Source organism: Lithobates pipiens, unplaced genomic scaffold (assembly GCF_037356315.1).
Source record: "Lithobates pipiens isolate NorthernLeopardFrog02 unplaced genomic scaffold, aLitPip1_a1.2 Scaffold_28, whole genome shotgun sequence".
Taxonomy (NCBI): Eukaryota; Metazoa; Chordata; class Amphibia; order Anura; family Ranidae; genus Lithobates; species Lithobates pipiens.
In genome coordinates this window covers 139,458,839-139,530,927 of record NW_027507789.1, presented here as the reverse complement: position 1 = coordinate 139,530,927, position 72,089 = coordinate 139,458,839, and the positions used below count along the sequence as shown (strand labels likewise).

Here is a 72,089-nt window from a genome sequence, read left to right as displayed (position 1 = left end):
ACATCCAAAAGAAGGGGAAATACCAAACACCAGAAGCAGAGGAGGAGGGAGAGGTTGTTGAAATTGGCGAAATTGTCACCACAACAGGTGAGTGTCTGAGACCACAGCTTCAGGTAATAGATGTATGCCTGCATTTTTATAATGCATGGTGTTTTTTTTTATTTTTTAGGTGATGTGGATGTTGTGGAATGAAGAATGTCAATTTACCAGTGAAAGTGCCCAGATCCTCATCGGGGAGATAATGGGGTGCAATCGTGATTTAGAGAATCTAAAGAAAAACATGAATGATGTTCAACAAAAAATGAAGAACATCATTGATGTTTTGGGGAGAATATAAAACACACAAAAATACCTAGTTATTTACTAAAAGCAACTCCCCTTTGCGCTACAAATGCAGTTTCAAGTGAACTTTTGCAGTACACTTTTAGTGCAAAGTGGATTTGCCTTTAGTAAATAACACCCACGGTGCTTTTTAATTTGTCCCAATCATGCCGTTTTCATGACTCCTCAAATTTCTGTCATGGTGCTGAAAATGTTGAATATTTTTGTCAGTAATGCATTACATACATTAACAACAAAAACAAGGTGTGTGTGTGTGTGTGTGTGTGTGTAGCAGACCCACAACATAATAACAATATTATCTGAAGAAGAGACTGTCACTTCATGTCTCAAAGAAATTTGCTTTGCACTGTTGAAGAAAAAGTCCCAAAAAACAACAAAAAAAACAACCTAGGAGGCAGCTAAAAGAAACCCAAGCAGTAAATGAAAGCAAATATTATTACAGTTTCAAATATAAAGTTATTTTAAAAATATCTGGCATATCAATGGCCCCCCTACCCGCAAAGTACTCCATGTATCTTCTTCTGACCTCGCAAGCTCTTTGGGGGCAAGCCAGGATGGCCAGCTTCAAGTGCCATTAGGGATGTAGCATCAGGTATGTTGGCCTCAAGCCCAACTGAGGCCAGATAGTTTGTAGCATTTTTTCTTAGAAAATTGTGCAGAATGCAGATGGCAAGCACTATATAGTTTATATTCCGCCATGTGGATCGGTGTCAAAAATAGGCGAAACCGGCTGGCCATTATCCTGAAAGAGTTTTCCACCACTCTTCTGGCTCTGGCCAGCCGATAATTAAAAGCCCTCTGGTCTGGGGTGAGGGTCCTCATAGGGAATGGCCGCATAAGATGGTCGCCCAGCGCAAAGGCTTCATCTGGGGGAGTCCTTCTACATTGTCTTCTGGAGGTGGCAAGCCCAAGCTGCCATTTTGGAAATGCCAGTAGAACTCCGTCTGGGCGATCACTCCACCATTCAATATCCGGCCATTTTTCCCCACATCCACAGGAACTAATAAATAGCTGACACCACCGCCAATATCACTATACTATTATACCCCTTGTAATTATAATAGTATGACCCCGAGTTGGGGGGTGGGAGGATGTGGACGTGTTTCCCATCAATTACACCTCCACAGTTGGGAAAGTCCCAATGGGTGGCAAAGTGAGAGGCCACGGTCTGCCATTCCTGTGGGGTTGAAGGAAACTGGATTCAAACAAGAAAAAAAAATAGTCATTTTGCACATAAACATTACAAGCAGATTAGACACAAACATTTTTGGCCAACATAAGTATAACATTCATTGAAATGAGTATTTAAAGACAAAACTATAAGGTCCACTTATCAGATTCCTAACCCCATCTGATGGCCTATTGCAAAAATTTAAGGGGGGAGAGATGTTTTGGACAGGTAAATAATGTGTGTTAAATTTGGCCAGCCCCTCCTTACTTACACTATTGGCAGCCCACTGGACAGGTAAGAAGTGTCATAATACAAAAATATGAATACACACTGTACAAATGGAAGCACATTTTACATTCTGCTATTACCTATCAAGATAATAATTTGAGAAACAATCTTTAAACAGTACCATTTGAAAGTATTCAGGCAGGTCCTTGCACTACATGCTTTGTGGAATTCATCCATAAATCCGACCACAAAAGAAGTAGATATAGTGTGCATTGGTTGCCAAAGTCAGCAGATAGAGGATTGGTATCAGCTGACTTAGTGGTTGGGGGGAGGGGGGGTTCCAAATGAGTTTGGCCCACCAAAAAAAGCCTCTGGCACTCTGCATGAATTTAAGGATGAATTTTTAGGGCGTGTTTAGGGGAAAGCACTACTATGGAGCTGACAAAATACATTGCTAAGTGACTAAGCTATAGGTGTATATGGGCCCAGGAGAGCATGCTGTGGAGGTTAGTGAAGGCAAATATACATGAAGGACAAAAAAGGAACTTTGAAAGCTTCCAGCATGCATGAGGACAAAGCCTGGGGGGAGATGCCTGTCAAGAACTTGAGGTCCTGCAGGCTTCTCCCAGTCGCCAAGTACCGCAACGTGGAGACTAGCCTCTGCTCCATAGTGATGGCTTGCCTCATGCAGGTATCCTGCCTGCTGATATAAGGGGACAGCAAAGCCAACAGGTGGTGAAAAACGGAGTCCGTTATCCGGAGATAATTCCTGAAATCAGGATTATTCTCTTACGCTGGAGCAACCAATTCTTCGTCCATGAACTCCTCCCCAACCTGTTCATGGACTGGGCTTGTGTCAAAGCTAGAAGCCCAACACCAAGCCCCTGCATAGCACGAATGCTACGAGTATGTACAGTGGTGTGAAAAAGTGTTTGCCCCCTTCCTCATTTCCTGTTCCTTTGCATGTTTGTCACACTTAAGTTTTTCGGAACATCAAACCAATTTAAACAATAGTCAATGACAACACAAGTAAACACAAAATGCAATTTGTAAATGAAGGTGTTTATTATTAAAGGTGAAAAAAAATCCAAACCATCATGGCCCTGTGTGAAAAAGTGATTGCCCCCTAAACCTAATAACTGGTTGGGCCACCCTTAGCAGCAACAACTGCAACCAAGCGTTTGCGATAACGTGCAATGAGGCTTTTGCAGCGTCCTGGAGGAATTTTGGCCCACTCATCTTCGCAGAATTGTCCTAATTCAGTTACATTAGAGGGTTTTCGAGCATGAACGGCCTTTTTAAGGTCATACCACAACATCTCAATAGGATTCAGGTCAGGACTTTGGCTAGGCCACTCCAAAGTCTTCATTTTGTTTTTCTTCAGCCATTCGGTGGTGGACTTGCTGGTGTGTTTAGGATCATTGTCCTGCTGCAGAACCCAAGTTCGTTTCAGCTTGAGTACACGAACAGATGGTCGGACATTCTCCTTCAGGATCTCTTGGTAGACAGCAGAATTCATAGTTCCTTTTATCATGGCAAGTCTTCCAGGTCCTGAAGCAGCAAAACAGCCCCAGACCATCACACTACCACCACCATATTTTACTGTTGGTATAATGTTCTTTTTATGAAATGCAGTGTTCCTTCTACGCCAGATATACTTGGACACACACCTTCCAAAGAGTTCCACTTTTGTCTCATCGGTCCACAGAATGTTGTCCCAAAAGTCTTGGGGATCATCAAGATGTGTTGTGGAGAAATTGAGACGAGCTTTGATGTTCTTTTTGCTCAGCAGTGGTTTTCTCCTTGGAACTCTGCCATGCAGGCCATTTTTGCCCAGTCTTTTCCTGATGGTGGAGGCATGAACGCTGACCTTAACTGAGGCAAGTGAGGCCTGCAGTTCCTTGGACGTTGTTGTGGGGTCTTTTGTGACCTCTTGGATGAGTCGTCGCTGCGCTCTTGGGGTAATTTTGGGCGGCCGGCCACTCCTGGGAAGGTTCACCACTGTTCCATGTCTTCGCCATTTGTGGATAATGGCTCTCACTGTGGTTCGCTGGATTCCCAAAGCTTTGGAAATGGCTTTATAACCCTTTCCAGACTGATAGATCTCAATTACTTTCTTTCTCAATTGTTCCTGAATTTCTTTGGGTCTTGGCATGATGTGTAGCTTTTAAGGATCTTCTGGTGGACCTTACTGTGTCAAGCAGCTCCTATTTAAGTGATGCCTTGATTGTGAACAGGTGTGGCAATAATCAGGCCTGGGTGTGGCTAGAGAAATTGAACTCAGGTGTGGACAACCACAGTTATAGTATGTTTTAACAAGGGGGGCAATCACTTTTTCACACAGGGCCATGATGGTTTGGATTTTTTTTCACCTTTAATAATAAACACCTTCATTTACAAATTGCATTTTGTGTTTACTTGTGTTGTCCTTGACTATTGTTTAAATTGGTTTGATGTTCCGAAACACTTAAGTGTGACAAACATGCAAAGGAACAGGAAATGAGGAAGGGGGCAAACACTTTTTCACACCACTGTACATGCAACATGGCTTCAAAACGGTCGGCTGGTCAGAACGAACTAACAGCACTGAAAAACAGCAAGGCCTGAAAGAATGAACTGAAAATCAGCAACGAGTGGACAAGAACGTTACTATAAATAGCACGCACTGACAAACAAATGCAAACTGACTACACACACTGAAAAGCAGATACGAACCCACAAGCACAAACGGAAGAGCAGTAACGACCTGAAGCACAAGTCTGAAAAGCACGAATTGTCTCTAACCAAACTTCTACTAACACGCGATAAACACAAGATCAGCAGGAGCCCAAAGGGTGACGCACGTGCTACTCAACTTCCCTTTTATAGTCCCATCGTACGTGTTGTACGTCACTGCATTCTTGACGATCGGAAATTCGGACAACTTTGTGCGACCGTGTTTATGCGAGACAAGTTTGTGCCAACATCTGTCAGAAAGAATCTGATGGATTTTGTTGTTGGAATATCCGACCGTGTGTAGAGGGCATTAGCGTATGACTCAGCACAAGCTGATCCTGCCTCTATTGCAAACTTTTTAGCTACTCTTCCTTTGCCAAAACTTTCTCATGCACATACGACTCTCATGGATCATGATATTGCTGTTTCTGAAGTCTTGCAATGCATCAAAGATTTAAAATTTTGCAAACGTCCAGGCCCAGATGGCTATAGGGCCTTCCACTATAAAAAGTTGGCAATTGTTCTTGCCTCCCCATTTTACTGCTCTGTATAACTCAGTAAACATAGAGCTGCTTTTCCCTCCTCCATTTTGACAGCTAATATTGTTATGTTCCCCAGGCCTGACAATGATCATCATATTTGGGACAACTATCAACCTATTTCTCTCATTAACATTGGTTTAAAGATTTTTACTAAAATCTTGGCCAATAGGCTTAACTTCTTTCTGCCTCGCCTTATTAAGCAAGATGAAGTAGGATTCATTCCAAAACATCAAGAGCTTGATGGCTATGGATGAGCCAAACACCCCCTGGTTCGGGTCGCATCAGAACCTGCAAACGGACAAAAAATTTGTGCGAATTTTAGAACCCCGTTAGGGGGAGGGGTTCTAAGTCAATGGGACTCGAATGTTCGAAATCAAAAGTGCTAATTTTAAAGGCTAATATGCAAGTTATTGTACTAAAAAGGGTTTGGGGACCCGAGCCCTGCCCCAGGGGACATGTATCAATGCAAAAATAGTTTTAAAAACTGCAGTTTTTCCGGGAGCACTGATTTTAATGACGCTTAAAGTGAAAAAGAAAAACTGAAATATTCCTTTAAATACCGTGCCTGGGGGGTGTCTATAATATGCCTGTGAAGTGGCACATGTTTCCCATGTTTAGAACAGTCCCTGCACAAAATTAAATTTCTAACGGAAAAAAAAAGTCATTTAAAACTGCTTGCGGTTTTAATGTAATGTCTGGTCCCGGCAATGTGGATGAAAATCATTGAGAAAATTGGCATGGTGGTGGTGCTGGAGCCATAACACTGTAAGTCCTCACAGTTATTCTTGTTGGGTACTGGAATGGGCCCTGCTGTGAAATATTATTTCAAGAATTGTAATTGCATGCACCTGTTGAACAGGGGCACAAAAACTGGGCTTTAGGCACTGGTGCCACAACACTGCAATACCTCACAGAAACTAGTTAGAGAGAGGAATAAGCCCTGCTGCAAAGTATTGGATCGAAAATTGTAATTACACGCCCCTGTTGAACAGGGGCTGAAAAATTGGGCCTTAGGCACTGGTGCTGGTGCCACAAAACTGCAACCCCTCACAGATACTCTAGTTGGAGCGCAGGAATGAGCCCTGCTGCAAAGTATTGCATCAAACATTGTAATTACACGCCCCTGTTAAACAGGGGCTGAAAAACTGGGCCTTAGGAACTGGTGCTGGTGCCACAACACTGCAACCCCTCAGAGATACTCTAGTTGGAGCGCAGGAATGAGCCCTGCTGCAAAGTATTGCATCAAAAATTGTAATTACACGCCCCTGTTAAACACGGGCTGAAAAATTGGGCCTTAGGCACTGGTGCTGGTGCCACAACACTGCAACCCCTCACAGATACTCTAGTTGGAGTGTAGGAATGAACCCTGCTGCAAAGTATTGCATCAAAAATTGTAATTCCACGCCCCTGTTAAACAGGGGCTGAAAAATTGGGCCTTAGGCACTGATGCTGGTGCCACAACACTGTAACCCCTCACAGATACTCTAGTTGGAGTGCAGGAATGAGCCCTGCTGCAAAGTATTGCATCATAGCTACCTGCATTATAATGTGCAGATGACAATGTACACCGACTGTAATTGCTTCAGATGCCTGCGGTATAGGATCAGCAGAACACCAGCAATTGGGGTAGCTTTAGGTGCACACTGTGCAGATGGCACAAAACACCAACTGTAATTGCTACAGCTGCCTGAGAATAGGATCAGCAGAACACCAGAAATTGGGGTAGCTTTATGTGCACACTGTGCAGATGACACAGTACAATAATCTAATTGCTATAGCTGCCTGCGGATAGGATCAGCGGAACACCAGCAATTGGGGTGTGCAGATGACACAGTACACGATTGTAAATACTGCAGATGCCTGCAGTATAGGATTAGCAGAACACTAGCAATTGGGGTAGCTTTAGGTGCACACTGTGCAAATGGCACAATACACCGACTGTAATTGCCTCAGATGCCTGCGGATAGGATCAGCAGAACACCAGCAATTGGGGTAGCTTTAGGTGCACACTGTGCAGATGGCACAATACACCGACTGTAATTGCTATAGCTGCCTGCGTTATAGGATCAGCAGAATAACAGCAATTGGGGTAGCTTTAGGTGCACACTGTGCAGATGGCATAATACACCGACTGTAATTGCTACAGCTGCCTACGGATAGGATCAGCAGAACACCAGCAAATGGGGTAGCTTTATGTGCACACTGTGCAGATGACACAATACACCAACAGTAATTACTGCAGTTGCCAGTGGTATAGGATCAGCAGAATACCAGCAATTGGGGTAGCTTTAAGTGCACACTGTGCAGATGACACAGTACACCGACTATAATTGTTACAGCTGCCTGCGGATAGAATCAGCAGAACACCAGCTATTGGGGTGGTTTTAGGTTTACACTGTGCACGTGGCACAATACACTGACTGTAATTGCTGCAGCTGCCTGCCTGTGGTATAGGATCAGCAGAATACCAGCAATTGGGGTAGCTTTAAGTGCACACTGGTCAGATGACACAGTACACCGACTATAATTGCTACAGATGCCTGCAGAGAGGATCAGCAGAACACCAGCAATTGGGGTAGCTTTAGGTGAACACTGTGCAGGTGGCACAATACACCGACTGTAATTGCTGCAGCTGCCTGCCTGTGGTATAGGATCAGCAGAATACCAGGAATTGGGGTAGCTTTAGGTGTACACTGTGCAGGTAGCACAATACACCGACTGTAATTGCTGCAGCTGCCTGCCTGTGGTATAGGAGAAGCAGAACACCAGCAATTGGGGTAGTTTTAGGTGTACACTGTGCAGGTAGCACAATACACTGACTGTAATTACTGCAGCTGCCTGCCTGTGGTATAAGATCAGAAGAACAACAGCAATTGGGGTAGCTTTAATTGCACACTGTGCAGATGACAAAGTACACTGACTGTAATTGCTGCAGATGCCTGCGGCATAGGATCAGCAGAACACCAGCAATCGGGGTAGCTTTAGGTGCACACTGTGCAGATGACACAATACACTGACTGTAGTTACTGCAGCTGCCTGCAGATAGGATCATCAGAACACCAGCAATTGGGGTAGGTCTAGGTGCACACTGTGCAGATGGCACAAAACATCAACTGTAAGTGCTACAGCTGCCTGCGAATAGGAGCAGCAGAACACCAGAAATTGCGGTAGCTTTATGTGCACACTGTGCAGATGACACAGTACACGAATCTAATTGCTATAGCTGCCTGCGGATAGGATCAGCGGAACACCAGCAATTGGGGTGTGCAGATGACACAATACACCAACAGTAATTACTGCAGCTGCCTGCGGTATATGATCAGCAGAATACCAGCAATTGGGGTAGCTTTAAGTGCACACTGTGCAGATGACACAGTACACCCACTATAATTTCTACAGTTGCCTGCGGATAGAATCAGCAGAACACCAGCTATTGGGATAGCTTTAGGTTTACACTGTGCAGGTGGCACAATACACTGACTGTAATTGCTGCATCTGCCTGCCTGTGGTATAGGATCAGCAGAACACCAGCAATTGGGGTAGCTTTAGGTGTACACTGTGCAGGTAGCACAATACACCGACTGTAATTGCTGCAGCTGCCTGCCTGTGTTATAGGAGCAGCAGAACACCAGAAATTGAGGGAGCTTTAGGTGTACATTGTGCAGGTAGCACAATACACCGACTGTAATTGCTGCAGCTGCCTGCCTGTGGTATAGGAGCAGACAGACGGCATTGTGATTGGCCAAGCATGCACCCTTACCTCTTCTTGTATTTCTCTCCTGAGCTTGAGGTAGCTGCTGGACTCCTTTGCCTTGTTCTCTGTGTTGCGTGTTAACCCCAGTAAATCAGTCCCTTTTAGTGGACCACAACTTTACCATACCTTGGTTTTAAACTGACCTCTTACAGTGGGCTTTACCAGGCCAATTACCCGGTCTTATTTAATCAGCTTTCTAGACTTGTAACCTTTTGGAGTAATCTCCCGTTGTCCTGGTTTGGTAGGATTAATGCAATCCGTATGACCTACCTTCCTAAGCTTCTGTATGTTTTCAGAGTTCTTCCTGTACCTACTCATATGCTTCGTTTTTACCAACGGAAAATTTAGAAATGTATCCGGGGGTCTTCTTACCCTCACATCAACAATGGTGTATTATTTGTCCATAAAATAAATGGTGGGTTATCGGTCCCTAATCCCTAATCTCCACGCTTATTATCTGATGGCAAATATAGCCCCATTATCATATCCTCATGCTACTCATCACCTTCCACTTAGGGCTGCTATTGATATAATTGACACTCACCCTGTCCCATTATCCTCTTTACCCTGGCTCCCTTCAGCATCCTGTTCCTTAATTTCCCCCCCATTTGCCATTATTACAGTTGCTTCATTGTCCTCTGTTCCCTCCCAGCCTGGAGATTTTTTTTGTGGTCTGAGCATGGCTTCACTAATGGCTTCACTAACGCCCACCAGGATTTTGACCTTGGAAACTTTTTGAACTTCTCATGAGAAACCTTTGTGTAAACATTATCACTACCTACAACTTCGTCTCCAGTCTCATTCGCTCCCAATCCACTCCATTTAGTCTGATGCCCTTTAAAAATCTTTGTCGCTCTTGCCCCATTCACCGGGTCTTATTTCCCTGATTTACCCCTTGATAATCTCTACTAAACAACCTCCTGTGCGACAGTATAGGTAACAATGGGAAAACAAACTGGGAATAAGGTTGAATCCTCAGGACTAGGGATGAGCTTCGAGTTCGAGTCAAACTCATGTTCGACTTGAACATTGCCTGTTCGCCTGTTCAGCGAACAGTGAACAATTTGGGCTGTTCGCGGCAAATTTGAAAAGCCGGAACACCCTGTACAAGTCTATGGGAGAAATCACTCGGAGCTGACAATTCATTATAGCCGCGAGTGATTTTAAATAAATTTTTTTTCTGCAGAAATGACACTTTGTGTAGGGACAGTTCTAAGCACGGGAAACATGCGCCCCTTTACAGGCATACTATAGACACCCCCCAGATACGAAATTTAAAGGAATATTGCACTTTAATTGTTTCACTTTAATCATTATTAAAATCACTGCTCCTGAAAAAACTGCAGTTTTTAAAACTTTTTTTGGCATTGATCCATGTCCCCTGGGGCAGGACCCAGGTCCCCAAACACTTTTTAGTACAATAACTTGCATTTTAGCCTTTAAAATTAGCTTTTGATTCCTTTCGCCCAATGGTCCCATTTCAGTGGACCATTGCCGTACTAAACTGCCGTACTAGCACTTTAGATTTTGAACGTTCGAGTCCCATAGACTTTAATAGGGTTCTAAAGTTCACACGAAGTTTAGGTCTGTTCGCAGGTTCTGGTGCGAACCGAACAGGGGGGTGTTCGGCTCATCCTTAGTCAGATCTAGGGATGAGCTTTGAGTTCGAGTCAAACTCATGTTCGACTCGAACATTGTCTGTTCACCTGTTCAGCGAACAGTGAACAATTTGGGCTGTTCACGGCAAATTCGAAAAGCCGGGAACACCCTATACAAGTCTATGGGAGAAATCTAAAAGTGCTAATTTTAAAGGGTAATATGCAGGTTACTGTCCTAAAAAGTGTTTGGGGACCTGGGTCCTGCCCCAGGGGACATGGATCAATGCAAAAAAAAGTTTTAAAAACTGCAGTTTTTTCAGGAGCAGTGATTTTAATAATGATTAAAGTGAAACAATAAAAGTGTAATATTCCTTTAAATGTGGTACCTGGGGGGTGTCTGTAGTATGCCTGTGAAGGGGCGCATGTTTCTGGTGCTTAGAACTGTCCCTGCACAAAGTGTAATTTGTGCAGGAATAAAAGTCTTTTAAAATCACTTGCGGCTATATTGTCGGCTCCCGTAATATACAGAGAACTCTCAATGAGTGTTCTCTGTATTAGCCGACAATTCATTCATTCATTGATAAAAAAATAAAAAATAAAAAGCGTGGGGGTTCCCCTAAATTCCATTACCAGGCCCTTCAGGTCTGATATGGATATTAAGGGGAACCCGTGTCAATTTAAAAAAAAAAAATGAAAAAAATGACGTGGGGGTCCCCCTAAGTATCCATACTGGTATGGATATTAAGGGGAACCCGTGTCAATTTAAATGAAAAAAATGACGTGGGGGTCCCCCTAAGTATCCATACTGGTATGGATATTAAGGGGAACCCCGCATCAAATAAAAAAAAATTGACGTGGGGGTCCCCCTAAAAATCCATACCAGACCCTTTATCCGAGCATGCAACCTGGCCGGCCGCAGGAAAAGAGGGGGGGATGAGAGAGCGGCCCCCTCCTGAACCATACCAGGCCACATGCCCTCAACATTGGGAGGATGCTTTGGGGGTCTGTGACCCCTCAAAGCACCATGTCCCCATGTTGATGGGGACAAGGGCCTCATCCCCACAACCCTGAGCGGTGGTTGTGGGGGTCTGCAGGCGGGGGGCTTATCAGAATCTGGAAGCCCCCTTTAACAAGGGGACCCCCAGATCCCGCCCCCCCTGTTTGAAATGGTAAGGGGGTACAAAAGTACCCCTACCATTTCACAAAGAAAGTGTAAAAATGGTTAAATAAGACAAACACACTTTTGAAAAATTCCTTAATTTAAAAAAAAAAAAAAAAGATTCCAGCGGTGGTAATCCACTCTTGCTATCCAGCGATGGATGATCATATCCAGCGACGGGGGATCTCTCAGTCCAGCACCGTATTCTGTCTCCACTCCGGAGACACTGCGGGGATCCCAGCTCTGACGTTTCTTATCCCTTTCATGACTAAGCCTATTTTTGGAATTTGGCGTTTACAAGTTAAAATCCATATTTTTTGCTAGAAAATTACTTGGAACCCCCAAACATTATATATATATATATATATATATATATATATATATATATATATATATATATATATATGTATATATTTTAGCAGAGACTCTAGAGAATAAAACGGCGATTGTTGCAATATTTTATGTCACACGGTATTTGCGCAGCGGTGTTTTAAACGCAACTTTTTGGGAAAAGGGACACTTTCATGAATAATAAAAAAAAAACAGTAAAATTAGCCCAATTTTTTTGCGTAATGTGAAAGATAATGTTACGCCGAGTAAATAGATACCAAACATGTCACACTTTATAATTGCGCGCACTTGTGGATTGACGACAAAGTACGGTACCTAGAAATCTCAATAGGCGACGCTTTAAAAATTTTTTACGGTTACCAGGTTAGCGTTACAGAGGAGGTCTAGTGCTAGAATTATTGCTCTCGCTCTGACGATCGCGGCGATACCTCACATGTGTGATTTGAACACCGTTTACATACGCGGGCGCGACTTCCGTATGCGTTTTCTTTGCTTCGCGAGCTCGCGGGGACGGCGGGCGCTTTAAAAAAAAAAAATTTATTTTTTTATTTATTTTAAAATGACTAAATTGTTTTAAAAAAATAAATAAAAATTGATCACTTTTATTGCTGTCACAAGGAATGTAAACATCCCTTGTGACAGTAATAGGTGGTGACAGGTACTCTTTAGCCACATCGGTTGTTATGCCTGGATAGCCAATCGCCTGCTGAAAAAAACAGTACCAGGATGATGCCTGCAGGTGCGGGCATCATCCCGGTATACCCCTCGGAAGCCGAGTATGCACATCTGCGTACGCTCAGCGGGAAGGGGTTATATTAGCAGGGCGGGGCCACCCGTCACCTGACCCCGCCCCATCTGACGCTAGTGAGGGGAGCCAGGGGTTCCCCAGTGACGTATGGGTGACCCCTGCCCCCTCTGATGTAACGGAAACCTGCGTTACATCAGAGGGGGCGGGTTCACCCATACGTCACTGGGGAACCCCTGATTCAGGAGGGAGGGGGGCCGCTCTCTCGTCCCCCCCTCTTTTCCTGCGGCCGGCCAGGTTGTGTGCTCGGATAAAGGGTCTGGTATGGATTTTTAGGGGGACCCCCACGTCAATTTTTTTTTTAATTTGATGCGGGGTTCCCCTTAATATCCATATCAGACCTGAAGGGCCTGGTAATTGAATTTAGGGCAACCCCCACGCTTTATTTATTTATTTTTTTTTTTTTTATCAATGAATGAATGAATTGTCGGCTAATACAGAGAACACTCATTGAGTGTTCTCTGTATTACGGGAGCCAACAATATAGCCGCAAGTGATTTTAAAAGACTTTTTTTCCTGCACAAATGACACTTTGTGCAGGGACAGTTCAAAGCACCAGAAACATGCGCCCCCTTCACAGGCATACTATAGATACCCCCCAGGTACCACATTTAAAGGAATATTACACTTTTATTGTTTTACTTTAATCATTATTAAAATCACTACTCCTGAAAAAACGGCCGTTTTTAAAACTTTTTTTTGCATTGATCCATGTCCCCTGGGGCAGGACCCAGGTCCCCAAACATTTTTTAGGACAGTAACTTGCATATTAGCCTTTAAAATTAGCACTTTAGATTGTGAACGTTCGAGTCCCATAGACTTTAATAGGGTTCTAAAGTTCACACGAAGTTTAGGTCTGTTCGCAGGTTCTGGTGCAAACCGAACAGGGGGGTGTTCGGCTCATCCCTAGTCAGATCCCTGTATGAGCCTGCAGCCGCTGCGCTGCTAGAGACACTCATACACTGTCGGTCTCCTCTCCCTGACGCGTATCATCACTGCCACGTGACTTTCTCAAAGGGTTGCTCTCTTAATTGCATCAACCTGCATAGGTTCAGCTGTGTCAGAATCTGGAGAAACTCTTGGATCCTTCTGAGCAAATTGACTAGCAGAGAAACGCATGCCACCATTACTTCCAAACATTCCCAGCCTCTCCTTCCTCCTTTCTGTAAGCACCACCACCTCCAAAGGCCCAATTTTTCTACCACTGTTCAACACTGGCATTTAATTACAATTCTTGATATAATAGTTCACAGCAGGGCGTTCCAGCACCCACCAAGAGTAACTGTGAGGGCTTACAGTGTTGTGGCAACACCAACACCTTAGGCCCAAATTTCTGCAGAGCATATAGGGCAGGCTCCTACTCTCAAACATCCAACTTACAAATGTTTCCCACTTGCAAACGGAAGGAGACAACAGGAAGTGAGATGAAATCTACCCCTAGGAAGGGAAATTCTCTCATCTAAGAGTTGATATGGGAAAAATGTGTCTCCTCTCCACTGATGCTTTACCACCAATCCTTGTTTCACTAAAAAGCTTTTGATTCCTTTCGCCCAATGGTCCCATTTCAGTGGACCATTGCCGTACTAAACTGGAAATGCCCGCTTCAGAACAATTCAGACTTTCACAGATTAGACATTTCCTTCATTCTCTCGAACCAGACAAACCAAATATCTACAAAGTAACGATATACGAGCAATGGTCTCTGCAAACCAGGGTCTCTGCAAAGGAAGAATTTCCCTCATTTACTCGTCCCTGGCAGAAAGGAATGACAAGCCAGCATACGCCCGCTCTTGGGAAGGGGACTTGGACATCCAGCTGGATCCGGAGACGTGGTTTCAAGTATTCAGACGCTCATCTAAAGGTATTCTGAACACTTCATTAATCGAAGCTAACATCAAAATTCTAAAAAAAATGGTACTATGTCCCTGTGCGACTTTACAAGATGTTCCCAGAGACTTCACCCCTCTGTTTCAGAGGATGTGGTCATTTAGGCATGATGCTCCATATCTGGTGGACTTGCCCCCGCATATGAAATTTTTGGAACAGATTTCTGCATCTAGTGCGAAAGGTTACAGGGGCTCCAATCCCTCATGACCCTTCGTATATTCTGCTGAACCGCAGGTTACACCACACCCCTAAGCACACTCAACAACTAATTTTCTTCATGTGCTTGGGAGCCAAGATCACTTTAGCAAATGCCTGTAAAATCTCTAAGGTATCCCTCTTGGCTGCCAGGTACAAAATCTCCTGGATTATGGTTCGGGAACAAACAGTAGCTAAACTGCGGAATACCACCCAACAATTTGAGTTGACCTGGGAACCATGGGCCCAGTACATCAAAGTTCCACTCTATCCAGGGCACTTACAGTCATAAGATCTACACGGATGGAACCACGACCCTGATCCCTGTATAACCTTCCCCCTCACACCTTTCCCTCTCCTATCCTAGTCCCACTTTCTCCTTTCTCTTTTTACCTTCCTTACGCAGGATTTCTAACAATAAGATACTGGTCTGATGTTCTCTTCACACTAGAGTTTTCGCCTTCCGTTAATCTTTGTTGAACTGACTGGAATTAACTGGTACTGGAAAGGTTTACCTGAGAGGGCCTGGGAGCTCCAGCGTATGTCCCTCTGTCTCCCTCCCGGGGGCCACAACTTCTGAATGCCCCCGGGGGGAGCAGAGGGAAGCGGGTGGGGGCCTCTTTAGCTCCCCGAGGTATCCCATTCCACAGTGTGAGCCCATAGGGGTGGAGTGGTGATCTCGGGGGCTACCGCGGGAGGCACCACCGCGTTTATAGCAATACTTCCTAACCTCCCACTCAGGCCTTCTTTTACATCATTGCCGAAAGGTTGAGCTTCGACAGTACCGAAGCCTTGTTGTGACAGGCACCAAGACTAAGGAGAGCAAACCTTCCTCTAGCTATGTAAAGGAGGTCTTCTCCACTTATCTAGTCACTACTTGACCTGGGGAAATCTTGATGGAAATTTTTACCCTTGTTATGGCTTTCCACTCATGTCAAGTACAAGTAGTTTAAGACAGGGATTGGCCCCACCTCTTCAACAATCTATATGTTTTTTGAGGTCCCGGGGGCCCAAATACAGTCATGATACAATATAAGCTGTTTATTACTGTTTTCCTATGGTTTTAGATTCCCAAGCACCCTTATCACTTAGGGGCTGTTTACCTATAGGAGATGCACCTTCGCACTCCATGTCTCCCATGCACTACTCTAGTCTCTCAAGCATGTGCGTGCGAGATACTGTTTTACATTGTTCTGAATTGGTTACTGAATCCTGTTTAGATTCTATCTTCTATCAATTCATGTGATCGCTCTAAGATTACTGAACATGATACATGATGTATTTGTTAAAACTCAATAAAAACTATTGAAAGAGAAAATTTGCTTTTGATTTTGAACGTTCCATAGACTTTAACGGGATTCTAAAGTTCGCGCAAACTTTCGGTCCTTTCGCAGGTTATGGTACGAACCGAACTGGGGGTTGTTCGGCTCATCCCTAGTTCTGAGTAATTTTCTACCAAAAAATGATGATTTTTACATGTTGGAGCAAAGTACCAGAATTGGCACGGATGGGAAGTGGTTAACAGAGGCACACAAAATGAGTGGTAGTGCATGATTTGTTTAGTTTGAATTACCTGAATGGCAATTAATGATCAATTTAGCTTTACTTACCTGAATGGAAGTTCATGATTAGTTTAGGCCTCATGCACACTGGATGTTTTGCTAACTCTACTAGACTCCCTTCCCCCTGTCAGCAGCATTTTGGAATAAAAAAAAAATTGATGGGTATAAACACATTAAACGCATCTAGTCATGTTTAGGTACGACAAGTGCTTGGGCGTTTAATTTGCTTCATTTGTAGAATAATAATTTATTCTGGCCAGTGAAATGAAATAACATTGAAGCACTAAATATGCTTAGCGCTTATGAGCGTTTACATGCATTTAAGTTTTTTTTCTGCCAAAACTCTACATTGGCTGGGGGTTCTGCCTCTAAACGCCTATGCGTGCATGGACACATAGGCTAACATCCAGGGGCATTTAGAGGCAGGAAAAAAGAACTCCAGATGCCCCTAGGAGCAGCAGAGGACATGTCCAGTGTGCATGAGGCCTTAAGACCCATACACACGATCTGACTTTCTGATGGGAAATGTTGGATGTGAAGTTGTTGGCGGACAATCCGACCGTGTGTACGCTCCATTAGACAATTGTTGTCTGACTTTCCGCCAACAAATGTTGGCTAGCATGTTTTCAAACTTTCCTCCAACAAATGTGTGTCATCGGACATTCCGAGAGTGTGTACACAAGTCCGCTGGACAAAAGTCCAAAAGAGCATACGTACAAAACACGCATGCTCGGAAGCAGAAGCGGTCAGTCTGGAGAATTGACATTCGTGACGTGGTAAATTATGAAATCTCGAAATGCAGCACATTCTCTTCTTCTTTAATGGGATAATAATGAGGCTGCTTTGCTGGTGATACTGATGGAGTTATTGCAAACACATTTTCAAAGGCTTTTTTTCCAGTGATATCAAGACTAATATTATTATTTTTTTTGTTTTGTTTTTTTATTTGGGCAAGTTACCACAACACCATTATCCCGTAGTTTTTAAGATCAAAGATACAACTACATTGGTGTCCCTTGTCAATTTTACAATTGTATTTTTTTAAATGTCGCTGCCTACTCCCAAACTGTCATTTGAAGTAAAACACATAGCAAAGTATTATTCTCCACATTATTTTTTATTGTGCATTAAAAAAAAAACAATTAGACATGCTATCTGCCAATAGAACTTAAAACGTGAATTCTATGCATCCAAAAATATAGAAAATATACGAAATCAAATCATTATTCAACCAAAAAAAAATGTCAAAGCAATAACTCCAAGGCCAATAATAAATAACACGTTATCTCCTCCGATTCCGCAACATGTCTGGTCAGAAATGAACTAAAAAGCATGAAATGAAAAGCACAAACTGAAAAGCGCTAAATGAAAAACATTAAAAGAAAATCATGAATGAACACTCACCAAACTTCTACTAACACAAAATTAGCAGAAGGAGCCCAAAGGGTAGCGCAAAAGAGCTTAAAAAACACTTAGTACATCTAGTACGTCACTACGTTCGTAATTGTTGGCCAACATTTGTGTGTCCGTATGTATGCAAGACAAGTTTGAGCCAACGCCCTTCAGACAAAATTCCACAGTTTTGTTGGTGGAAAGTCCGACTGTGTGTAGGAGGCTTTCGTTTTAATCACCTGAGTGGCAGTTCATTAACAGTATAGTTTTGCTTACCTGAGTGGTAGTTCCTAAACAGTTTACTTTTACTTACCCGAGTGGCAGTTCATGATCAGTTTTATTTCACTTACCTTCACTAGTGGAACGTATAAGGGAAGGTAATAAAGAAAGAAGGCAGATCAACTTGAAACAAAAACTGCCTTCCTATTAATTTAAATGTGATTGTACAGCATGTGCTAACGTTATAAATGATTTATTGTCATTTTATTCCTGATATACAAGTCTTATAAAAACACCACAGCAGTAACATCTTGTGCAAAAAACATTTTCAAAGTAAACTTGTGAAATGTTAGTTCCAGATAGCTATTGATTACTCTGCATTGTAAAGATTGTAATAGATTAGATATCAGTGTAAACTTTGTTCTTGGATATTATAAATCTATGAACCTGAATATCAGTTGTTCACTTTCTTCCTTGGCCCAGCGGCAATGAAGATGTTAGCATTGTGTACACTGCTGTCTGCTCTTGTGTTATTGACTTCATCTGCCCCTCTTCAAAGGAGAGCCCCCCACAAGCTCTTGCTCATCTCCTTTGATGGCTTTCGCTGGAATTATGACCAGGACGTAGATACCCCCAATATGGATAAAATGAACAGGGATGGTGTAAAAGCTATGTATATGACACCAGCATTTATCACCATTACAAGTCCTTGCCATTTCACCATTTTAACTGGTGAGTATTGATGACAAAGTTTTTCAGCTTGAAGAAATTGAAGTTTGAAGGAATATTAGACTAATGTATTAAATAAAAAGACAGATGAAGATGTAGCTGTATATGTAAATATAAATATTATATATTGTTACTGCTATTGAAATTTTTTTTATAATACAATATATTATATACTGGTACTCCTATTGCTAAACTGTTATAACATCAATACCAATTGTGCCTATGTACTCCAATACACAATTCACATTTGTATGCCCTGAAATCTTTCCAAATTGTTGCTGTTTTTTTTCATGTAGGACAGCCTGTATAGTTTTCTTTTTAATATAGTTGTCTTCCTTAATATCTCCACAAGAAGGACAAGAGTGTATAATAATTGGTGAGTCAATTTACTTTAGCAGAATTATGACTCAAGTTGAGTTTTGTATTGGCTGAAATGGTTATAGGAAATTACTGTTTTATTACAGCTTGATAAACAATGTCGGCTTGGTATCTTTTGAATTGAAAATGTATCAGAAAATGTAATGTTTGTCAAATGACAATGAAAGGGTTTTTTTTTGTTTTTTTATTGCTACAAACTATTTGTTAATTAGCCATAATGCAAAACAAGAACTAACTTTAATGAAAAGACCCACACAGGTAGTTTACCAAACATATTTAAAATATATATACATATATTTACATAAATATACATATTTTTATACTCACATACTGTTTGTACTCAACATAGAACAAGCTAACCAACATCAACAAAAATATGTGACAATATAATTCTTATTAAAGCAAAGAAACACATATGAGGTGTATCCTAAAGGTTTGGTGAATGGTCTCAGAAAACAAAACAGAAAAAACAAACAAATAACCTTAATTGGTCTTCAAAATAATTGTCATCCTTCACAACACACAACGGCAACATTCATAAAGCTTCTGGAAACTTTCAGCAAAGGCCTCTTTAAAAATCAATCGCAGAACTGCAGTCACACATTCTTGGCTTGCTGCCATGCCCACAAAACGTGCGCCTTTCATGATGCTCTTCAGGCGGGGAAACAGAAAGAAGTCCACAGGCTCCAGATCAAGAGAGCTCCATCGATTGTGGCTTGGATTTTGGATTGAACTGGTAGCATCAAGTCTCATCCCCTCTAACAATGGTTCGCAGAAAGGATGGATCCTGATCACACATGGTAATGAAATCTCCAGAGGTTTCCATCTGTTTTACTTTCTATTCGTCTGTCAGCTTGTCCGGCACAAACCGTGAACAGATCTTCTGCTTACCCAAATCTTCGCGGACAATGCACTTGCTAATGCTCAATTCCTCCACCATCAACCATAGAGTCAGTTGCCGATCTTGTGCCAGCATTTATTGCAATCGATCGCTCGTGTCTGGGATTCTACTTGTCAATGGCCGACCCGAACATGGCTCATCCTTCATAGTTTCATAGTAAACCTGCACCAATATTTCACACATCTCTATCGCCATTTTACCCAATTTATAGCAGAACTTGATGTCCGGTCATTGCTCCATTGCACTGTGATCCTGCCTCTCACGCTAACTATTTTGGACTGCCCGAAGTGGGTGTCACTTTTTGGCATGTGTCTAGATAGCCATGCTCATACACGCTCACCTGGCCCATGTTGCCATTGAGATATTGGACCATTCACCAAACTTTTTAGATACATCTTGAAGTCCAGGGTGACCCGTTCCACATCCTTAGTGGGGTTAAGCACCTCAGGTTGCAACCAGCCTGGGAGTGTGTGTACCAGGGCATATACAATTGTGCAGGTTTAGCCTTATTATATCACTAGACAAAGAGACAGCTTGCCCTCATGGTAAGAGTCATCCCCAGTCTGATCAAAATTTCAGCCTTCAACACCCTTGCAGTCTCATGCTGATTCTGGGGTGAAGTATGCCTGCTGGGGATCTAGAAAAGGGGCCAGAACATCTGTTTCAAACAGCCCTTCTCTAGTGGCAATCTTTCCAAAAAGCACCAGACACATTTAAACACTGTCTGCAGAAATTCATTGTAGGGCCTGCTGCACAGTCTTCCATGAATCAGCCTGTGTACCAGATCGGTCTTGTTGCCTTCCAGATTGCTGGGTGATTGTAAGACCACCATTTTTTCAGCCAGCAAACATCTAGCCTCTTCTTGGTTTGTGACTGCTACACCCCACACTCGTCCACAGTAAGGATACACTAAGAAGGGGGGAAGTGGACATCTTATTACACCCACCGGAGTTTTGCATTTTACACAGTAAAGTGAGTTTCTATAGTGAAATACAGTGCTTAGAACTCCGTCTAACTACTTAGATCTTTAATTTTAAAAGCATCGGCAATCCTGCTCATCTCACAGGTTTGCTAATCTGACAACAGTTCGCTGCTTTTAAAATTTAACATCTAAGCAGTCAGACGAAGTTCTAAGTACTGTATTTCACTATAGAAACTCAGTTTACTGTTATAAATGCGTCTAAAATGCAAAACTCCAGTTGATGTAAAAAGATGCCTCTTCTTTGTGTATCCTTACTGTGGACGAGTGTGGGGTGTAGCAGGATGGCGGCGATGGAACATCACTTCTGTAGCAAACTGCGATAGGACGCCGAATATGTTGTTACAAGGGCCTGCTATTGTGCAGCTGTTTCATTGCATAGTGGTCAGTGCTTAAAAGCTCTTCCTTCACTTTTTTGTGTATTTTAGAGCCATCACAGATTTAGTCTGTGATGTAGGATGGGGCTGAATGGCTTAGTCTGCCAGCATTCTCCACCAATTGTGGGGATCGGGTGTAAAACAGGTGTCAGTCTTGACTGCTTTATTTCAGCCAAAAACAAAACTGCCTTTCCTAAGCAAAGGGATAGAACAAAAAAAGGACATAATTTTAGCAATCAAGAAAACCAGCAAACAAGTACAAATAGAAAATTGTGCATCCCTGTTTCCCATCCCCGCATTGGCTGTCAAAATGATTCTCCTGCCTCCTAAGGGGGATCAGAGATTCTTTCTCCCTCTCTGTCTCCAACACACACACAAACTCCCTCTGAGCTCACCTGAATCTAATAGGCATTTAAAGGGGAAATATCTTGTCTTTTATTGTAACCCCTTCTTAGCCCTGCCCCAGAATGATTTTCTAATATACAGTGGTGTGAAAAAGTGTTTGCCCCCTTCCTCATTTCCTGTTCCTTTGCATGTTTGTCACACTTAAGTGTTTCGGAACATCAAACCAATTTAAACAATAGTCAAGGACAACACAAGTAAACACAAAATGCAATTTGTAAATGAAGGTGTTTATTATTAAAGGTGAAAAAAAATCCAAACCATCATGGCCCTGTGTGAAAAAGTGATTGCCCCCTAAACCTAATAACTGGTTGGGCCACCCTTAGCAGCAACAACTGCAACCAAGCGTTTGCGATAACGTGCAATGAGGCTTTTACAGCATCCTGGAGATATTTTGGGCCACTCATCTTTGCAGAATTGTCCTAATTCAGTTACATTAGAGGGTTTTCGAGCATGAACGGCCTTTTTAAGGTCATACCACAACATCTCAATAGGATTCAGGTCAGGACTTTGGCTAGGCCACTCCAAAGTCTTCATTTTGTTTTTCTTCAGCCATTCGGTGGTGGACTTGCTGGTGTGTTTAGGATCATTGTCCTGCTGCAGAACCCAAGTTCGTTTCAGCTTGAGTACACGAACAGATGGTCGGACATTCTCCTTCAGGATCTCTTGGTAGACAGCAGAATTCATAGTTCTCTTCCACTCCTCCATGACGACATCACGGAGCTGGTGGATGTTAAGAGACCTTGCGCTCCTCCACCTTCCGTTTGAGGATGCCCCACGGATGCTCAATAGTGTTTAGGTCTGGAGGCATGCTTGGTCAGTCCATCACCTTTACCCTCAGCTTCTTTAGCAAGGCAGTGGTCACCTTGGAGGTGCATTTGGGGTCGTTGTCATGTTGGATTACTGCCCTGCGGCCCAGTCTCCGAAGGGAGGGGATCATACTCTGTATCAGTATGTCACAGTACATGTTGGCATTCATGGTTCCCTCAATGAACTGTAGCTCCCCAGTATCGGCAGCAATCATGCAGCCCCAGACCAGGACACTCCCACCACCATGCTTGACTGTAGGCAAGACGCACTTGTCTTCATACACCTCATCTGGTTGCTGCCACACATGCTTGACACCATCTGAACCAAATAAGTTTATCTTGGTCTTTATCCATGTCCTTAGTCTTCTTGTCTTTAGCAAACTGTTCGCAGGCCTTCTTGTGCATTATCTTTAGAAGAGGCTTCCTTTCCTGGCAGGCATGTACTGGCCATTGGGACTACCGGGAGTTTCCCGGTGGGCCGATGGCTTAGTGGGCCACTCTGATGTAAGGGGGCTGGTGATGGGACACTCTGGTGTAAGGGGGCTGGTGATGGGACACTGTGATGTAAGGGGGTGCTGATGGAACACTCTGATGTAAGGGGGTGCTGATGGGACACTCTGATGTAAGGGGGTGCTGATGGAACACTCTGATGTAAGGGGGTGCTGATGGAACACTCTGATGTAAGGGGGTGCTGATGGGACACTCTGATGTAAGGGGGTGCTGATGGAACACTCTGATGTAAGGGGCTGGTGATGGGGCACTCTGATGTAAGGGGGCTGGTGATGGGACACTCTGATGTAAGGGGGCTGGTGATGGGACACTCTGATGTAAGGGGGCTGGTGATGGGACACTCTGATGTAAGGGGTGCTGATGGGACACTCTGACATAAGGGAGTGCTGATGGGACACTCTGTTGTAAGGGGGCTGGTGATGGGACACTCTGATGTAAGGGAGTGCTGATGGGACACTCTGATGTAAGGGGTGCTGATAGAACACTCTGATGTAAGGGGGTGCTGATGGGACATTCTGATGTAAGTGGGTGCTGATGGAACACTCTGATGTAAGGGGGTGCTGATGGGACACTCTGATGTAAGGGGACTGCTCATGGGACACACTGTTGTAAGGGGGTGCTGATGGGACACTCTGATGTAAGGGGGCTGGTGATGGGACACTCTGACATAAGGGAGTGCTGATGGGACACTCTGTTGTAAGGGGGCTGGTGATGGGGCACTCTGATGTAAGGGGGCTGGTGATGGGACACTCTGATATAAGGGGGCTGGTGATGGGACACTCTGATGTAAGGGAGTGCTGATGGGACACTCAAAATGTAAGTGGGCCGGTCTGGATGAAGTCCAGGGCCAAATTTCTGTCCCAGTCCAGCCCTGTTTCCTGGACACTCAGCATGTGCACTCAACTTCTTTGGTCGACCATGGTGAGGCCTGTTCTGAGCGGAACCTATCCAGTTAAACTGCTATATGGTCTCGCCCACCATGCTACAGCTCAGTACCAGGGTCTTGGCAAACTTCTTATAGCCTAGGCCATCTTTATGTAGAACAACAATTCTTTTTTTCAGATTCTCAGAGAGTTCTTTGCCATGAGGTGCCATGTTTAACTTCCAGTGACCAGTATGAGAGAGTGAGAGCAATAACACCAAATTTAACACACCTGCTCCCCATTCACACCTGAGACCTTGTAACACTGATGAGTCACATGACACCGGGGTGTAAAAATGGCTAATTGGGCCCAATTTGGACATTTTCACTTAGGGGTGTACTCACTTTTGTTGTCAGCGGTTTAGACATTAATGGCTGTGTGTTGAGTTATTTTGAGGGGGCAGTAAATTTACACTGTTATACAAGCTGTACACTCACTACTTTACATTGTAGCAAAGTGTAATTTCTTCAGTGTTGTGACATGAAAGGGTACCGGCTGTTCGCCCATTTGGCGAAGACAGAACTCTGTGGGCAGTTCGTGGCAAATTCGTGTGGCGCTCACAGCCCACAATGCACTGCGCCATAGCAGTGCATTGCTGGCTCATGATTGGCCAAGCATGCACTGTGACCCCGCATGCTTGGCCAATCACAGCGCGCCGGCAGCGAGGAAAGCCATAATTGGCCACAGGCTGGATGCCTGTGGCCAATTATAGCTCAGGGGGTTTAGTACACGCCCCACACTATAAAAGGCCCCCAGCGCAACAGCCTTGTGTTCCGGCGTGCAGGGAGAGAATGATAGGCAGGGACAGTTTGTTCTTTTCTCAGGCATCTGTAGGAGTTAGTGGGTGTTGTGTGCCTCCAGCGCAGTATAGACCTGTATCTACCCTTTATTGCTGTTGTTCTCTAATACAGCCATCTTCAGGAGTTAGTGGGTGTTGTGTGCCTCCAGCGCAGTATACACCTGTATGTACCCTTTATTGCTGTTGTTCTCTAAAACAGCCATCTGCAGGAGTTAGTGAGTGTTGTGTGCCTCCAGCACAGCACAATATACACCTGTATCTACCCTTTACTGCTGTGGTTCTCTAATACAGCCATCTGCAGGAGTTAGTGGGTGTTTATCACATCTGATGTACTGGTGGCCTCATCTCATTTCTTGCGACCCGAACAAGCCAGGAAAGTACAAATACCCCCCAAATGACCCCTTTTTTTAAAGTAGACATTCCTAGGTATTTAGTAAGAGGAATGGTGAGCTTTTTGATGTTGTCATTTTTTCCCACAATTCTTTGCAAAATGAAGATTTTTTATTTTATTTAAATTTTTTCCAAAAAATTGTCATTGTAATAGGTTATTTCTCTCACTTAGCATGTGTATACCATAAATAATGTCCCAAAATAAATTCTGCTACTCCTCCTGAGTATTACGATAGCACGTGTGGGACTTTTCCACAGCCTGGCCACATAGAGAGGCCCAACACGCAGGGAGCACCGTCACATATTCTAGGAGCATAAATTACACATCTAACTTGTTGACTACCCATTACACTTTTGAAGGCCCTGGAGCACCAGGACAATGACACATGACACTGATGTGGCACTGATGACAGATGGCACTGATACGTGGCACTGATACATGGCACTGATGTGGCACTGATGGCAGATGCCACTAATACGTGGCACTGATGACACGTGACACTGACAGATGGCACTAATATGTGGCACCGATGACAGATGGCACTTATACGTGGCACTGATGACACGTGACACTGATGACAGATGGCACTGATACCTGGCATTGATGACACGTGACACTGATAACAGATGGCACGTGACACTGACAGGTGGCACTAATGACAGATGGCACTAATATGTGGCACTGATGACACATGACACTGATATGGCATTGATGGCAGATGGCACTATGTGGCACTGATGATCCGTGGCACTGATGACAGATGGCACTATGTGGCACTGATGACATGTGGCACTGATGACAGGTGGCACTTATACGTGGCACTGGGGACAGATGGCACTGATGACAGGTGGCACTGGGGACAGATGGCACGCTGTCTGTGTGAGGAGGGAGATCGGCGATGAGAGATGATCTCATATGTTTACATATGAGATCATCTCTCATTGGGCACGCCGATCACGCCGGCGGACACGGGCAGCACAGAACTTCCCCGATGCGCACCCGTGGAGGCACGCAGAGGGGAAGTAAACAGGAAGACGTCCAAGGATGGTCTCCCGGCAGATAGCGTCTGCGCTGTAGCCGTCTTTTGGCTATAGCGTGGGCGTGAATTGGTTAAAGTGAAACAATAAAAGTGTAATATTCCTTTAAATTTCGTACCTGGGGGGTGTCTATAGTATGCCTGTGAAGGGGCGCATGTTTCCTGTGCTTAGAACTGTCCCTGCACAAAGTGTAATTTCTGCAGAAAAAAAAGTCCTTTAAAATCACTCGCGGCTATAATGAATTGTCGGCTCCCGTAATACAGAGAACACTCATTGAAAGTCATTGAAAAAAAAAAAAAGCGTGGGGTTCCCCCAAATTCAATTACCAGCCAGACCCTTCAGGTCTGGTATGGATATTAAGGGGAACCCCACGTCAAATTAAAAAAAATTTACGTGGGCGTCCCCCTAAAAATCTATACCAGACCCTTTATCTGAACACGCAACCTGGCAGGCCGCAGGAAAAGAGAGAGTGCCCCCCTCCTGAACCGTACCAGGCCACATGCCCTCAACATTGGGAGGATGCTTTGGGAGTCTATGACCCCCTCAAAGCACCATGTCCCCATGTTGATGGGGACAAGGGCCTCATCCCCACAACCCTGGCCGGTGGTTGTGGGGGTCTGCGGGTGGGGGGCTTATCAGAATCTGGAAGCCCCCTTTAACAAGGGGACCCCAGATCCTGGCCCCCCATTTGAAATGGTAAGGGGGTACACCTACCATTTCACAAAGAAAGTGATTTCTCAGTCCAGCGCAGTCCATCCATGCATCCATCTTCTGTCTCCACTGTCGGAGACACTGCGGGATGCCGGCGCCTAACGTTTCTTATATTAGGAGGGCGGAAACCTGCGTTACATCAGAGGGGGGCGGGGTCACCCATACGTCATTTGGGAAGCTTCCCCCACTAGCGTCAGAGGGGGGCAGGGTCAGGTGACAGATGGCCCCGCCCTCCTAATATAAGAAACGTCAGGCGCGGGCATCCCGCAGTGTCTCCGACAGTGGAGACAGAAGATGGATGCATGGATGGACTGCGCTTGACTGAGAAATCACCCGTCACTGGATCAGATCAGCCATCGCTGGACCCCGGAGAGATGATCATCCATCGCTGGATAGCAAGAGTGGATTACCACCGTTGGAATCTTTTTTTTATTTTTTTTATTTTTAATAAAGGAATTTTTCAAAAGTGTGTTTGTCTTAGTTAACAATTTTTTACACTTTCTTTGTGAAATGGTAGGGGTACTTTTGTACCCCCTTACCATTTCAAACAGGGGGGCCAGGATCTGGGATTCCCCTTGTTAAAGGGGGCTTCCAGATTCTGATAAGCCCCCCCGCCCGCAGACCCCCACAATCACCGGCCGGGGTTGTGGGGATGAGACCCTTGTCCCCATCAACATGGGGACGTGGTGCTTTGAGGGGTCAATTTTTTTTTATTTTGAGGCGTGGTTTCCCTTAATATCCATACCAGACCTGAAGGGCCTGGTAATTGAATTTGGGGGAACCCCGCGCTTTATTTTTTTTTATTAATGACTTTCAATGAGTGTTCTCTGTATTACAAAAGACTTTTTTTCCTGCAGAAATGACACTTTGTGCAGGGACAGTTCTAAGTACGGGAAACATGCGCCCCTTCACAGGCATACTATAGACACCCCCCAGGTACGAAATTTAAAAGAATATTACACTTTTATTGTTTCACTTTAATCATTATTAAAATCGCTGCTCCCGAAAAAACAGCCGTTTTTAAAACTTTTTTTGCATTGATCCATGTCCCCTGGGGCAGGACCCAGGTCCCCAAATACTTTTTTAGGACAATAACTTGCATATTAGCCTTTAAAATTAGCACTTAGATTTTTCCCATAGACTTGTACAGGGTGTTCCCGGCTTTTCGAATTTGCCGCGATCACCCCAAATTGTTCACTGTTCGCCGAACAGGCAATGTTCGAGTCAAACTCATGAACTCGAAGCTCATCCCTATTAGTGGGCGTTGTGTGTCTCCAGCACAGTAGACACCTATATCTGCCCTTTATTGCTGGTGTTCTATAATAAAGGCATCTGCAGGAGTTAGTGGGTGTTGTGTGCCTCCAGCACAGCACAATATACACCTGTATCTACCCTTTATTGCTGGTGTTCTCTAATACAGCCATCTGCAGGATTTAGTCGATGTTGTGTGCCTCCAGCACAGTATACACCTGTATATACCCTTTATTGCTGGTGTTCTATCATACAGGCATCTGCAGGAGTTAGTGGGTGTTGTGTGCCTCTAGCACAATATACACTACCCAATTGCTGGTTTTCCCATCTCCCTGCAGGCCATTACTATGTCTGGAAGGCCAGCAAGGAGAGGCAGACAGTCACAAGCCAATAAAAGAGGGCAAGCAGGCTCTGTGTCTAGAGACAACAATACTGCTTGTGGACACAGTGCATCATCATCAGCACGTGGCCATGGGACACGCTTGTCCTTATTTTCGACAGCTGGATGTGTTGAGCCGCATCAAGCCAAATACTTGGCAGAGTGGATGACCAAGCCCTCTTCATCCTCCTCATCCTCTCTCACCCAGGCTCAGGGTACTAGCAAAGCAGCTGCCAACGCATCCTCTTCCCTCGTCTCAATGTCATCATCAGTGACTCCTTCCCTAGACCCACCATGTCCTCCTGAGGAGTCCCCTGAACTGTTTGAGCGCAGTGTTGGGTACATGCTCCAGGAGGATGCCCAGGCTCTGATGATGATACCCAGATAGAGGAAGGCAGTAGTGTGAGCGCAGAGAGAGGGGATGCTCAAGAAGGACAGCAATCTGGCAGCCATGTTCCACCAGCTGCAGCATACGGCCAGGTTTGCTCCAGTGATGAAGAGGGAGGGGATGATGAGGTCACTGACTTCACATGGCCCGATAGGAGAGAGGAGGAGGAGGAGGCACATCTCCAATGAGGCAGGATGCCCTCCGGGGGCCAGCTTAGGGGCAGCACACCGACTGGATCACACCGCAGAGCTCCGCCTGTGCAGGGCACTGCCTCTGCACGTTATTCCAAAAGTTCTTTCGTGTGGGCCTTTTTTGAGACGAGTGCATCAGATCGCACTGCTGCTATTTGCAACATATGTCTCAAGGGTATCTCACGTGGCCAAAACATCAGCCACTTGGGCACCACATCCTTGACCAGATATATGTTGACCTGCCATGCAGCTCGTTGGCAAGCGTATCTTAAAGACACACACCAAAGAACAAAGCGGACCTCTCCTTGCTCCTCATCAGCTGGGATCTCCAACCCCACTAGACCTTCAGTCCTCTCTGAAACCTGCACTGAGAGGAATGAAGGTGTAGAATTAGGTGTGTCCCAGCCAAGTACTTGCGGGCACTCTGCTAGCAGTACACCCACATCCGATTGTAGCAGGCAAATTTCCCTGCCCCAGCTACTGGACCATCAAAAGAAGTTCACTCCCAGCCATCCACATGCCCAGCGGTTAAATGCTAGCTTGGCTAGATTGCTAGCACTTCAACTGCTGCCTTTTCAGTTGGTAGACTCGGCCCCCTTCCGTGAGTTTGTGCAATGTGCGATTCCTCAGTGGCAGGTCCCCAAACGCCACTTTTCTCACGGAAGGCGATTCCGGCTCTCTACTGGCATGTGGAAGGCAATGTCCATGCCTCGCTGGACAGGGCGGTCAGCAGTAAGGTGCATATTACCGCTGACTCATGGTCCAGCAGGCATGGACAGGGACGTTACCTATCTTTCATGGCCCATTGGGTCACTCTTCTGGCAGCTGTGAAGGATGCAGGACAAGGTGCAGTAGTGTTGGAGGTTGTTCCGCCACCACGTTTCCAAAATGCTACTACTGGTTGTGAAACACTTCTCTCCTCCACCCCCTCCTCTTCTTCTTCCTCCATGGCCTCTTCCAGTGCTCTGTCCTCGGAACCAGTGGTGCTCCGTAGGCGTTCAAGGGGCTACACAAGTACGCAGCCAAAAATATGCCATGCCGTGCTTGCACTGGTTTGTTTGGGGGACAGGAGCCACTTTGGGGCAGATATTTTGTCAGCTCTGCAGGGGCAGGCCAAGAGATGGTTGACGCCACGTCAGCTTAAGCCAGGATGTTAATTTACGACAATGGCACCAACCTCCTCTCCGCCCTCTGACAGGGACAACTGACCCATGTGCCCTGTGTGGCTCACGTCTTTAACCTGGTGGTGCAGCGGTTCTTGGGCAGGTACCCGGGCTTACAGGATGTCCTGACACAGGCCAGTAAAGTCTGTGTGCATTTCTGCCGATCATTTAATGCCAGTGCTCGGCTGGCTGAGCACCAAAAGGAGTTGAACCTGCCCAAGAACCGCCTTATATGTGACATGCCCACCAGGTGGAACTCAACGTTGGTCATGCGCAGCAGATGCAGCTGCTCATGCAGCAGAGGGCCATCGATGAGTACCTGTGCAACTAGGGCACCAGGACAGGGTCAGGGGAGCTCGGTTTTTTCTGTCACCGTTTGAGGAGGCCACGAGGATGGTGAGCAGTGACAGTGCATGCATCAGTGACACTGTACCTCTTGTCCACCTGTTGGAGCATACGCTGTGTGGAATAATGGACAGGGCACATGAGGCAGAACAGAGGCAGGAAAAGGAGGACTTCCTTGCCTCTCAAGGCCCCCTTTATCCAGACAGTGAGACAGTGTTCCTGCTGTCCCACCCATCACACAGGAAGAGGACAGGGAGGAGGAGGAGGAGGAGGATTGTGTCAGCATGGAGGTGGAGCCTGGCACTCAGCATCAGCAGCAGCGGTCTTTTAGGGATGATTTACAGTCCCAAGAAACTAGGGATGTGGCTGCGAATCATGTTGCCCTTAGTGACCCAGAAGACTTCGGATGGAATGCCTCAGCTAACCTACGCTGCATGGCCTCCCTGATCCTGCAAAGCCTGTGGAAGGATCCTCGTATTCTTTGGATCAAGGAGAGTGATACTGGCTGGCCACTCTCATTGATCCATGGGACAAGGGCAAGGTTGCAGACCTTATCTTACAGTCGCAGAGGGAGCAGAGGATGAGACATCTCCGGGAGGCCTTGCAGAAAGGTCTGTGCAACACGTTCCCAGAGAATGGGAGGTTCCAAACTCCTGGTCCTGGACAATGTGTTGCTGAGGCTTCGGCCAGTCAGAGAAGGAGCGGTCAAGCGGCCGCTTGACCGATGCGTTCAGACATTTTTTAGTCCGCAGCCTCAAGGTATGATCGGTTCCAGCAACCATCGCCAGCGTCTGATTTACATGGTGCAGGAATACCTAGGGGCAAGGTCAGACTTGGACACCTTTCCCAACGAAAATCATCTGGCTTACTGGGTCTTGAGGATGGATCACTGGCCAGAGCTTGCACAGTATGCAATTGAGCTACTGGCCTGTCCTGCATCCAGCGTTCTTTTGGGAACGCACCTTCAGTGCTGCTGGTGGCTTTGTAACCGATCACAGGGTGCGCCTGTCCACCGACTCAGTTGATCGACTGACCTTCATAAAGATGAATCAGTCTTGGATCACAACCAGCTACCAAGCACCTGAAGCTGATGTAACCAAATAATTTTTTTAGAAATGCCACATGCCTTCAAGACTGCCTAAACTGATGCTGAGTGACTGTCCTGTTTTGTTGACTGACTATCCTCTTCCTCCTCAATGATCCCGCTGATATCTTGGAAGAACATTTTTGGTTCTGGGTGATGCCACCAGCCCAATTTTTCAGCCCCTGTTTAACAGGGGCGTGTAATTACAATTTTTGATGCAATGCTTTGCAGCAGGGCTCATTCCTGAACTCCAACTAGAGTATCTGGGAGAGGTTGCAGTGTCATGTCTCCTAGGGCTGGTGGAGGATCTTCCCATAAACACACACCAAAAAACTATTAAGAGGCCATACCTTTGTGCCAAAAAGATCATTTTATTCACCTGGAAAAAAAACCTTCCTCCAATTTTGTCCAAGTGGAAAAAAATAATTACCGTATTTATCGGGGTATAACACACACCGGCGTATAACACGCACCCCAAGTTTAGGAGGGCATTTTAAGGAAAAAAGTTTTAGGAGGGAAGTTTAAGGGAAAAAAAACTTACATTTAAATGCCCGTCAATGCAGCCTTATCAGTGTGCATCTGCAGCCTTGTCCATAATTGCAGAATGATCAGTGTCATTTTCAGCTTGCCCACCGCTGTTTGCAGCCTTGCAGAGTGTCATTTGCAGCTTGCCAGTGTCATTTCCAGCTCGCCCAGCGCCGTTTGCAGCCTTGCCCATGTTTAAATATCCCGCCGCCGAGACAGACCGAGCGAGCGCCTCCGAAAAAGACCGAGCTCCGCCGAAAAAGACCGAGCCGTCTGCTCGGCTCCGCTCGTAGTCCTGCCTCCCTGCTGTTTCTGGAGCGATCGCTGCCAAAAAAGACCGAGCCGACTTTACTGTGTATTCGGCTTGGCTCGGCTCGCAGTCCCGCCCAGGTCTTTTTCGGCGGCGCTCAGTATTTTAGCCTCACAGACAGTGGGCACCCACGACTTTTCCCCGATTTTAAGGGGGAAAAAGTGCGTGTTATACGCCGATAAATACAGTAATTCCATTCTACCCTTATACCAACACCTACACTATTAGAGGATCACCTACGGGTTTCAACAAGATCTGGGGCTTTTGAACTCCAACATGGCCCTCAAGAGACCACAACCTCCAATTTCTCGCTCCATACACATCTTATATGTGAATATATCTAACACCACTGTAACTGTGCAAGTCACCACTGTAATAACTATTGACACAAATGTACAGTATCTCACAAAAGTGAATACACCCCTCACATTTTTGTAAATATTTTATTAAATTTTTTCATGTGACAACGCTGAAGAAATTACACTTTGCTACAAGCAGGGAATGTACAGCTTGTATAACAGTGTAAATTTGCTGTCCTCGCTGGTGGTATGATTATGTCCGATTTTTGAGTCTCAAAGCAGTACAATTGTTTTGCACAGAAATATGGCGTTTTATATTGTAGGCCTGTAATTCTTAGCAATAACACACTTAAATTTGTCTAGACATCCCAGGTATGATAAAGTTTGAAACACAAAATCATAAGTTATAATACAATAAATAACTATAAATAAATTATAACAAATAATAATAATATAATAAAATAAATTTCCCCACGATTCACTATCACCCAATTCTGCAAGTGTTCTAATTTACTATTGCTGTTTTCTAGCTGCTCTAAAACCAGTTTTTAGTTGCTATGGACAATCTCAAGTTTCCAGGCTGAAAGAACAGTATTTATAATATAAAACTGCATGCAGGGCATTGGACAAACCATTAGGGACAAAAGGGATGTGAAATGATTTCATACAGTAATGTAATCTGTAAGATTACAGTGTACTGTATGTGTTATGAATTTTCTATTTTTTAAATTTGCAGCCAGGCTGCGCCCGTGCATCGCAATCAGGGCTCAAGTCCTGCGGGAACGCATGGGAACGGAGTTCCTGTACTTTTTCCACAACAGGAACTCAGTTCCCGTTAGCAGCCGCGTCCTGCAAGACTTTGAAGTATGCAAGCTGTGTGGCAGGAGCTACACCAGCAGTCGCCGGCACAGCTCGTAATAGTAAGTGCACACCAGGGGGGGACTGACCATTCAGGCATTGTCAGTAGGAGACCCCATGACAGCTTCCTCTTCGATCTACCTGTCAATCACAGCTAGCTGACGGGTAGATCAGGTCCCTGCTGCTCAGAGATTGTATTTAGTCAGATCTCTCGTGATGCGCTCCTCCCCGCCGGCCCCTCCTGATTTTCTGTCTCCTCATCTCCCCCATCTCCCCCCCCCAGTCTCCTGCATACTTGCTCAGTGTGTCCCGCTGATTTCCCCCTCCTCTATCTTCAGTGCCATATGATGAGAGAACCCAGAGGAGGAGCACAGCTATTCTGCTCACAGGACATGCAGGGAGAGAGGGGAGCTGAGGGAGGGACATCAGTTTGGGGTGGTAAGCTGAGCACAATACCTGACAAAGTTTAATGCCAGGAGGGAAGTTTATGTGGAAATATGTGAAGGGTTGGAATAGCAGTGAATGTGTGTTGGAGTACTGCAGAGTTTGCAGCCCCCAAAGCTAACATACATCTCACTAAGCAGGAACACATCACTATCTCCCCAAGCATTCTGTCCAGATAATGTGCAGTTCATTTATGACCTTTCCATTTAACCCTGTGTTATCCAAACTCTGTTCAATGAAAAGTGTAAACTCACCACATAAACACTCTATATACAAAATAAAATTCCCCAATAAAGATCAGAACATGATGTTCACATTTGCATGGAAGCACAATTGAATGAATGCTGATTATTCCGAGACTTACGTTATTTATGTTTATTGAGGATTGTTTTTTTTTTGTACTAACAGTCAAGCTTCATACACACAATACGAAAATTGGCTGAAAAATACCACTTTTGAAGTGTTCGTGCATATGAGCGTATCATATATATATATATATTTTTTTTGGAGGGGGGAGTGGACCTTGGGTTGGAGTTCCCACACTTTTTCCCCAGGACTTGACCCCTGATCGCAATGCTTGCAGGGAATGGAGCCTGGCACACAGAGGCATCGGGAGGAGGACAGAGCCCCTAGACACAGCGAGGGGGACAACGCAGGATCCTGGGGACAAAGTAAGTAACCTGTACCAGCAGGGCTGATTCTAGGGTCTATGGCAACTAATCAAACACAGAGGTGCTCCCCTAAGGAGTCTTCAATACCCTGGGATCCTCCTATGATCTCTTAAAAATAAACAAAATACAGGAAGAGAGTACTCTAATGGGACCTGGAGGGGGGTCTCTCTAACGGATGCAGAGGGCTTCTGTTAGAAAGAGCCCCCAGACATACTGCAGACATAGTACAGAAGATGGTCAGAGACTGCAGTCATGATACAAAACATGGTCAGAGACTGCAGACATGATACAAGACATGGTCAGAGACTGCAGACACGATACAAGACATGGTCAGAGGCTGCAGACATGATACAAGACATGGCCAGAGACTGCAGACATGATACAAGAGATCAATGCCTCAAATGCAGCCTACCAGTGCCCACCAAATGCAGCCTGCCAGTACCCACCAATTGCAGCCTTATCTGTTCCCATCAAATACAGCCTACCAGTGCCCATAAATTGCAGCTCATCAGTGCCCACCAATTGTAGCTCTTCAGTGCCCCCCAATTGCAGCCTACCAGTGCCCACCAATTGCAGCCTACCAGTGCCCATCAAATGCTGCCTACCAGTGCCCACCAAATGAAGCCTACCAGTGCCCACCAAATGAAGCCTACCAATGCCCACCAAATGAAGCCTACCATTGCCCACCAAATGAAGCCTACCAATGCATACCAAATGAAAACTGCCAGTGACCACCAAATGAAGCCTACCAATACCCACCAATTGCAGCCTTGATACAAGAGATCAATGCCTCAAATGCAGCCTACCAGTGCCCACCAATTGCAGCCTACCAGTACCCACCAATTGAAGCCTTATCAGTTTACATCAAATGCAGCCTACCAGTGCCCATCAATTGCAGCTCATCAGTGCCCACCAATTGCAGCCTACTAGTGCCCACCAATTGCAGCCTACCAGTGCCCACCAAATGAAGCCTATCAGTGCCCACCGAATGAAGCCTACTAGTGCCCACCAAATGAAGCCTACCAGTGCCCACCAAATGAAGTCTGCCAGTGCCCCTAGATCACGCAGAGTGGTGACAATCTCCTACTGGCACTGAGCTTAGATTTGAATCTCCCGGGTGGCCACTTGCCTCCTTCTCCCCCCAAGACAAACCCTTGCCAAACTCATGCCTCCTTATCCCCCCCCCAGCACAAACCCTTGCCTCCTTATCCCACCCAGCACAAACCCTTGCCTCCTTATCCCCCACGCTTGGCGTGCTGAGACTTGTAGTGCCCTCTGTGGGGGACTGAAGAATGCCACCCTACTATGCTGGGACTTGTAGTGCCCTCTGTGGGGGACTGAAGATTCCTCAGTACCCTGTAGTCTAGGGCACTACAAGTCCCAGCATAGTAGGATGGCATTCTTCAGTCCCCCACAGAGGGCACTACAATTCCCAGCATAGTAGGATGGCATTCTTCAGCCCCACACAGAGGGCACTACAAGTCCCAGCATAGTAGGATGGCATTCTTCAGTCCCCCACAGAGGGCACTACAATTCCCAGCATAGTAGGATGGCATTCTTCAGTCCTCCACAGAGGGCACTACAATTCCCAGCATAGTAGGATGGCATTCTTCAGTCCCCCACAGAGGGCACTGCAAGTCCCAGCATAGTGGGCTGCCATAAGTCCTCCAGAGACAGCATGAGATTGCAGCCTTGCACCCCCTCCCATACGCTAACTCCCTGGGGAGAGCCCAGTAGTATTGTAGAACTCACTTACCCCAGGCTGGTCTCTGCAGGCTCTGACAGTGGATGTGGCAATCATGCGCTCATGTGACTCTCCACCATTGCTTCAAATTTCCCACCTACACCCCTTTCTCGGGCACAGTACTATCCGGGGATTGGAGTGTGGACGGGGAAGACACAGAGGAGAGGGGTGGGAGAAGCAGGAGCAAATCAATATCTCTCTCTTCTCCTGTCCCGTCTCTGCAGAAAGGGAGAGTGTGCTGGCTTGACTTCAGGGGAAATCAACACACGCAGGTGTAGCCAGCCAGCCCATTCACCCCGCCACGACCTGATCAAACCTAACCTGACAGCTCCTTCTCATTGACGTTTAGCAACACTGCCCAGGCACAATCTTCATCCTGGTAGGTATTGCCTGGGGGGAGGCACAGCGCACCTCCCTAAATTCGGCCATAAACTGTCCCCCCTGCTCCAAAGCTCAGAGAGTTCGGAGGTATTTTATTTACACACATAAGGAGAGGAGCAGGGAGGGGAGCACTCAGGCACTTCAACGCTCCCTCTCTTCGGCGCCTGGGTGCGATGCACACGGTGCACCCGCCCAGCATCGGCCATGTGTACCAGGATCTTGCAATGTAATCCCAAGTGTGGCTCGGGGCTACTGCTAATGGTACTGAAATTTAACCCCGAGCCACACTCGGGAAAACCGCCAGGGAGGTTAATGTCTAAACCGCTGGCAACAAAAGTGAGTACACTCCAAAGTGAAAATGTCCAAATTGGGCCCAATTAGCCATTTTCCCTCCCAGTATCCTGTGACTCATTAGTGTTACAAGGTCTCAGGTGTGAATGGGGGGGTATTCAGTATGTCACAATACATGTTGGCATTCATGGTTCCCTCAATGAACTGTAGCTCCCCAGTGCTGGCAGCACTTATGCAGCCCCAGACCATGACATTCCCACCACGATGATTGACTGTAGGCAAGACACACTTCTTTGTACTCCTCACTTGGTTGCCACCACACATGCATGACATCATCTGAACCAAATAAGTTTATCTTGGTCTCATCAGACCACAGGACATGGTTCAAGTAATCCATGTCCTTAGTCTGCTTTTCTTCAGCAAACTGTTTGCAGGTTTTCTTGTGCATAATATTTAGAAGAGGCTTCCTTCTGGGACAACAGCCATGCAGACCAATTTGATGCAGTGTGTGGCGTATGGTCTGAGCACTGACAGGCTGACCCCCCCCCCCCACCCCTTCAACCTCTAATATGCAGTGCTTACTTACTGAGCCCTGTGGTTCGCCATAAGATATACTTGAGCTGCGGTTTCCTGGAAGAAAGCCATGCCAAATGCACGTGGTGATGAACCCAATGCCAGGTGTGCAGATGGTGATGCACAACCATGGCAGGTGCAGGTGGTGGTAAACCCGATGGTGTGGGGACCTGCTTCGGTGAAGTAGAAATCCCGTTGGAACAATACCAGGGACACCATGCAGCCTGTATCGGAATGCTGGCGCCCAAGTGTGATGTCATCCATTCGGAAGTCACGCTGGCCGAAGCGAAGTCAACCTGGAATTGGAACGCAAGTCTGCACCGCCCCATGCTGCCTCCTCAGCCAATGGGTAGCTTAAGTTGTCTCAGTTTCTCCGATTGACATCACACTGCACTATACCGGCCTGCCCGCACAATAAACTAACAGGCCGGGAACTCACCTTTATTATACAATAGCCTAGCTGCCACAGATGGAGGAATTGGGGGTTTTAACCCCATAACCCCCCTTATCTACGGCCTTGCATCTACTGGTGTGGCAAGCTGGCTAGAAGCTCTTTCTTAGCCTGTTTTTACCATCTTCTGAGACCATAGGCCACAAACCTGGGGCAAAGGACAATGATGAGCTTTACATGCCCTGTTAGAAGAATCTTTGGTAATTCCACAGGCATGGATGTGATTTGCTGGGACCCACCTGATGGGATTGCTACAAGACTAAACAAGAAGTTATTGTATGAAAGATTCAGAGATAATGAATGTGTGATCTTAGGGGAAGATCTCATCTTCCATCTTCCTACCACCTGATCTTTGTCCTCTCTCTTGTAATTAGAATGTATGCCCTATCCCTATTCATGAATAAACCCAACCTCTATTTTAAGATCCATTCGTCTTTCTTCAGTATGTCAACACATGACACAGGAACGAAGATGCGTGAATGGGCCCTGATTACACATTGAATGTTTGTTGAATGTCACATTGAATCCTTTGTAAATACATTCCAATATTTATCTCTGTTTTAATATAAGACTTTTGGTTTATTCAATATACATGAAAAGTTTATTTGAGAAGATACAGCAGATAAGAGCTTGCAGGAGAACTGCATGGTATACAATGTATAGCTGGCCATTTGAGTTGAATTTATCTAATGAATCCAAGGATCATTTATTTACCTTATTGTTGATAAGTCTCTTTGGAGACATTTGACTCTGCCAGGTATTCCAGTTGTCGGTATAATAAAAAGAAAATGAAGATTAGAATAACTGCAAATAACTGGCCTTTCAAAAGAACAAACAAAAATTATATTTTTCTCTTTTTCATTACAGGGCAATATATTGAGAATCATGGTGTTATCCATAACATGTTTTTCAATGCTACCACTGGACAAAAGGTAACCTATCTTCCAACACAGGGCATTTCTGAATGGTGGGACAATGGAACCCTCCCTATATGGATTACAGCTCAGAGACAGGTATACAAGTCACAAGTTTTTGCATGGCACATGTACATTAATATTTATTTAGGTGCTAACTAAAATTGACAGTATTGTGAAGACCTGGCTTATCCATACTGTATATAAATAGCCAGATGCATACTGTTATATTATGTGGCAGTATCACCATTTATGTCTTTTTGGATGCGATATCTGCAGGTACAGCATGACTTGTGAGCACCATGAAGGGCATTTGGTTACTGGTGGTGTAGAAGCTGAAAAAGCTATTTACTTCCTGTAAGCAAAATTGTTTGTAACTCCATACCGCCCAACTTTTTGAGATGGGAATAAGGTACACCCTATTAGCAAAAGTATGTAGGCATAGGACACAGCCCTAGCCACACCCCTTAAAATAGAATTATACAAAACAAATATTAGTTAAACCCACTAGTGCTTATTTTTACCATTACTATTCCTTTATATTGGCTTTTGAAATTTACAAATGCAGCAAATTGGATGAAAGATTTAGCACTGGGAAACACTTTTTGAAAGATAAAAAGTGCATTTTATATACAACTATATAGATCAGAATAAAATGAGGAACAAATGAGGGAGGAGGAGGGACAGAGGGACATTGTTCCAAATCAGGGACAGACCCTCAAAATCAGGGGCAGTTGGGAGCTATGTGTAACTCTAACTTGATAAGTGTCTGTGCTACATTCCACTATATTTACAGTTTTTAGCATGTGTAATCAGTTGTTTTGGAAAATGTTGCATCTGGTGTTACTTTCATTTTTTAAATGAGGTTTTATAATGTTACAAAGATATATGCAAAAAAGAATAATGGAATGATCTGTCTCATAGATCTCTCCCTTCTTCTCAAGAGTGTTTGAAAGTTAGAATTTTTGGATCTTGCCATTCACCGCCATCTAAAGGAAATTTTTAGTCACTGCAGCAAGAGTATCTCACACCCGGCCTCGTTAGTAGTCTTTTTTTTTTTTTTTTTTTTTATTGATGCCAGAGCTTATGCCTGATCAAGGTTCTGTTAGATTCTAATAAAGCCCCATACACACTATAAGAAAATCGGGCAAACATTTTCGTCCGAGGAACAATCGTACGACTTTCTGATAATGTGTACACAACTTTCGACAGGAAAATTTCAGAAGGGACAAAGTCCAAACTTTTTCTCGTACGGGAACCAAACAAATGATTTTTGTTTAATGTGTATTGTTTTCATATGATTTTCAGACGAGAAAAATTAGAAACGAAAGACTGCGCATGATAAAAAGAAAAAGGCAAAAAAAAGGCGCCTTTTTCATACATTATTTCCTTCCTCAGTTCCGCCAGCTGTGAAACATGGAGGAAAATCGCATGATCGTTTGGCCTATATTCTTATAGAGTATACCCCACTTAAGTCTGCACAAGTCTGCATTAATCACAGTATGATCACAGCACTACTTCTAACCAAGAATAAAACATTATACAGCACTAAACATGCCTAAAGCCAATGTGCAAAAAGGGCTTCAGAAAAAAGTGCTTAGTGCCACATAAAAATTACATCAACTAATCTTCAAAAATAACTTCAGTACCATTTGCTAAATAATATGAAATATTCATACAGCTTCAAAATATATAACAAATGGAATAAATAATCATAAAACAATGTGCAAACTCTCATGCAAAAGTTCATATATAGCAGTCTTGGGTAAGAAATATAGGGAAAGTGAAGGTGTAATAAAGTCTGGGTATAATCAGAGAATCCTTTACACACACCACTACAAAAATTCACACAAAAATGTGTCCTCTATTCCCAAAGAATCATCTTCAGTTGGAAACATCTTTCCCAGACCCCTATGTAAAAAGCAGATCTAATGGCTCGGTTACACTAGATTTAGTCTCTGAAGAGACTTTAACCGTTTGTAATGCTACAGGGTGGCAGCTGTGCATCGAATCATGATCACACACAGCAGGAGGCCAGTGGCAGGTACCGCAGATTTGATGTCCACCGGCATCCTCCAATTGTTTAATGCACAGGCAGAAAGGCGATCTTCCTATATAAATAAGGCAGATTGCTGTTCTGTCAATAGGGTAGGCATTGATCCTGTGTTCTTGCAAAGCAGGAAAATATTAAAAGATATTTCTAACAACCAGCATACTTAGAATTATGCCTCAAAACACATTCTACTATTTCTCCCGAGTTTGGGGATACCACATGTATGAGACTTTTCACAAATTAACCACATAGAGAGGCCCCAAATCCAAGGAGTACCTACAGACTTTCTTGGGGCCACAAAACTTCAGTGAATCACGTATATAACTCAAGCCAGGAAAAAATGGGTTAAAGAGCAGAGGTACAACCTGGTTACACAACAATAAGATGTCACAAAAATACAATATGCTTATTTGTATACAATGAATGTGCAGACATACATGAATATCCAGGGATCAGTACTGGCTGGCAACCCTTCTTGATCCACGCTACAAGGGTAAGGTTGTAGAACTTATCTAGCCTTCGCAGAGGGAGCAGAGAATGAAACATCTTCGGGAGGCCTTGCAGACAGGTTTGTGCAATGCGTTTCCAGAGCCCGGGAGGTTGCAATCTCCTAGACAATGGGTTACTGAGGCTAGGTGGCCACCTGACTGATGCGTTCAGACAATTTTTTGGTCTGCAGCCCCAAGGTCTGATTGGTTCCAGCAACCATCCCCAGCATCTGATTTACATGGTGCAGGAAGACCTTGGGGCAACATCAGACTCGGAGACCTTTCTAACCGAAAATCCACTGGGTTACTGGGTCTCGAGGTTGGATCTCTGGCCAGAACTTGCACAATATGCAATTGAGCTACTGGCCTGTCCTTCATCCAGCGTTCTATCTGAATGCACATTCAGTGCTGCTGGAGGCTTTGTAACCGATCACAGAGTGCGCCTGTCCATAGACTCGGTTGATCGGCTCATCTCCATAAAAATTAATCCGTTTTGGATCACCAGCTACCAAGCACCTGATGCTGATGTAACCGATTCATTTTTTTATGAATGTGAGATCCCTTGAAGACTGCCTATGCTGATGCTGAGTGACTATCCTGTTATGCTGATTGACTATCCTATTCCTCCTCAATGTTCATGTTGATAGCTTCAGAACATTTTTGATTCTGGGCACCAGCACCAGTGCCTAAAGCCCAATTTTTCTGCCCCTGTTTTACAGGGGCATGTAATTACAATTGTTGCTGTAATATTTTGCAGCAGGGCTCATTCCTGCGCCCACCAAGAGTAACTGTGAGGGCTTACAGTGTTGTGGCAACACCACCACACCACCACCAAAGGCCCAATTTTTCTGACCCTGTTCAACAGGGGCATGTAATTACAATTATTGATATAATATTTCACAGCTGGGCCTGTTCCAGCGCCCACCAAGAGTAACTGTGAGGGCCTAGTGTTGTGGCACCACCACCACCAAAGGCCCAATTTTTCTGCCCCTGTTCAACAAGGGCATGTAATTATAATTCTTGATATAATATTTCACAGCAGGACCCGTTCCAGCACCCACCAAGAGTGACTGTGAGGGCTTACAGTGTTGTGACACCACCACCACCAAAGGCCCAGTTTTTCTGCCCCTGTTCAACAGGGGGATGTAATTAAAATTCTTGATATAATATTTCACAGCAGGGCCCGTTCCAGCGTCCACCAAGAGTAACTGTGAGGGCTGACAGTGTTCTGGTACAACCAACACCTAAGGACAAAATTTCTGCAGAGTATATAGGGCAGGCCGTATAGTACATACAGGTGGTCCCCTACGTTCAAACATCTGACTTACAAATGACTCCTACTTACAATCGGAGGGGTACAACAATAAGTGAGAGGAAATATACCCCCAGGAAGGGAAAAAAAAGTGTCCCATATTATGCTTTATCACCAATCCTTTATTCCCTAAAATCCCCAAATTTTCAAAATCCAATTGTCATTGGGACAGAACGTGAGGTGAAATCTTCTGAACAGGAGTACAGGCAGCACCTTGAGGCGATTCAGTTTGCGTTGTGCGCTATACAAATACTTCATTCATTCATTCAAAACAAATGTTACATGATGTTGATAGTTATAATAACCCTTCCCTATGTTATCCAAAAGCTTAAAAGTAGATTTTTTGGCTGGAGCTACACTTAAAAATGTACCTGTCCCAAATTACAAACAGATTCAACTTAAGAACAAACCTACAGTCCCTGTCTTGTTTGGTGCGCCTGTATACTGCTGTTCAAAGTATATAGGGCCTGGGGGCCCCACACCTTTTCATTTTTAAATTTGGGTGCAGGGTTTCCTTTAATATTCATACAAGACCCAAAGGGCCTGGTAATGGGCTGGGGGGTTACCCATGCCATTTTTCTCAATAGTTTTCATCCATATTGCTGGGCCCTGACATTACATTACAGCCGCAAGCAATTTTAAATTACATTACATTTTGTGCAGAGATTGTTCTAAACACGGGAAACACACGCCACTTTATAGGCATACTATAGACACCCCCTAGGTACAATATTCAAAGGAATAGTTCACTTTTTTTTTCACTTTAAGCATCATTAAAATCACTGCTCCCGAAAAAATGTTTTTTAAAACTTTCTTTTGCATTCATTCATGTCCCCTGGGAAAGGACCTGGGTCACCAAACCATTTTTAGGACAATAACTTTCATATTAGCCTTTAAAATTCGCACTTTTGATTTCTCATGTTTGAGTCCCATAGACTTTAATGGTGTTCAAATGCTTGTGCAAACTTTTGGTCCGTTCACATGTTTTGGATGCGTACTGAACCGAGGGATGTTCAGCTCATCCCTACTCCCTAGTAGTATGCTCCTTGCATTGCAGCACAACAGATTGGCTCCTTGTGCTGCTTCTCCCTCCTCCAGTCCCAGTTCTGCTTTACAGAGGACTACAAGAGGCTGATTAGTCAAATTCAGGAATTTACACTGTTTTGATAAAAAGAAAAAGATACATTTAAGTGTGTATTGGTAAAGAGGTGTGCTTTAAAGTGGAAGTAAACTCCCCTATCGTTTTCATCCACGGAAGCTGAAATCTTTGCCTCTGTTTAATCTTCAGCTGCCACGGTGCTGCACATGTGATCCGCTATGACACCAGCCATTGGGTGGTTTGACAGTTTGGTTGAGAGCACAGCCAATGTGCAGTTAGCATTCCTGGCATGCCGTTTTTTGAAACTGTTTAAATCGATGGGTTTACTTCCACTTTAATGGAAGCTGTGCCTGATAACACAATTCCCTGAGGAAAAGGATGCACAAGAACAGGGGAGGCTAGGAAGGCTTTGAGAACAACATGGGGGGACATGTCAAATGTCACTGGGAATAAAAACAATGTTTTGAAGGAAACTATCAAAATTAGAAATATTTGTGCTTGGAGGATCAATGAAATCTAAGAGAGTATTATTTAAATAGGATTGTCCCTCCAAAAGTTCATTTAATTTACAATTTTTCTCTTCGTATTATACATTAGTTCACTACTTATTTCATTTGGAAAATGAGAGTCAATTGTAAATGTTTTATTTATTTTGTATTTGGACATTATAACTTTGCATGTATATAACACTAATTTGTGATGTTGCATTGACAGGGACTGAAAACTGGATCACTCTTTTTTCCGGGTGGCAATGCAACCTACAGAGGTGAAACTGTAAATGTGAAAAAAGTGGAGCGTAGCGGTCACAACTATAGCAATGAGACAGAGTGGGAAGAAAATGTAGAAACGGTGATGAAGTGGTTCACTGAAGATGATCTGGACTTTGTGGCTCTGTATTTTGGAGAACCAGATGTTACGGGACACAAGTATGGACCAGAAACTCAGGAACGTAAAGACATAGTCAGTCAAGTGGATCGCATGGTTGGTTACATACGACGTCGGGTACAGCACTATGACCTGGAATCTAATCTCAATATTATTATTATCGCAGACCATGGGATGACTACCGTTCAGAAAGGCACAGATGAAATTGTGCTTAGAACAATTCCAAACTTCACATTTTCTGACCTTCAATTCCACTTGGTGGATTATGGACCATCTGGACTTCTGGTCCCTAAAGAAGGAAATCTAGAAAAAGTATATCAAGCTCTGAAAGATGGACACCCTAAACTACATGTCTATAAAAAGGAAGAATTGCCAGAAAGGCTGCATTACTCAAAACATGAGAGAATCAGTCCATTAGTCTTATACGGTGACCCTGGTTACGTCATTCATGGGGTAAGTTCCTGCAGTTTTCTTGGTACTGCCATAGAATGTCACATCTGTCACATAAAGAGTATGTTGTGTGGATCAGAAAAATCTGCAAATTTGAACAGTGTACACTTCTAGATGAAGATCTACAGAACTACTAGAAAATTATGCCATACCCATTGTATGTCAAAAATTTAATCATAAAACACATTCAGCTGTCATTTTGATCTTGTAGGTTAAGAAATTCAGTAGTTACCTCCACTTTTGTATTCTTCTACTCAGTTTAAAAAAAAGGTCAATTTCAAATGGATCTTTTTGTTTTGGTGGACACTGTGGGAGCATAACTTGCATGTCACAAATAGCAGTAGCTAATACTCCCTTTCCCTGTGTTTTCAATCCTTCTATTTGGCTGCTGTACATGAATCCAAACCACAACACTACTGCCATGGAATTAGCACGTTTTCCCTGTGCCTGTGTGTGGTTTTCCTCCCATACTCCAAAAACATGCATGTAGGGTAATTGGCCCTGTCTAAATTGGCCCTTGTATGTAAATGATGGATAGTGTCCTTAGACAGGGCCAAGGACTGATGTAAGTTTACAAAATGTATATAATGCACTGCGCAAATTGTTGCTGCTATATAAATAATTGTAATAAATGGAAACTATGGAGGTTGGCAATTGGCTGCTCAGGGGGCAGTGCTATCACATGAAGACAAAGTAAGAGTGTTCCTCTCGGTATAAGCTTCAACTACATCAACTTGTTTTTTAATCATACTTACCTTGGTGGATGCAGCATTGGTCCCACGCTGGTTCCTAGACTGAGAACCGAGCAATCAAACACCGCTGATCGCTTGGTACTCAGTTCTCCATGAGTAGCTGAGAGCTGGTGACTGTGAGTTACCAGCTGTCTTTCTTAAGCCCCATACACACTATCAGATTTTCTGCTGATTTTTTCCTTCAGATTACCAAAACCATATAATATGAGGTCAAACCTTAGGAGTTTCAACTTGTATGCAATCAGGCAGGCCCTTGCACTACATGGTTTTGGTAAATCTTAAGACAAAAATCAGCAGAAAATCTGATAGTGTGTATGGGGCTTTAGAGTTATCAGAGAGGGACAGTAGAGGGGCTGAGTAGGAAAGATAGGTTTTTGGATGTTTCAGAAGACTGATAGAAAGCTCCAACTCTTGTAGCAGTTTAGGAAAGGTCAATAATATTGAGCCCCATATGATTACATTACTGCTGCAAGAAAGTAATAGCATTTGGTGTCACTTTGATTGCCAAATGAAGACCAGTCTTGTCATATCTTTTCCTTTCTGTATGTATCACTGACCCCCGAAGGAGTGGCTGTTTTTTTTTTTTGGGGCTTACCGTTACCTTCTTGACCTTGTGTGAGTCTAGGGGTTTCCTGAGGTAGATGGCCCAACGAACTACAGAGACTGACACTGGATCCACTTTAGGGATTTTTATTTGCAAAACGTTTAACAGAACACAGTCTTTCAGTAGAGAATAGAGGGTATGGGTAGGAAAGCTCAGGTACTCTTGGAACTGCTGAAACTTGAATGTCTCTCGCTATGCAATCCAGGTAATAGCCATTCGCAACTGGATATTACAACTATCGGATAAATCCCCTTTTGGTGAATTTAGCAACCGACAGGTGATTAAGATAAAGCAAAGTCTCTGCCACAGACTTGGTCGTAGAACTTTAGAATGAAAAGTCTCTGCCACAGACTTGGTTGTAACTGAAGGGTGAAATTAGAGAACTCTCATACGGTACCAGCAGGGCCGGACTTACCATTGGGCTTGACTGGGCTCAAGCCCATGGGCCCCACCCAATAGGGGTCCCCGCGGCCCCCCGCTGAGATACATAGCTGAGTGTACTTGGCTCCGCTCCGCTCACAGTCACACCCAGTCCCACCCTATGATGGACATAACACAGGGACTGGGCGTGACTGTGAGCCGAGCTGAGTACTCTTGGCTCCGCTCGGGACTGCGAAAGGACCCGGGAGCCGCTGTAACTACATATTCGGCAACCCATCACAGTTTGCTACAGAAGTGATGTTCTGTCGCCGCCATCTTGCTACACCCCACACTCGTCCACAGTAAGGATACACTAAGAAGGGAGAAAGCAGACATGTTGTTTTGCATTTTAGACGTATTTATAGCAGTAAAGTGAGTTTCTACAGTGAAATACAGTACTTACAACTCTGTTTGACTGCTTAGATGTTGAATTTTAAAAGCAACAAACTTCTGTCAGATTAGAAAACCTGTGAGATGAGCAGGCTTGCCGCTGCTTTTAAAATTCAAGATCTAAGTAGTCTGACGGAGTTGTAAGTCCTGTGTTTCACTATATAAACTGACTTTACTGTAATAAATACGTGTAAAATGCGAATCTCCGGTGGGTGTAACAACATGTCTGCTTTACCCCTTCTTAGTGTATCCTTACTGTGGACGAGTGTGGGGTGTAGCAAGATGGCGGCGACGAAACGCCACTTCCATAGCAAACTGTGATGGGTCGCTAAATATGTCGTTACACCGCCGAGAGGACCTGAGAGCCGCCAAGATACACAGGACTCTGTAACTTGGTGGCGCCATTTTTAAATTTCAAGACTGCAATGACAAGGCTGTAAATGACACTGGGGCAAGGCTACACTGACAAGGCTGCATTGACACTGGACAAGGCTGCAGATGGATGGGCAAGGCTGCAGATGGACACTGATTAGGCTGCATTGATGGGCATTTAAATATAAGTTTTTTTCCTTTAAATTCCCTCCTAAAAGTTTTTTTCCTTAAAATTCCCTCCTAAACTTGGGGTGCGTGTTCTACGCCGGCGCCTGCTATACGCCGATAAATATGGTAATGTATAGAAGGTAGGGCCCGAAAGTGACTCAAGCCCAGGGGCCCCCACCACCCCAAGTCCTGCCCTGGGTACCAGTATCTTGCAGCCAGTCCGGTGATACCGTATGAATGTGGATTCACCTGGTGTCCTTTCCAGCTTAGCTTCCAGGCTCTTGCCGAGCAGACAGCCTTGTGCGTGGCCCTCTTCTGAAGAGTCCTCCCCTGATTGTGTTTTCAGTTGCTGGGCCTCTCCACCGGACCACCTTGGAACCCTCCCAGTTACTCTGCCTTGGGCTAGCCAGCCTCGAGACTTGGAAATGGATGGATCCGCACCCCAGGCCATGAGGGCCTCTGGGGGCTTGTCAGGAGGACCAGGACCAGATAGTCAGAAAGAATCCTCTGAACCGGAACCTCGAATCACGTGACCCCAGTCCCTTAAGTACCCTCTCCCAGAATACATAGCGAGAACACGCACCCACTGATTGGTTCCGCGAGTGATTGGCACCCAATGCATCCAACCGGACTGCGTTCCAATGCCTGCCAAAGGTGACACCCACACCTATGGCCAAACAGAACACAATACAGTCCAGCCAAACTGATACTGAGACCATAATTTACTACAATTAACCCTAAAACCCAACTATGGTCTTAGGAACATTTAAATTGACAAAAACATAGCGCATGCTCTTCAGGAGCCGGCGCCACATGTATATATTAAACATCTCTGAACACCTGAACTAATACTGTTGGTCAATATGTTCAGTAATCCATGCTATGTAAATTTAAAGATCAGTCAAGCAATATTGGTTCATGAGAAATCTGATTACCTTCATCAATATCCTAACTGGACATTCCCTTCTATCTCCTAGCTTGCTAAGTTCCAGTTCAATAAAGGTGAACACGGCTTTGATAATGAGGTCATGGACATGAAGACCATATTCCGAGCGGTGGGCCCTTCATTCAAACAAGGGCTATTGGTGGAACCTTTTGAAAGTGTTAATGTTTATCCATTAATGTGTGAGCTTTTAGGAATCAAACCAGAAGTACATGACGGATCATTGGAAGTGACAAGAAACATGCTAATCTCAAGCAGCGAAAGTGACGAAGATGATAAAAATGGTTTGTGCTATTTATATTTTATATCATTAAAAAGAATTATGGAAGTTCTTCAACCAAATTTAAATGTTCATAATTATAGGTGATATTCAATGAAGGCATAATAAACTGCATAAACACTGACTGCATTTAGCCAGAGATATAGTTACCGTATTTGCCGGCGTATAAGACGACCTTTTACACTTAAAAAAACTGAGCAAAAAGGAGGGGTCGTCTTATACGCCGGGTCCGCTGCTGGGATGCCTTCTGGCTGTCCGGTAATACTGTATGTAGCTTCGGCTACATACAGTATATACCACTGAACCAATCTCAGTGAGCGATGTATTCAAATGAATACAGAGCCTGCTCGGATTGGAGCAGCAATCTCTGCCAATCCGAGCAGGCTACACACAGTAGCCTGCTCCGATTGGCTTTGAGAGTGAGGCGCGGGCTGATGATGTAACAGCCTCCGCCAATCCCAGCAGGCTTTGTATTCATTAATAGAATACATTGCTCGCCGTGATTGGCTCCAGCACCAGAAGGAAGAAGGAAATGGCTCCAGCAAGAACGAAGAAGAAGAGGGATATGAAGCGTCGGAAGCCTCGGAATCGGGGGTCGTCTTAAACGGTGAGTACGGGCAAAACATTTTAACTGTGCAGGTTTTTAGGGGGTCGTCTTATATGCCGGGTCGTCTTATACGCCGGCAAATACGGTAGTCTAAAGTTTGCCTGGCATTTAGGCAAGGGTGCCTTTTAGGGCTCTAGTAGGTCCTTATATGCTGAAAACTGCTGGGACTGAAGGCAGGGAAAGAGCTTGTCTCAGCTCCGCAGAAGTCAATAAGGAAGAAAGAAAAGTCCCAGGAGCCACACATCACACAAAATCCTCATGTAAAGAATGGAAGTAACCTCAACCTAGACTCTGTCCAGGCCATGCCCTAGACATGTTTCACCCTGCCCACGGGGCTTATGGGCCGTACACATGTTCAGAAAATCGTATAATAAAAAAATCACTTTCTAAGTGATCGTACGATAATCTGATCATTAGTACACAGCTTTCAAGAGCTGATCGCATCAGTTCATCCGATATTGATGAGATAAGCACAAAAAAAATTCTCGTATGATACCAGATTGTACGGTTTTTGTTTAATCAGTACAGTTGTCATTTGAAACTACAATACAAATACACTTCAACAGATTACATCAGCAAATTTTTATTTTGTTGTATGTAAATTTTCATCACTTTAGTAAAATCTTAATTTTCGATATGAGATTAGCATGCAAAAAAAATACTGGTGGAGGATCATTCGTCAGATAATCTCTTTGCAAGAGGGTTTATGTGATGTGCAACTACTGGGACTTCTTTTTCTTTCTCATTGATACTTGAGACACTCAAGCAGTAACAATTATCCTTTAGGTGTATCTAAACCCAAGAGCATAAATGTAATATATTCCAGCTTACCAGTCTTTAGATATGGTGACTGTATTCATGTTTTTTTTCTTTTATAAGCTTTTTTTCTTTTATTTTTACCTGGTGATTTTGCAAAATAAAACTCTTCTGTCTTGTATAAAATATATGGAGGAGCAGCGATGTCACTCTAGAGCAAGATGTTTTTATTCAGAACTACCGAACACCTTCCCCGTTCATCATCTCCATAACCTAAGGGAGTGATGTTCTGTAGTCTACAAACAGAGATAGGAACAATGTAGCTCTAAAATGCTCAACAACCCAAATTCCATTAATTTCAAAGGCCCCTGAGCGTTCTATCTCCTGTAGAAAAACGCCTATCCCCCAAAAAATTACAGGAGCTTCTTCTTGGCAGAGTGGAGGCAGATTGAACCCCCGTTATGCATTTTCTGCTCAAACAGCAACTTTCCACCCCAATCTCATCCATCTTTCTACCCCCTAGTGCTTTTTATTGTCTAAACAAAAATGTCTCAAGTCCAATAATTAAAAAAAAATTAAAAAAAATAAAATTCACCCCTTATGAATGCCCTCCCAGAACTGGACAACCACGGTGTAGCCGTCTTTTGGCTATAACGCGGTTGTAGTCAGTTATTTTCATTGTAGCTAATCCATATGAAACCCAACAACAAAGTGTTATTATATTGCAGCTTATCAATGCTTAGATGTGCGGCCTGCATTAGTTTATGTCTTTTTGGCTTTTTCTCTTTTTTATTTTCACCTGGTTAATTATTTGTAATTTTTCAACAGACCAAGCTGGTCAACAAAAGTGTAGGTTAGAGGATTGAGGCAAACCATTTACCACTAACAGTGGTGCTTACAATGATCAACTTTGTATTTAATTGTGAAAACTTTGTTCCAAATGGGAAGAAAATGGTTTTAACTGCTTAAAAGGTGTTAGCTGGAGTTCATCTTCAATTTGATTAAATAATGCGTTACAATTTATCTAAACCCATTCGATTTTTGTCTACTAAAATATGACTGAAACTAAAACAATTCAGATGAGTAAAATACAACTAAAACTAAAATTGCACTTTAGTCAAAAGACTATAACCAAAACTAAATTGAAATTTGATGTCAAAATTAACACTGCATATCACATTCAAAAGCACTGGCCATATATTTTTTCCAGATTCATCTTTACAATAAAACCCTTTTTTATTGCAGGTGGTAATAATATTGTGTCATCTAATTCACTTTATCATTTGTTCAAATGCTTTGTTTCCAGATTCCACAACATATGGTTTGCCTGATGTCATTTTCCAGGCAACGGTTGGGCTGGCTGCTGTCGTGGGATTTCTCTTTATAGTATTCGTCATTAGCACAATAAGCGTATCTGTCAAAAGACACAAAAAGCAAAAACGGTGAGAAAATGGGAATAGATAGAGAATAGTACTTCTATCTGTTAGCATGCTGGTTAATAGACAGGAAGACAGTATAATGGCATATTCCTGAGTCATCAGAACTTGCTGGATTTTTATTAACCTTTATTGAGCTAGGTTCACACTTCTGTAATTTTGATTGGATTTTCAGTGTGATTATGTAGTGCAACTTGGATTTGGTTTGCATATTCTATGGGGCCAAAATAATGCTGGAATCACACACAAGTAGTACAGGAGCCTTTTCCAAAATCGCACTGTGTTGAGTTGCATTGATGTGAACAGGCACTTTTGCAAACAATGTGATTTGCATTGTCAAGTGATTCTGTGCGACTCAAGGCACATCTGAAATCACACTACTGTGAACGGAGCCTTAAAATATTAGTAATATAAACATGCATCTAGAGGAATTGTCTATAAAAATACAGGGTTTTAGTTACTAAAAGTGGAGAGTATAAAATCTGGTGCAGCTGTGCATGGTAGACAATCAACATCTAACTTCAGCTTGTTCAATTAACCACTTGTCCAGTGGGCACATTCACAGTCCACAGAACCACCCCCTTACATCATAGTCCAAAGAGCCCTTTGTACATCAGAGTCCGCAGGGCCCGCTTTACATCACAGTCTGCAGAGGCCCCCTTACATCAGAGTCTGAAGAGCCATCCATACATCAGAGTCCGCAGAACCCTCTTTACTTCACAATCTGCAGAGGCCCCCTTACATCAGAGTCTGCAGAGTTCACCCTTAGATTAGAGTCCCCAGAGCCCTCCTTACATCACAGTCTGCAGAGCCCCCCTTACACTTTAGAGTCTGCAAAAATTCACTGTAAGGGGGAACTCTGTGGACTCTAATGTAAAGAGGAACTCTGATGGAAGGGGTGCTCTGGGAAACCTTATTTAAGGGGGTGCTCTGATGTAAGGGGGGATGTTGTGGACTCTGGTGTCTCTGCTCACCAAAGCCCCCTTTATATCAGAGTATTAAATCTGAAGTCCCCTTACATTATTGCACTGATTTAGAGGCAGGAGAGAGAAGGGGTGGGGGTTGAATGAATGGATGTTGAACTCACTCACCCCAGGAAGGAAGAAGGATTAATGCAGTTTGAATATCCTCCTAATTCATTCTCCATGCTGTTCCCACCCACACTCCAATCCGATCGGAGTATGGGTGGAGCTGTGGGCACACACAGGAGGACGGAAGGGGAGGAGGAGGAGCAGATCCAGCTTTCTCTCTCTCCTCTTGACTCTGTGTGGCACGGAGGGTTAAGCGGCCTGTCAGTGCTGGCTCTGGGCAGTGTACGAGAGATAACTAAGATATTAGGAGTATAGTACAGTGATGGTGAGACCATTGATCGTCATCTTGAATCCCCAGTAGATCTTTGGATGGAGCTGGTGAGAGATTCAACTGCAATCTAAGGTTTATTTTTTTAAATAGCAGCCGAATACTTCACGAAGGGCACTCCCAAAACATATGTAAATAGGATCCCGGTTGATGTCTACAATGGGGACAGAGGGGGTCCAGATCTGGGAACATTCTATGGAGCCTAGAAGGAGTATAGTACACCCAGTGAAGGAACTTAACTTGACTTCATGTATCCTTGAAGGAAACAACAAGCCTCAGGCCCTGCTCCAAACAGTCCACCCAATCCCCCTGTCCAGAGAGGAGATATCCCCCTTCTCGTGCTCCCACAGTTTTTCTATCTTAGGTGAGATAACACAAAGGAGAGCATTATAAAGGGTTGAGGGAGGCTTATCTAAATCACCAGGGGCCAATAGTTCCTCAATGGGATCAGCTTGGAGGGAGGGCGACTGTGGGAACTGAGACCTTAAAGTATGGCGCAAATGGAAGTACAACATCCAGCACAGCAAACGAAACCCCTGAGACATTTGGAAGTAAAATGAGGGCACTATACCCCTGAGAGTCTTAGCTCCATAATGTGCCCATACCTGAGGGTCCGGGTCAGTATGGAGGTGAGAAAGTGTAGGGTTACCCCATAGGGCAGTGATGGCAAACCTTGGCACCCCAGATGTTTTGGAACTACATTTCCCATGATGCTCAGCTACACTGCAGAGTGCATGAGCATCATGGGAAATGTAGTTCCAAAACATCTGGGGTGCCAAGGTTCGCCATCACTGCCATAGGGGTTTAGCAGGCGACAACTGACCAGGGCTAATTGCTGGTCACACTTTGAATGGCAATCGCTCGGTCATGCAACACTGTACCCAAACAAAATTTTTAGCATTTTTTTGTGAGACAGATAGTCTTTTTTTTGGGTGGTATTTAATCTCCACTGTGTTTTTTATTTTTTACTAAACAAAGGGAAAAAGACCAAAGGTTTTGGAAAAAAACTAAAAAACTTTTTCTTAGTTTCTATTAAAAAAAATGATATATACAGTAAGTCATTTTTCTCCTTCAGGCTCTAATTGGCTTTAAAAAAAGGTGGGCTCGGGGAGCAGAGCACTGCGCCCTGAGCCCCCCCCAGTTGTGTGACAATAACAAATGAATATTCACTATTGTCTTCCTGCTTCTCCTCCTGGCCAATCAGGAAGTGGGTCCTGAGACCCGATTGGCCAGGGAGTCTTAGAAACAAGGTCTGTTTGGCCGGGAGGCGAAGCAACAGCCCCAGCTCTTCCCTCGGCAAGCTAGGAGCAGCATCGGCCTCCTAAGGTAAGGCCACTGATCGCGGCCATCCGTCTCCCGTGGGTTTGTTTGATGCCCCCCAAAATAATGAACACCAACCGCCACTGCAGCTGGACACATGGTAAAGAGTTCTGTGATTGGTTCTTTACCCCGATCTGGGATCAGCTGTGTCCAAAAGCCCCAGGGATCACAGATCTGTGCCAGTGCGAGTGGAGGTCCTCCCGTGATCGTGCTTCCCAGGACCTCCATAGACACCCTCCTGCCAATGTGAGCCTGCCCTGTAGCCATCTTTCGGGAAGTGGTTAAGCTTTGACAAAACAAACCTGGAAGCTAATTGTTTTTTATGCACAGCTGCAGCAGATTTTCCACTCTCCAGTTTTAGTAAATCAACTCCACAGTCAAGGTAATATAAAATGGAATTTATTCTTGTTAGATTTTGTCTTCCCTGGTTCCTCCCTCGTCAATATTCTAATAACAATTTAAAATAAAGCCTTTCCAATTTCCATTTATATGTTACATAATAATGTTTTACAGTATAATCTATCCACCCTAAAGCTGGATACACACAATACATTTTTTTGTAGATTTTTTTCCTTCAGATTTACCAAAACCATATAATATGAGGTCAAACCTGAAGAGTTTCAATTTGAATGCAGTCAGGCAGGCCCTTGCACTACATGGTTTTAGTAAATCTAAAGAAAATCAGACAACAAAAGTTGTATAGTGTGTATGGCGTGGAAATATATGCAATATTGCACCCGCTTGTTTCGGCAGGTACAGTGCAGTGTCATTCACTCTTAATGGCACCAGCCAACACACATGCACTAAATTGCACTGCAATACATGCTAATTTATTGCTCTGCACTGTAGTGTGTAATGTGATTTTAAAAAAAGTGTCTACGCTGCTTTTGTGTGATTGTCATGCATCGGTCAGTCTATTGAAATGATGGGTGCTTTAGGTGCTGCCTTACATGCATTGCACCTAAACACACAAAAAACATTTACGCATGGCTGCAGCTGCATAGGTGTAAATAGATCATTAGTATTGTAAAGTTTCCTACCACTGAAACCTCTCGCTAACTTTATAGTATATTTTCCTGATAGACACTACACAGACAGACATACTGTATATCTGTATTAGTCCTTATTCATTTTTCAATCATCTGCTCATTTTGCAGAGCCATGACGTCCCTTAGCACCATGACCCTGGATGAACGCTGAAAGGATCTGCCTATTTGTAATACACTGATATCACTGGAAGTAGAACTACAGTTGGATGATGACTACCTTACAATGCATTTGCTGTGAATACAAATTCTTCAGCCAGATTATATCCTATGTGTCCAATGGGAACATAAATAAAAAACAAAACTAAATACAATACTAAATAAATTATTTTAATACATTCATCCTTACAAACGCACTCTTACTTACACCCAATAAAAGCATATTGTGCAAGAATCACTAAGCAGCAACATGTTGTAGAATAATCGGAAGACCTTATTTATCAATAAAAATGTTTTATTTATCAGGCTTCTTTTTGGACTTGGAACAAAACAGAAAATAAAATTAGATCTAAACCCTAATGCCCCGTACACACGAGAGGACTTATGTCCGACAGACTTCCAAAGGAGTTCCGCCGGAGTTCCGACGGAGTTCTGACAGACTTTTCGGCCGAACGGACTTGGCCACACACGATCACACTAAACTCCGACGGATTCGAACGTGATGACGTACGACCTGACTCGAATAAGGAAGTTCATAGCCAGTAGCCAATAGCTGCCCTAGCGTCGGTTTTAGTCCGTCGGAGTAGCATACACACGAGCGGAGTTTTCGAAGGGGACCGGGTCCGGCGGAGTTCCTTCGGGAAAATTTGAAGCATGCTTCATTTCTAAAGTCCGTCAGACTTTGGCGAATCAAAAGTCCGTTGCAGCCCACACACGATCGGATAGTCTGACGGACTCGGTCCTTCGGACTTTGGATGTTGAAAAGTTCGCTCGTGTGTACGGGGCATAAGGCTGCTTTCACACTAACGAGTTTTTTTTTAAAGCGCTTTTGCATTAAAAACAGAACCTTAAGCCAAGGTTCATACTGACAGCGGGAATGAAATTGTGTGAGTTCAGTCCCGACTTCAGGGGTGATTTCAGAGACATCTGTGCGGGTTGCTTCTGAGATGTCGATGGAAATCGGACCCTGAAGTCGCCAAATGTAGTACAGGAGCACCAAAGAGCAACTCGAGAAGAGGAGGATCTGAGCTGCTCTGTGCAAATCCACTTCACAGAGCAGGTAAGTATAACGTGTTTTTTTTTTTTTGTAAAAATAACAAACAAGAATTTAGTATCACTTCAACCTCCCCTTCTTCCACTTTCCCTAATCTATCTGCTGATAGAACAGAGCCTTGAGGACAAGCTGCACATGCTCAGTTTGGTGTGTATTGCTGGAAAGTTTTTTTTTTCTTTTCTTGGAAGGGTGAATGTGATTAGCACAGGGCCAATCAGCACTGTCCAGACAGAGGGTCAGGGGTCTCACAGCCTTATAGGATAGGAGGAGAATGAAAACTCCTCCTACAACCACTCCTCTTCCAACCACTCCTCCTCCTTTAACCACTTCAGCCCCGTAAAGGTTTTACCCCCTCAATGACCAGAGTACTCGCAATTTGGCACTGTGCTGCTTTAACTGTTAATTGCACAGTTATGCAATGCTTTCTTTTGGTGGTATTTGATCACCTCTGGGTTTTTTTTGCGATATAAATGAAAAAAGACTGAAAATGTTGAAAAAAAATTATATTTTCTCCTTTGTGTTATAAAAAAAAAATACAATAAATTCAATTTCAGTCATACATTTAGGCACAAATGTATTCAGCCACATGCCTTGGGTAAAATAAAATTCAATAAGCATATATTTATTAGTTTGCGCAAAAGTTATAGCGTCTACAAACTATGTTACATTTACTGGAATTTACGCAGCTTTTAGTTTATGACTACCTATCTCATTTCTTGAGGTGCTAAAATAGCAAGGCAGTATAAAACCCCTCCAAATTACTCAATTTTGGAAAGTAGACACCTCAAGGAATTTGCTGAGGCTGGGCATGTTGAGCCCATTGAATATTTCATTTTTTTATCACAAGTGGCTGAAAAATAACAACAACAAAAAAAAGAAATGTTTTTACACAAAGTTGTCACTGAAATGATGATATATTGCTCACACATGCCATGGCTATATGTGGAATTACACCCCAAAATACATTCTGCTGCTTCTCTTGAATATGGGGATACCACATGTGTGGGACTTTTTGGGATCCCAGCTACATACAGGACGTCAAAATCCAATCAATGCTTTCAGGATTTCTAATGCCCCGTACACACGAGAGGACTTATGTCCGACAGACTTCCAAAGGAGTTCCGCCGGAGTTCCGACGGAGTTCTGACAGACTTTTCGGCCGAACGGACTTGGCCACACACGATCACACTAAACTCCGACGGATTCGAACGTGATGACGTACGACCTGACTCGAATAAGGAAGTTCATAGCCAGTAGCCAATAGCTGCCCTAGCGTCGGTTTTAGTCCGTCGGAGTAGCATACACACGAGCGGAGTTTTCGAAGGGGACCGGGTCCGGCGGAGTTCCTTCGGGAAAATTTGAAGCATGCTTCATTTCTAAAGTCCGTCAGACTTTGGCGAATCAAAAGTCCGTTGCAGCCCACACACGATCGGATAGTCTGACGGACTCGGTCCTTCGGACTTTGGATGTTGAAAAGTCCGCTCGTGTGTACGGGGCATTAGGGTGTACATTTTTGATTTCACTCCTCATTACCTATCACAAAATATGCCAAAATAGCACAACCTCCCCCCCCCCCCACAAATGACCTCATTTTGAAAAGTAGACACACCAAGCTATTTGCTGAGAGGTATGTTGAGTCTATCAAATATTTTATATTTTGCCACAAGTTTAGGGAGAATTACAAATTTATTTATTTTTTTACACAAAATTGTTACTTACCGTATATACTCGAGTATAGGCCGACCCGAATATAAGCCGAGGCCCCCAATTTACCCCCAAAAAAACTGGCAAACTTATTGACTCGTGTATAAGCCGAGGGTGAGACATGCCTGTCCATCCCTGTGTGTGTGTCCGTCCATCCCTGTGTGTCCGTCCATCCCTGTGTGTCCGTCCATCCCTGTGTGTCCGTCCATCCATCCCTGTGTGTGTGTGTGTCCATCCATCCATCCATCCCTGTGTGTGTGTGTCTCCATCCATCCATCCATCCATCCCTGTGTGTGTGTGTCTCCATCCATCCATCCCTGTGTGTGTGTGTCTCCATCCATCCATCCATCCCTGTGTGTGTGTGTCTCCATCCGTGTGTGTGTGTGTGTGTGTGTGTGTGTGTGTGTGTGTGTGTGTGTGTCCAGCCTACCTGTGTCCCGAGCCTTTGTCCCGAGCCTCCGTCCCGTGCCTTGCCTCCTTGCCTCCGTCCCGTGCCGTGCCTTGCCGCCGTGCCTTGCCTCCGTCCCGTCCCGTCCCGTCCCGTGCCGTGCCTTGCCTTGCCTCCGTCCCGTGCCCTCTTCGTCGGCGCCTCGGCGGCCATTGTAAAATTCAAAAGCTGCGCCGCCGCCTTCGCCTGTGATAGGCGGAACACTGAATTTCCCAGCAGCCTGTGTTCCGCCTATCACGGACATCGTATCATCCTCGTCCGTAGTACGAGGATGATACGATGTCCGTGATAGGCGGAACACAGGCTGCTGGGAAATTCAGTGTTCCGCCTATCACAGGCGAAGGCGGAGCCGGAGGCGCGGCTTTTGAATTATAGAATGGCCGCTGTCTGTCTGCTCGACACGCTGATCGAGCGGGCAGACAGCGATGACTCGAGTATAAGCCGAGGGGGGCACTTTCAGCCTCAAAAAAGAGGCTGAAAATCTCGGCTTATACTCGAGTATATACGGTAAATGATCTATTGCTCAAACATGCCACGGGTATATGTGAAATTACATCCCAAAATACATTCTGCTGCAAGCTATTTGCTTAGAGGCTTGTTAAGTATTTTGAAGCTCTCGCTTCTTGTCACAAAGTTTTGAAAATTTAAAAAAGAAGAAAAAATATTCCTTTTTACTTTCCTTTCTTCGTTTTTCAAAACAAATGAGAGCTGCAAAATACTCAACATGCCTCTTAGCAAATAGCTTGGGGTGTCTAGTTTACAAAAAGGGGTAATTTTTGTGCTATCTTGGCATTTCATGGCCTCCGAAACTGTGATAGGTAGTGAGGAGTGAAAGCAACAATTTATGTCCTTAGAAAGCCTGAAGATGGTGATTGGTTTTCGGGGTCCCGTACGTGGCTAGACTGCCAAAAAAGTCTCACACATGTGGTATCCCCGTACTCAGGAGCAGCATATACACATATACATGGCACGTGTGAACAATATATAATTTAGTGATAACTTTGTGTAAATAAATAAATAAATAAAAAATAAATTATTTTCCCGAACCTTGCGGCAACATATAAAATATTCCATGGACTTAAAGGAATTATAAAAAAATATATATTCCATGGACTCAACATGCCTTTCAGAAAATAGCTTGGGGTGTCTACTTTCCAAAATGAGGTAATTTGGGGGTTTTTGAACTGTCCTGGCATTTTATGCCCAACATTAGATGCTTATGCCATACATTACCCACTCTTCTAACCACTTGAAGACAAAGCCCTTTCTGACACTTTGTTTTCATGAAAAAATATTTTTGTTTGTTAGAAAATTACTTTGAACCCCCAAACATTATATATTTTTTTAAAGCAGTGGCCCTACAGATTAAAATAGTGTGTGCTGGATTTTTTTTGTTCACACAGTATTTATACAGCGATTTTCTAAATGCAATTTGTTTGGAAATTTTTTTTTTTTAATGTTAATGCACGCAAACACTCTATATTGCCCAAATGTTTGGTAAAATATAAAATATGATCTTATGCCAAGTACATAGATACTAAACACAACATTCTTTAAAATTGCGCATGCAGGCGCATGTGTGGACCGCTCCAAGATGGGCACTTAAGCCAGGAGCTCCGCTCTGATTTGACCACCCGACGCACCTATCGGGGGTCTGGGGCCCCGTGGACCGTGACAGCTGCCTTATCTACCGTCAGAATGCCTGGGGCACGTACCCATGTCAGCGGGTCTGACCAGGAGAGATCCGGGACCACAATTCAGAGCAGCAAGCGAGTGGGCCAAATCCAAGATGGCGGGTGCCATGCAGACACATGCGCCAAGTCCTGAGGAGTCCCCTGGAGCCAGGCAAACCTATGCCTCAGTGAACTGCATCCACACTCCTGGGACCCCCGTGAATACCCTAATGAGCATGGCTAACTCCCCAGCCTCCATGGAATTCCTGACCAAGCATTCCATGGAGGAACTCCTGAACTCTCCTCTTGGGCCTACATCACTTCCCACGGCAGACAGGCCTGTCATGACAGAAATTACCTACCACACAATGCTTTCAGCCCCAGATCTTTTCTCACAGCTGTCAGCACTACTAGACAGAGGCTTAGCCCAGACTGCAGCCAAAATAACTAGTGATATAAGGGAAGACTTCCAGATCCTAGGCACAAGGATGGAAGCTATTGAAAATAAACTTGACCAAACAATCTCAAAAACCAGGCAGAATTCTGATCACATTCAGGTCCTGCAGAATCAACTGGATACTGCATTATTAAGGATCGATGACCTAAAGAACAGGTCCAGAAGGGAAAACTTCAGAATCAGGAGACTCCCAGAATCGATCACTGGCACCATGTCGGTGGTGCAAGACTTTCACCGGCAGCTGATCCCTAACATCTCTTCGCCCAAACTAGAGATCAATCGAGCACACAGAACTTTGGGAACCCCCAAGAAAGATGGCACACCCAGGGACATCGTAAAACCCCACTACTTTTCAGTGAAGGATGAGATGATGAAGCTGTGCAGACACCAGAACCCCCTCACTTGCCGAAGGCACGCCATTCAAGTGTTCGCAGATATCTCACCGACCATGTTACAAAAAAGGAGAGCCCTGAAACCCCTACTTACAGTATTGTCTCAACGTGACATTAAATATATGTGGGCCTTCCCCTTTGCTCTGAAGTTTGACTACAAGGGCAAGATGCACTCTTTTCACAGCTTCCAAGAAGGAGAATGACTCCTATTAGATTGTCACCTCATCTCACAAGAAGCAGCGATGTACCTCGCTAACTTCCCTGCAGGATCTGCCAAGCGCCCCTCTCCAGCGAGTCCTCTGACATATGTTTGGGACAAACCTAAATTCAAAAGATCCAAGGAAACCAAACCACCATAACACTCTGAGTCAAGCTTCTTGGCAACAGTTTAAAAGGATTTCCTTTGTATACTCCCTCCCGAGGTCCAGGAGACACTGGGGCGGTTAGGCCCTTACATTTTTCAGCCATATCATCTTTTGCTTCTTTATATCCTCCCTCTTGTTGCCCTATTATTGCAGTTCAAGAAGCAATCTTTCACAAAGGGTTTTTTTTTTCTTCTCTTTTCTTTTCCAAGTTCCAGTTTGATTACATGGACATTATTGTTGTTAGTTTGCTGTTTTTATATACATAGTAATCATTTGCTATGCACACAGTTGTGGACCTGTTCCCCTGAGGTGGGTTCCTGGGAGGCCCCCGGGGCCTCTTGACCCCCCCCCCCCCCCAAATTATAATGCCGTTCTTTGTTTTTTCGCAGCTATTTCTGAGGTGCGCTGAGGTTGTGGCAGTGATGCCGCACCTCCCCGTACCCCATGGATTTGGTGAAACTTCTTCCTGGGTTAGGAGTCTGCCCTGCTTGAAGGGAATGGACGTGTTCACTATGTTATTGAGCATCAGGTCTCAATTTACTTGCTGCCCACTCAGGCCCCTAGCAGCCTTGGGTCCCCCTCATTCCCTTTCCCCTCCTCCCCTCCTCCTCTATTCTATGCTCACCACTCTCTCTCTTGCAGTCAGCTGTCAGACCTATGGCAGACAACCTCACCACTGGTGGCCACAGTTCCCACATCATGCAAGACCCCAAGACCAGCATCGATGCATCAGCCAGGTAAGTGAAGGTAAATTGGGAATGATCCCAACCCTCGAGCTCCATGGCTAGTTCTGACCCAGCAGCTACTCCATTAAGAGTAGCAACCCACAATGCTCAGGGTTTAAACTCACCCTCCAGAGGTAGGAAGGTACTAGACTATAAGAAATCACACAAAATAAATGTCCTATTCCTGCAGGGAACAAACTTAATGATCCGGTACAAGCCCACCTTCATTCACACCAAATCCCCCCTATTTTTCTTAGCTAGTGCAGAAGGTAAAACTAGAGGGGTGGCCGTCCTCATTTCAAGGAACTGCAGGTTCTCACTGAAGTTGGAACAGAGGGACCCTGAGGGGAGATATATCCTAATCAAAGGCACAATTGATGGCCGTCTTTACTCCTTGGTGTCCTATTACGCCCCCAACTCAGGCCAACTGAAATTCTTCAGTAAAGTATTTAAAACCTTGGGTTTCCTATTAGAGGGCTCCATGATCCTAGGCAGGGACTCAAATGTAGCAAATGAGTTCAAAGATTGCTAAAATGATATATCAGCAAGGCCTCACAGACATCTGGAGAGAACTGAACCCCACCAATAAGGATTTCTCACATGCACATCAGTCCTATGCCAGAATTGATCACCTTCTGGTCTCGAATGCCCTTATTCCCTCGGTCAATAAAGCACAAATCATAGACCATTCCATGATGAGTATTGTGATAAACAACCAAGCCCCTCACGCTAAATCTCCCTACTGGAGATTAAATTAAACGATCCTCTCTGACCCCATCAGAAAAATAGAAATTGAAAAGGCCATCTCTGAATATTTTTTACTGAACGACACCACCAACATCTCGGCAGAGACCCTATGGGCAGCGCATAAAGCCACTATTAGAGGCAAAATCATCCAAATCGCATCCCAAATTAAAAAAGCAAAAAAGATTGACATTGAGAACCTGGAAAAGAACTTCCAGGTGCTCGTCTGGAACACAAGAGAGACCCACGTCGCCTCCCCCCGGTCCCTCCTTGATTCAGCCCGCCTTGAACTAAACCTAGCACTAACAGTTAATGCAGAAAAAGGTATCAGATGGCAAGGGGCAAAATACTACCATCAAAAGGGCAAACCTGGGTCTCGCTTGGCCTCCAAACTTACACCACGCACCCGCACATATACCTTCCCCAAAATAAACATAGCTGGCCAACCACCCACGGCAAACCCTCTCAGCATCATGGAAGCTTTTCACAAATTCTACACTGACTTGTATAGCAGACAAAGGGTGAAAAGGACCCCTGATTTACCTAAATTCTTAGAAAATCTACCTATAAACACTTTATCAGAGGAACATAGAGACAGGCTCGAAGCTCCTGTCACAATGGAGGATGTGTTAGAGGTGATAAAAACTTAAACAAAACCTCTGCCTCGGGTCCAGACGGGTTCTCTATTCCCTACTATAAAGCCTTTACACACACAATAACACCATACTTAGCAAAATTTATCAATTCCAAATCCAAAGGAGAACCCCTGATTCACGTTCATTAGACATGTGCAGAGTAAAATATTTTGTTTCGGAATTTCGTTTTCGTCCGAAAAATACATTTATTTAGTTACTCCCGAGATTCGTTTTTATTTATTTTGTTTTTCGTTAAAAAATTGCATTCGTCTGAAAATCCACATGAATTACGGTTGAATCTGTCTTTAAAGGCTTATGGTGTCTGTTGAATGTATAAAGAAGATTCGACGGAGCTGCTAAACTCTATATAGCATACTTAGAGTGAACTTTAGATCCCTATTAAAGTCTATGGGACTCCAACGTTCTAAAATCTAAAGTGCTAATTTTAAAGGCTAATATGCAAGTTACTGTCCTAAAAAGTGTTTGGAGACCTGGGTCCTGCCCCAGGGGACATGTATCAATGCAAAAAAAAGTTTTAAAAATGGCAGTTTTTTCGGGAGCAGTGATTTTAATAATGATTAAAGTGAAACAATAAAAGTGTAATATTCCTTTAAATTTCATACCTGGGGGGTGTCTATAGTATGCCTGTAAAGGGGTGCATGTTTCCCGTGCTAAGAACTGTCCCTGCACAAAGTGTCATTTCTGCAGGAATCATTCGCGACTATAATGAATTGTCGGCTCCCATAATAAAGAGAACACGCATTGAAAGTCATTGATTAAAAAAACAAAAAGGGTGGGGTTCCCCCAAATTCAATTACCAGGCCATTCAGGTCTGGTATGGATATTAAGGGGAATCCTGCGTCAAATTAAAAAAAAAAATTGACGTGGGGTTCCCCCTAAATATCCATACCAAACCCTTCAGGTTTGGTATGGATATTAAGGGGAACCCCGCGTCAAATTGAAAAAAAATGAACGTGGGGGTCCCCCTAAAAATCCATACCAGACCCTTTATCCGAGCACACAACCTGGCAGGCCACAGGAAAAGAGGGGGGGCGAGAGAGCCCCACCCCCTCCTGAACCGTACCAGGCCACAAGCCCTCAACATTGGGAGGATGCTTTGGGGTCCCCCCAAAGCACCATGTCCCCATATTGATGGGGACAAGGGCCTCATCCCCACAACCCTGGCCAGTGGCTGTGGGGGTCTGCGGGCGGGGGGCTTATCAGAATCTGGAAGCCCCCTTTAACAAGGGGACCCCCCAGATCCCCCCTGTTTGAAATGGTAAGGGGGTACAAAAGTACCCCTACCATTTCACAAAGAAAGTTTAAAAAATAGTTAAATAAGACAAACACACTTTTGAAAAAGTCCTTTATTAAAAATGTAAAAAATAAAAAGATTCCAGCGGTGGTAATCCACTCTTGCTATCCAGTGATGGCTGATCTGATCCAGCGCAGCGAATCCATCCATCTTCTGTCTCCACGGAGGAGACAGTGCGGAATCCCGGTGGCCTGATGTTTCTTATATGCGGAGGGCGGGGTCACCCATCACCTGACCCCGCCCCCCTCTGACGCAAATGGGGAAGCCGGGCTTCCCCAATGACGTATGGGTGACCCCGTTCCCCTCTGATGTAACGCAGGTTTCCGTTACATCAGAGGGGGCGGGGTCACCCATACGTCATTGGGGAAGCCCAGCTTCCCCATTTGCGTCAGAGGGGGTCGGGGTCAGGTGACGGGTGGCCCCCCCTCCGCATATAAGAAACGTCAGGCCACCAGAATCTCGCAGTGTCTCCTCAGTGGAGACAGAAGATGGATGGATTTGCTGCGCTGGATCAAATCAGCCATCGCTGGACCCCGGGGAGATGATCATCCATCGCTGAATAGCAAGAGTGGATTACCACCGCTGGAATCTTTTTTTATTTTTAATAAAGGACTTTTTCAAAAGTGTGTTTGTCTTATTTAAATATTTTTTACACTTTCTTTGTGAAATGGCTTTTGTACCCCCTTACCATTTCAAACAGGGGGGTCCGGGATGTGGGGGTCCCCTTGTTAAAGGGGGCTTCCAGATTCTGATAAGCCCCCCGCCCGCAGACCCCCACAACCACCGGCCAGGGTTGTGGGGATGAGGCCCTTGTCCCCATCAACATGGGGACATGGTGTTTTGGGGGGGACCCCAAAGCATCCTCCCAATGTTGAGGGCATGTGGCCTGGTACAGTTCAGGAGGGGGGGGCGCTCTCTCGTCCCCCCCTCTTTTGATGCAGCCTGCCAGGTTGCTTGCTCGGATAAAGGGTCTGGTATGGATTTTTTAGGGGGACCCCCACGTCAATTTTTTCTTTAATTTGACGCGGGGTTCATCTTAATATCCATACCAGACCTGAAGGGTCTGGTATGGATATTTAGGGGGAACCCCACGTCAATTTTTTTTTTAATTTGACGCAAAGTTTCCCTTAATATCCATACCAGACCTGAATGGCCTGGTAATTGAATTTGGGGGAACCCCACGCTTTTTTTTTTTTTTAATCAATGACTTTCAATGAGTGTTCTCTGTATTATGGGAGCCGACAATTCATTATAGCCGCAAGTGATTTTAAATGACTTTTTTTCCTGCAAAAATAACACTTTGTGCAGGCACAGTTCTAAGCACGGGAAACATGTGCCCCTTCACAGGCATACTATAGACACCCCCCAGGTACGAAATTTAAAGGAATACCGTATATACTCGAGTATAAGCCGAGATTTTCAGCCCCTTTTTTTAGACTGAAAGTGCCCCTCTCGGCTTATACTCGAGTCATCACCGTCTGCCTACCCGATCAGCGTGTCGTGCAGACAGACGGCGGCCATTCCACTATTCAAAAGCCGCACCTCCCTGTCTGTGATAGGCGGAACACTCAATTTCCCAGCAGTCAGTGGTCCGCCTATCACGGACATCCGCTCATCCTCATACTACGGACGAGGATGAGAGGATGTCCGTGATAGGCGGAACACTGACTGCTGGGAAATTGAGTGTTCCGCCTATCACAGACGGAGGCGCGGCTTTTGGAATGGCCGCCGTCTGTCACAGACGAGGAGAAGAGGTGCGGCGATCCTGGCATGGCCGCCGTATGTTTTTACATGCAGATCGCTGCAGAAGGACACAGGCTGCAGAAGGACAAAGAGGCACAGGACACAGGTAGGCTGGACACAGGGATGGACACAGGGATGGACACAGTGATGGACACAGGGATGGACACAGGGATGGACAGGCATGTCTCACCCTCGGCTTATACACGAGTCAATAAGTTTTCCCATTTTTTTTGTGGTAAATTAGGGGCCTCGGCTTATATTCGGATCGACCTATACTCGAGTATATACGGTATTACACTTTTATTGTTTCACGTTAATCATTATTAAAATCACTGCTCCTGAAAAAACATCAGTTTTTAAAAACCTTTTTTGCATTGATACATGTCCCCTGGGGCAGGACCCAGGTCCCCAGACACTTTTTAGGACAGTAACTTGCATATTAGCCTTTAAAATGAGCACTTTAGAATCTTTTCTCTCTGTCAAATCTTTTCTCTCTATGTCGAATATTTTCTCTCTGTCGAATAATTTCTCTATATAATCTTGGACTAATAGAGGTAAGGTTAGGCACATTCGACCACATGTTCAATAGACACAGATTGTTGTTGTCAGAGTCACGTCGAATCTCATATTCTATATCGAACTGTTGTGACAACGAAAATGAAAATAAAGTATTTATTTATGTCAGATTTTTAGTTTTTTGGATTCTGCACTTTCGTTATCGTTTGTCAAAACGAAAACAAAAATACCTGAAATTCGGACGAAAATGCATTCGGACAAAAACGAATGCACATGCCTAACATTCATAACCGTCATCCCAAAACCAGACAAGGACCCAGGCAAAGTAAATAACTATAGATCCATATCCCAGATCAGTAATGGTCTAAAAATAATGACTTAAGTCATGGCCAATCGCCTAGTGTCCTTTATTGTAACTTACATACGCAAAGATCAAGTAGGGTTCATTCCCGGAAGACAAGGCCCTGAACAAATTAGAAGAGCAGTGGACGTGGTTTCTATCTTACAATCTGGGTGGGATATAACTTTGGGGCCTTGATTTACAGGACTCCTCAAATCTTTATACTCTACTCCCAAGGCCAAGATCAAATTCAATGGCTATATTCTGATCCCATCAAAATAGCAAGAGGAACATGCCTGGGATGCCCTCTATCACTGCTGATCTTTTCTATAGCAATTGAAGTGCTAGCAATTGCTATTCACATCAACCCCAACATAGCAAGGGTCAGATGTGGGCCCAACGTCCATAAATGTGGCCTGTTTCCAGATGATTTAATTTTCTTTGTTACCTCCCCCACCACATCCCTACCAGTCATATGTAAACTCCTGGAATTTCTCTGGGATCTCAGGTCTACAAGTTAACTATACCAAGTTACAAGCACTTAACGTCTCTCTCTTGCCGTCTCTGGTGGCCCAGTTGAATGATTAATTTTGTTTTTTGTGGAGTCCTTCATTATCTCGGAATAAATCTTACCCCCAAATGTGAACAACTCTACCAAGCTAATTATCCCCCATCTACAAAAAACTAGAAACAGATCTCAAACAGTGGTGTCCACATCAACTCTCCTGTTTGGGCAGGATTAATTCTATCAAAATGACCCTACTCCCTAGACTCCTATACCTCTTTCGCTCACTCCCAATATCCATTAGAAAGGATCATCTTTCATCGTTCCAAAGTAAAGTAGTTAAATTTATCTGGGGTAAATCTGACCTTTAGATTTAAACTGAGGAATAAAGGGGGGTTGGGCCTTCCTAATCTGTTCTGGTACTACCAAGCAGCTATATTAGTTCAGCTATCCACAGTTTATTCTAGAATGGCTAGACCAGACCGCGTAGACATGGAGAGGCAGGCGGTCCCATCCTTCACTCTAGATTTTCTCCTGTGGTGCTCTCTCCCAAGACCAGGCATCCTATCCGATCACCTTCCCTGTTGCATACTTTAGCTTTATGAGATAAACTCAGGAATTCCCCATCTTTAATTTCACAATGCAAACCCTTAACACACATTTCCTTAACCCAGAATTTCTCCCGGTCATGGACATCAGAGCATGGTGGTTGCTGGCTAAGGGGAGGATCGGGCACTATTTCACTTCTGCAGGACCCATCTCCCTCCCTCATTGTATTAAGATTATGGATTTACCCGATTCAGAGAGATTCAGATATCAACAACTGTCAAACTACCTACACTCTATCTGGTCTACGAAACAGAAGCCTCCCCAATTCACCCCCTACGAACAATGGTGCGGGCAACTTCTGGAGCAGAGGGAAGGGATTTCCATGATTTATTCGTCACTTGCTCTAAACAACCAGAAATTCCCATATATGCTGGTATGGGAGGCAGATATGCAGGAAATTTTGGACCTGGACACCTGGCACAAAGCCTTTTCTAGATCATTTCACTAGCAGAAGCCAGTCTGAAGGTCATCACCAGATGGTATATGGCCCCCTTAGGCTCTCCACCATGTTTCCTTCAGTTTTCCTCTTATGCTTCCGAGGGTGCCAAATGAGTGGATCCATGATGCATATATGGTGGGAATGCCCCAATATCAGAAGCTTCTGGAACAAGATCTTCCAAATAACATCCAAAGTCACAGGACTTGTGGTTCCCAAGTCTTATTCAACAGCTCTTCTCAACAGGTTAATTCCCAAAATTCCGAAATTCTCTCAAAAACAAATATTCTTTATTTTTCTGGACTCCAAACTCACCATAGCTAAAGCCTGGAAGCTTCCCAATATCTCAATCATAGCGGCCAAAAGCAAAATATCCTGGATTATGTACCAAGAGAAGATGGTGAGCTCCATATTGGACACCTCAGCCCAGTTCAGGGAGACTTGGGAACCCTGGGCCAGCTATTTGGGAGTGGGCAACTCCCCGAGCACGTTTCAACCGCAATGATTGGTTTTAAGGTCTGAATGTCTGATGGTGCATCCCCTTTCCCTTTTTTTCTAACTATCTTTTTTCTACCCTACCAGCCTTACCTTCCCCACACCCACTTTTCATGTTTGAATATAATAGTGTCCTGCAAGCGGACACACATCTTGATCTAGTCAACTGAGGGACATAACCCCGTACATACCATGCAATGATGTTTGCGGTACAACACTATAAGGTAAAATCTGGATGTATATGAAGTTTACAGATCCCACCAAAGCCTGGGGGAATTTAGTTGGAAAGCAGGCTGGTGGGTGGAGGTCCATTCATTCCTCCCCTGCACAGTTAGATTCCTTTCGAGGTGCGGGGAGAGGAGGAGACGGATCTATAACCCAAGACCCACTAGGTTTCCGGCTCACAAGTTATTATTCTACACAAACCCCAGAACATAGAAAAACTAGCGCCAGATAACATGACATATCTTTTGATCTTCTTGATACGACATTGTACTGCTATATATTTTTTCTCTTGCATTGGTATGTTTGTAAAACAATAAAAACATTTGAAACAAAAAATTGCGCATGCCCGTGCAGCAGTTATACATTATACATTATTATTATATAAAAATCCTTTAAAAGCCTTTACAGGTTACCACTTTAGATTTACAGAGGAGGGCTACTACTAGACTTGCTGCCCTTGATCTGACATTCGTGGGGATACCTCACATGCATGGTGCAATTGCTGTTTACATATGAAACAACACCAATGCTCGCATTCACCTTTGCGCGCGAGCACGGGGGAACAGGGGTTTTTGTTTTTAAGTATCTATTTTGCGTTTTTATTTTATTTTTACACTGTCCCTTTTCATTTTTTTTTTTAAATCATTTTTATTGTTATCACAGGGAATGTAAATATCCCCATGACAGCAATAGGTAGTTACAGGTACTAATTTTTTTTAAATTTGGGGTCTATTAGACTTTAGCTCTCTCCTCTGCCCTTAAAGCAGGCAAGTCCAAAGTCCGGCCCATGGGCCAATTGCAGCCCCCGTTCCGGTTTAATGTGACCCTGTCAGGGCTGGTCTCAGCACATCCTTCACTGAGCTTGCCGCTCAGCTGTCGGCTAATTGCCAACTCCCATCTCTCTCCACAGTTACCAGCTGTTATTGATTCTGCTCGTCAGCCCTGCCCAATTAAAGCCGTCCAGCTCACTTGATCTCTGCCTTCTCCTTGGTCACATCACAGGAAACCCTCGCCTTATCCTGCTTGCTGTTCCTCTACTTGGATCCCTGACTTATGGCCTGGCTGATTACCCGATCTAGTTACTGAACTCTGGGTTGGCTGATTACACTATCTGGTTACTGAACTCTGGCTTGGCTGACTACCCAATCCGGTTACTGGACTTTGACTACACTTACTCTATTTACCTTTTTATTTTTATTAATTAACAAATGTGATTTTACTGTACTCCTGTCTTGGTCTGGTTCATGGTTTCTGACAGACCCCCCTGGTAATTTGGATATATATATATCTTTTGTGGCCCCCAGGGTCACAAAAGATATATACTGTATTTAACAGCGCTGTCTTGGAGGTAACAGGGAGGGGGGCGGGACGAGCACTGTCAGATTACATACAGGACAATCTCCTGTTTACTTGGCGCATCTGTAATAGGAAGACCGTGTCTCCTGGGCTGGCATTGAATGACCGTTCTGTCAATGATAGTAGGCGGGACTTTGTATTAAAGAGGCCACCGAGTAAACAAGAGATTCTCCTGCATGTATTCTGTTGGTTCTCATCCCGACCCCCCCCCCCCGTCCCCTCCGAGGCTGCAGATGGGCATTGATCAGGATGCACCGATGGCAATGGTGAGGCTGCATTCATGGCACTGGTGGTGAGGCTGAATTCATGGCAATGGTGAGGCTGC

The 72,089-nt window shown here is 44.4% G+C and overlaps 1 protein-coding gene across 1 annotated transcript; it reads left to right on the top strand.

Moving 5' to 3' along the window:
• The first annotated feature begins 18,374 nt into the window (after nt 1–18,374).
• On the top strand, nt 18,375–56,329 carry ENPP7 (ectonucleotide pyrophosphatase/phosphodiesterase 7). The gene is made up of 6 exons (XM_077459615.1): nt 18,375–18,652; nt 39,082–39,227; nt 44,795–45,418; nt 49,099–49,348; nt 52,014–52,149; nt 55,980–56,329. The coding sequence occupies exons 1-6, from the start codon at nt 18,409–18,411 to the stop codon at nt 56,020–56,022; spliced, it is 1,443 nt and encodes a 480-aa protein (XP_077315741.1). The 5' UTR covers nt 18,375–18,408; the 3' UTR covers nt 56,023–56,329.
• The last annotated feature ends 15,760 nt before the right edge of the window (nt 56,330–72,089 follow it).

Excerpts from the sequence above, each read along its gene's own strand:
- ENPP7 (XM_077459615.1), top strand. The coding sequence starts at position 18,409 with ATGAAGATGTTAGCATTGTGTACACTGCTGTCTGCTCTTGTGTTATTG. Across the intron at positions 45,419-49,098 it reads CTGGTTACGTCATTCATGGG|CTTGCTAAGTTCCAGTTCAA; the intron begins GTAAGTTCCTGC and ends TCTATCTCCTAG. Across the intron at positions 52,150-55,979 it reads AGACACAAAAAGCAAAAACG|AGCCATGACGTCCCTTAGCA; the intron begins GTGAGAAAATGG and ends CTCATTTTGCAG.